The following is a 72,089-nucleotide window of genomic DNA, read 5'->3' as shown; positions in this document are numbered from 1 at the left end:
AAGCAAAAAAATGCAAATAGGTTCCCCTGAATCCAACTTTTGTAAAAGATTTTGACAGAATTCATTAACGTGCAATGTCAAACCCAATCAAATAACGACACGTGGCTTATTTGATTACTCACCGTCAACAAAACATGTTGGACTTGACACGTCATTTACTTAAAGCCATATGTTTTCCACATGAACCCCTCCTTGTTAGCAAAGGTTAAACAAATAAAATTTAAAAAACCATCAATGTTCACCCATGAAAGTTTACATTGAACCAAAACTCGGTCGCTTCTTCTCTCAAATCTTCATCCAAACCTTATCTTCCAAATAACTTCAAGTAGGGAGAGGCGCGTCCTTCATGTTTGCGGAAGGAGGACCGCATTGTTTGTTTCTTTCACAGCCATCATTGTCGTCTACGGAGGTAAGACAAAAAAACAAAAAGAAAACATTCTTAACCCCCTCCCCTCCTCTTATTTTCACCTCTCTCAAAAAACATAAACTTCAAAACATTTTTAAATTTTTTTACTTTTTATATCACATCAACAATTTATTATTATTATTTAAATAAAAAAAAACCCACTACAATATAAAATTTTTCCACTTTTCCATATAAATTATTTATACTTTATATCACATCAATCACTTTTTACTTTCACTCAAAAAAAAAAAAAATTCCTCCCATAAGAGGAGGGGAAGGGGGTTATTAAACGGGGCATTGATGATGGTTGGAAATCGTGGGTTTAACTTCAGTTTTTTGGAGAAAGTTCGAATCTATCTAGGCGCAAAATGGTATCCTTTTGAAATGGTCTTAGGTCTTGTAGGGAATATAATTGCAAAAACATTATTGCGCACCGAAAAATAAAACTTTCCAAACCAAGATCGAACTTTAAAATGAATATGTGAATAACTATGTTATTTTAAGGGAAAACTACAAAAAAACCCCCCCAAACTACCGGCTGTTTTTAAAGTAACCTCTTAAACTATCAACACTAGGACTATGACTCCCCAAAACAAATAAAGAATGGCAAAAAAACTCATTTTGTCAAAATATTCATTTTGTCAAAATATTCCTATAATATCCTTACCATGTGTCATCTATTCAATTAAAAAATAAAAATAAAAATTAAGAATATTAAAAATAAAAATAAAAACTAAAATAACAAATATGAAATGGTGATTCGAGCCACCCCTTTGGGCCAAATTTTGGGCAATGGGAGTGGCCGGCCACCCCCATTTTATCCAAGACGGTGGTTGGCCAAACCATCCCCATGACCCTTGGAGGTGATTCGGCCACCCCCAATAGCAAAATGGGAGTGGTTGAAACCACCCTCAAGAACCTTTGAGGTGGCTCAGCCACCCCCATTTTGCCTGGGGGGTGGCTAAATCACCCCTATAGCCCATGGGGGTGGTTCGGCCACCCTCACAAGACCAGAGAGACAGAGAGGAAGATTGAGGGTTTGGCCCTTAGGAGTAGCTGAACCGACCCACGGGCCAAAAATGGGTGGCCAAGCCACCCCCAAGGCTTTTGGGGTTGGTTTCAGCCACCCCCATTTTGCTCTTTGGGGGTGGCTGAACCACCCTCATGGTCTCAAACCACCCCAAGGGCCATGAGGGTGGTTCAACCACTCTAGACTGGCCATGGAGCTACCCCTCCTTTTTTTTTTGAACTATTTTTTTGAACTATTTTTTTAAAATATTTTAAATTTTTCTTTGATTATTAAATTTTTTTTTCAAGTTTTTTTTTTTAATAGAATATATGACACGTGGCAAGGGTATTATAGGAATATTTCGATAAAATGGGTTTTTTTAGCACTCTTTGGTAATTTGGGGGCCATAGTGCTACACTTGATAGTTTAGAGGATTACTTAAAAACGGATGGTAGTCTGGGTGGGCTTTTTTGTAGTTTTTCCTTATTTTAAAATACACTGCAAAAGCATAAAACACTTAGTGTTTCGGCCATTCCTTGGCTTTTGGACAAAATCTTTATTCTTGTTCCTCTAATGAAAATCACATGTAGCCTTAGGTATCTTAAGACCTTCAAATCTTCTCACCAATTACTAAATATAATCTAGAGTGTGGACTCTCAACTTCCTCCTCACAATACTTTTTCTTGTTTTTGAAAATACTTCAAGAATATTAAATTCTTAGTAAACACTGAAGAACTATAGGGAATTGGTATCATGACAACTACAGAGCTATCGATTTATAAACTTAGCAAATTGAGAGAAAAATAGTCCCCAATCATGTGGGACTAGGAGTATAGTTTTAATCCATGTGGAACTGGGAGTAATAGTAGGAGTAGGAAAAACATAACCCTAGTATTACAAGGATTTAGCCGCAAAGGGAATTAACCCCATTGCGCCACACAGCCATGGGGAGAAAAAATTCTCCCTGTGTGCCTAGGACTAGGGCTTTGACCCTAATCCAATTCCTCTTACCCCAATGTTTGGGCTTGAATTTTATCCCTAGTCTAATGCTCATTTCCCTGTCTGTCTTAAGAATTAAATTCCTCACGCCATAAAAAAATCATGTACTTTGGTTAATTTACATTAGCTTGGTGAGTACTCAAAAGAAACAATAAAACTAGCTTATATAGTCATTTTTAAAGTAAATACTATTTTTTTAAACATTCAAAATAATAACATGATCCCTTATTTGATTTGATTTTATACTTTAATGACCAAATTAGCCCTACCAGAAATTCCCTCTAATAATGGTATTGGCGGTGGTAAGCTAATTGAAAAATAAATGGACTTCTAAATTTAACAGTGTGTGTGAAGAGTGTGCAACAAAATATTACATGCGGAATTTAAAGGAGACAAATATTTTGTTGACGAAGTGGAAACTCAATTAAGAGAAAAACCACTCCGGGGCAGCCAAACCCAGGATATCCACTATTCAGAAGACAAAGCTAGATACAAAGCAGTAACACTCACAAACCCCTGATGCAGTGGTCGTACCTTGCTCTCTGATGTGTAACCCAACACGAACGCTTCCCAACTAGGTTCACCTACCTGAAGGGGTCTTCAATGGAATCCTTTACCTTAGGGCCAACCCCTAAGATAGACTTCATAGCTGATCAAATCACACACTTGGCAAGGCTTTAAAGGAAATATCACATCTCTAAGCTGTAGAGAATTCACCACCGAATTCTGTCTTGAAAGCATGCCTAGAGCCTCTTATTTATAGGCTTAGGAAACCCTATTTTGAGTCAAAAACGGATTATGTGGCACGCGCGTCCGGACGGGAGCCAGGGCCGTCCAGACGGGTCAAGTTTTTCATGTTCGGAAAGTAATTCTGGAATTTTCTGAAGGGCCGTCCGGACGGTCAAATCTTTCCATCCGGACGGATTCCTTCCGGACACTTCTAGGGTCCGTCCGGACTCTCAAATTACAGCATTTTTTCTAAGCTTTCCAATGAAGCCGATTTTGTCCCAATCCGATATTTGAGTAAAAAGTTATGACCAAAATACCTGAGGGTGTCCGGACGGCTTGACCGAGCGTCCGGACGGTCAACTGCAACCGCCTCTCCAAGATAGCACTGAAAGCTTCCATAACAAGGCCGCGTCCGGACGGTGTTGCCCTAGCGTCCAGACGGTTGTACTTCGGCTGCATGAAATTACCATAATAAGGCTTGGAGCGTCCGGACCTTGAAGGCTAGCATCCGGACAGTTGAACTGGTGCACGCAATTTTCATATATGAAGCTTGATCGTTCGGACGGTTGAACTTGGTATGCACGTTCTTGCCTTATAGAGGACATCATCCGGACGGGTTCACACATCGTCCGAACTGTAGCAGCCGTCTTCCCATAACTATGTCTTGAGGCAGAAACCTTATTTCTTGTCAAACACTGAATGGCGTCCGGACGGTATAACCACGTCGTCCGGACGGATGCTCTGGAACACTGGGATTTTCTCGAACTCTGAAGAGCATCCGGACAATTTGCCATTACGTCGGGACGGATGCAATCTTGAACTGTTCGAAGCTTCTAGACACTGATGGGCGTCCGAACGGAAAGATCTCGTCATCTGGACGGATGTTGCTGACTGATGAGCGTCCGGACGGAATACCACGTCATCCGGACGGAATACCACGTTGTTCGGAAGGCTGACAAGGAACCGAAATAAATCCTTGAAAACTTCACAGAATCTTCTCGAAGAACATAGCTGAAAAGTAGACTCTGGATAAAGCAACATCCCTGTGAAAGCAGCAACATTACATAGAAGTGATTTTGTCCAACAGAATGCAGCCAACACAAAAACTAACAAACTCCCCCTTTGGCCATTCTGAGACAAAAATCACTTGACCGGTTAAAAATACAATGCCGGTCCAAATCAAAAATTACTCCCCCTTTTTGTCACAAAGGGACAAAGGGTAAAACAGAGTAATGAGAAAAACCACACAACAATTACTCCCCCTCAATATCTCAGAGTAATAATATCCACAGACAAAAAAACTTTCTAAAATCCAAAGCAATAGGAGAATAGAGAAAAGTCTGCAAGTGGTCCAAAAGAGAGGAACAGAAATCCTCCAAGTATCAAATCCCAAGACCTTTGGAAATTGAACATCCGACTTCAACAATAGTCAGTTTTCCAAAGGATGCATCTGTCAATCACTGTGCTGGGAGCCGCTGGATGTCGTATTCCTGAAAAACCAATCATAAATATCTCCAAAAATACCATTAGATCCTGTTAGTTCCAAACATAATGTGGTATTTAAGACGGCTGTCAAATGGATGCCAAAGAGAAATATAAGCAATGCAGCTATTCATAAGGTATAAAAGATCAGCCCAGCACACAAACAGAAAAGGATTTTCATGTACAATATCTCAAGAAAAATATCCCAACAAATATTCCAATATTCTAAAAGCACAAAGACTTAAAAGAATAACGGAAGACACAATGAAGATCATGGGATGAGAAGAGATGTGCAAAAAATGTCAAAATCTCGGGAGAAACCCACAAGAAAAATACACAAGATGCCATGATAAAATCAATAAAAATGCAAAGATGTGTGTATGGCAGAGAAAGAGAAGCAAGTCTTAAACCTATAGAGATCCTGACCGGATGAGCAATTGCTAGGTCAGCATATGGCAAGACTGCTCTCGTTTTGGACATAAGAATAAGTTCGTCCACACACTTCACACTGAAAATCTAAAACTTGAGGAAAATTTGCAAAAAAATAATTTTTCCAAAGTCAGTTTCAGAACACGCATGTATAATCCACTGATAACACAATCAAGGAGCATCTCAAAACTAAGCAGAGATATAAAAGAGAGTTGAGAGTTCAATCAGCACAAACATTTTCCTAGACATAAAAAATTCAAATAGACAACTCAACTCATGCAATGCGTGTGTGTGTGAAGACTTAACCCACAAGGTATGACTATCACAAAAATGACAAAGAGCAACCAAATTTTCTAGACAAGAGAGAAAATCGGTGACAGATTAGCCAAAAGTCAAACCTTATAACTTACTAGGGCCTAACTACCCTTATCTGATACACTCCCCCTGAGATGCAGCACCGAATTGTTTTACTTGTACCATGAAGGGAAAAGTAAATTTTTACTTGCACGTAGAGGGCAAGGCATATAGCAAATTCAGCACAAAAGCAGTGAATAGACAATTTAAAATTCATATGAATAACTGCTTAATTCTTATGGTACTACAATCTAGAGGGAATGCCAGAGTTTTTAGGTTCTAGGTTCAACTAGCATGTGGTCAATTTGGCCATCTTATCAAAAACATCTTCTCTTATCCAAAAATTCTTAGAAACACAAAGTCAGAGAAGGGAAGATAGTGCACATTTTTCATGGATAGTGCACATTTTTCATCGCATGAGAAAAGAAGCTATCCTACTTTTGCATATACAAGAAAATACTTGGCAAATTATAGTCAGAAACTCTCAAATATATCTAAGCAAAGTAAATCAATACCCAAATAATTGAGATATCATGAGAAAATACATGCGATATCTTATATGCCAAAAAATATCTTGCAAATTCTCCCCAATATATTTTTTTTTTTTTTATTAAAAACAAATGCAATATGGAAAGAAAACATCATATGCATGGCAAGATCAAACCTGATGATGCCAATACAGAAAAAAAACAGTCGCTCGACCTACTTTTTCTGTCTTCCCCAAACAGTACCTGCAATGCTCTCTCAAGAGAATAGGGGGCACAACAAACTGGTTCCTAGATTGCATAGTAAGCACACAAATATAACAAGTAAATGTGCAAGCAATCAAACCTGATGCCCTAGGATTAGGAACTGAATCCTAGGCATGAACACCTTCTCCTACTAGGTGCGTTCGTTCCCCCTCATGGGGTGAATGGTCTCATCACTCTTGACCTATACCTGCTTAACTCGAGGCGGTGGCTTGCAGGTCCTGTCCATGTTGTCCATTCTCCTTAGCATACCTTGCATTAGGCTAAGCAATCCTTCATAGCCATGGCTGCCATTGGGCTTCTGCAGCTTTCTCTTATAGCGCCTTGATTTGTTCTTCTTTGGTTTGCCACTCTGATTGGCAGGAACAAACCTTTGCTGATGCTGCAAAGCCTGATGTGTCGTAGGAAGTAAAGTGCCTGATGTAGCTTTTGTTGGCAGCTCCTTCTGAACCTTCGACTTCTGAGCCTAGAGATGTGGACAATTGGGTCGGATGTGACCGGTGATGCCGCAGTGATGGCAGGTAGGCAAGCTTATTTTGTTTGAATGCTTCTTTGTATTCTCTGCAAAATTATGATTAGCATTCTTACAAATAACATTGCCCTTACCTTTTATATGTCTCCTATGCGGAGGGACATATTTTGATGAGGAAGAATCATCAACTTCACTTTTCCTCATAGCATCCTGCTTAATCCAAGGCCTGTGGGATTTCAACAAATAACAATTTGGCCTAATATGACCAATTTTCCCACAATTATGACAAATAGGAACAAACTTACCTTGTGTTCCTGATTCCTTGGGCTTGGGCATCACATAATTATTCAAGTAAGAATTATCCAAACAAGCAGTGTCTACTATCACAGGCTTAATAATAATAGAATCTAATTCAGAATCAGCAACATGTGAAGTAGAAGCACTCAAGTCATTAACAACTAAATCAGGCTTGTTGGAAATATCTGAATGAATACAAAGCATGCTTTTCAAATTATCAATAGAGAATTTTTTTCAATTTCTTCTCAAGTGAATCAATAATGTCAAATAGCTTGGTATTCTCAGATCTCAAAGAGTCAATCAAAACATGTGATTCAAACAATTGAACAATCAAAGACTATTTTTCTTGCTTCACCTTTTTAAGCTCTTTATAAAAAAATTTAGAATGTTGAGCATTCTTCAATTTATTAAAAACCTTAAAGAGCATAATATCAGAATCCTCACTAGATAACAAAGAGGAATTCATGATAAAATGTGTAAAAAAAATAGAAGTCACAAAAGATGAAGATCACACTCAGGAAATAAATCCTAAACAGAGTGTACCTGCTTTGATACCAATTGAAAAATAAATGGACTTCTAAATTTAACAGTTTGTGTGAACAGTGTGCAACAAAATATTAAATGCGGAATTTAAAGGAGACAAATATTTTGTTGACGAAGTGGAAACTCAATTAAGAGAAAAACCACTCTAGGACAGCCAAACCCAGGATATCCATTATTCAGAAGACAAAGCTAGATACAAAGCAGTAACACTCACAAACCCCTGATGCAGTGGTCGTACCTTGCTCTCTGACGTGTAACCCAACACGAACGCTTCCCAACCAGGTTCACCTACCTGAAGGGGTCTTCAATGGAATCCTTTACCTTAGGGCCAACCCCTAAGATGGACTTCACAGCTGATCAAATCACACACTTGGCAAGGCTTTAGAGGAAATATCACGTCTCTAAGCTATAGAGAATTCACCACCGAATTCTGTCTTGAAAGCATGCCTAGAGCCTCTTATTTATAGGTTTAGGAAACCCTATTTTGAGTCAAAAACGGATACTGTGGCACGCGCGTCCGGACGAGAGCCAGGGCCGTTTGGACGGGTCAAGTTTTCCTTGTCCGAAAAGTAATTCTGGAATTTTCTGAAGGGCCGTCCAGACGGGAAAATCTTTCCGTCCGGACGGAGGCCGTCCGGACCCTTCTAGGGTCCGTCCGAACTCTTAAATTATAGCATTTTTTCTAAGCTTTCCAATGAAGCCGATTTCGTCCCAATCCGATATTTGAGTAAAATGTTATGACCAAAATACCCGAGGGTGTCCGGACGGCTTGACATAGCGTCCGGACGGTCAACTGCAACCGCCTCTCCAAGATAGCGCTGAAAGCTTTTATAACAATGCCGTGTTCGGACGGTGTTGCCCTAGCGTCCGGACGGTTGCACTTCGGCTGCATGAAATTACCATAATAAGGCTTGGAGCGTCCGGACCTTGAAGGCTAGCGTCCAGACAGTTGAACTGGTGCACGCAATTTCCATATATGAAGCTTGATCGTCCGGACCATGAAGGCTGACGTTCGGACGGTTGAACTTGGTATACACGTTCTTGCCTTATAGAGGACATCGTCCGGACGGGATCACACATCGTCCGGACTGTAGCAGCCGTCTTCCCATAACTGTGTCTTGAGGCAGAAACCCTATTTCTTGTCAAACACCGAATGGCGTCCGGACGGTATAACCACGACGTCCGGACGGATGCGCTGGAACACTGGGATTTTCTCGAACTCTGATGAGCGTCTGGACAATTTGCCATTACGTCCGGACGGATGCAATCTTGAACTACTCGAAGCTTCTAGACACTGATGGGCGTCCGGACGGAAAGATCTCGTCGTCTGGACGAATGTTGCTGACTGATGAGCGTCCGGACAGAATACCACGTCGTCCGGACGGCTGACAGGGAATCGAAATAAATCCTTGAAAACTTCACAGAATCTTCTCGAAGAACATAACTGAAGAGTAGACTCTGGATAAAACAGCAACATTACATAGAAGTGATTTTGTCCAACAGAATACAGCCAACACAAAAACTAACACTAATGATTTTAGTTTCCATGCTAATCTTGTGAGAGAAGTCTTTTTCACATAAAGCTAACTGTAATTGCCATTATAGACAAATTCCCTGCAATTCTTTATTCATGTCATTCTATTTAGAAAAATTTAAAAAAAGAAAAAAAAAATTGTAAAATGAATCTGTGCAATTGTACACATTTACGATTAGCTCTCTGTGGTATAAAAATTGACTAAGAACTTCAGGTAGCAAGCAAAAAATGCAAATAGATTGTCCGAGATTTTGACAGAATTCATTAACGTGCAATGTCAGACCCAATCAAATAACAAGACATGGCTTATTTGATTACTCACTGCCAACAAAACATGTTGGACTTGACAAGTCATTTACTTAAAGCCATATGTTTTCCACATCAACCCCTCCTTATCAGCAAAGGTTAAAAAATAAAAATTAGAAAACAAGAAATAATTAACCATCGGTGTTCACCCATGAACATTTACAGTGAACCAAAACTCATTCGCTTTTTCTCTCAAATCTTCACCCAAATCTTATTTTCCAAATAACTTCAAGAAGGGAGAGGTGCGTCGTTCATGTCTGCAAAAGGAGGACGCCATTGTTTGTTTCTATTACAGCCATCGTCGTCTACGGAGGTAAGCCAGAAACAAACAAAAAAAAAAAAAAAAACCCTAATCTGTCAAATGACGGTTGTAAATTGTTGGTTTAACTTCAGTTTTTGTGAGAAAGTTTGAATCTTTCTAGGCACAAAGTGGTATTCTTTTGAAATGGTTTAAGATCTTGTAGGGAATATGGTTGCAAAAACATTATTGCGTAGCAAAAACTAAATCTTTCCAAACCAAGATCGAACTTTAAAACGAATATGTGAAGAACTATGTTATTTTAAAATAAACTGCAAATGCAGAAAATGCTTACTTAGTGTTTCAGCCACTCCTTGGCTTTTGGACAAAATCTTTCTTCTTGCTCCTCCAATGAAAATCACATGAAGACTTAGGGATCTTGAGACCTTCAAATCTTCTCACCAATTACTAAATATAACCGAGAGTGTGGACTCTCAACTTGCTCCTCACAATACTTTTTCTTATTCTTGAGAATACTTCAAGAATATTAAATTCTTAGTAAACACCGAAGAACTGTAGTGAATTAGTATTATGACAGCTACAGAGTTATCTATTTATAGCCTTAGTAAACTGAGAGAAAAATAGTCCCCAACCAGGTGGGACTAGGGGTATAGTTTTAATCCAAGTGGGACCGGGAGTAGGACTATGAGTAGGAAAAATATAATCCTAGTATTACAAGGATTCGGCCACAAGGGGAATTAATCCCATTGTGCCACACAGCCAATGGGGAGAAAAAAAAAATCTCCCCATGTGCCTAGGATTGGGGCTTTGACCCTAATTCAATTCATCTTACCATAATGCTTGGTCTTGAATTTTATCCCTGGCCTAATGCTCCTTTTCATGTCCGTCTTAGGAATTAAATTCCTCACGCCCAAAAACAGTAATGTACTTGATTAATTTACATTAGCTTGGAGAGAACCCAAAAAAAAAAAAAAAAAAAAATTTAGCTTATATAGGCATGTGACATAGTTATCTCTTTAACTATCACTAGGCTCTTATTTAATTACATTTAATTCCACTAAAGATATGTAATTGCACTCTAGTACTTTTTTTTTTTATTATTAAATCAATTAATCCCTTTGACATACTTAATATTGTTATTTGATTCCTCCATGAAATCTTTCGTAGCAAAATTAAAGCCAAAGAAATCTTCCATGAAATCTTTCGATGGAAGATTTTGCATCTTTAAATGTGCCTATGGAACTTACACCATCAAAAGGCATGCAGTTTGAATAAGATGAGATTGCATATAATTTTTATAATGAGTATGGGATAATGGCAGGTTTTAGTATCAGAAAAATAGTATATGAATAACTAAAAAAATAGCGAAATTTTTACTTCAAGGAGATTCGTGTGTGAGGAGGGAATTCAGGGCATAGACAAGCGAGATAATAAAATAAGAAAACCTCAAGCGGAAACAAGATGTGGATGCAATGCACGTTTGGTTATTGTATATAATCGAGATAATGGAAAATACATGGTGATTGGCTTCATTATTGAGCATAATCATAATCTCGATCTCTATATAATTGTACACATGATGCCATCAAAATGAAAAATGTCTATAATTCAAGCTATTGAGATTGATTTGGCATATGAATCAGGTTTAGGACTAAGGGATTCTTATCAGCTTATGAGTAAGTAAGTTGGTGGAGGTGATAACCATTTGTTTTACCAAGAAAGATCATAAGAACTATCAGCGCAATAAGAGACAAAGACCCTTGAAGTTTGGGGAAGCTGCTAGCTTAGAAAGATATTTTCGTCATCAACTTAAATAAAATCCTTTATATTATTATGCTTTTCAATTGGATATTGGAGAGTTGATTACTAACATCTTCTGGACTAATGTAAGAATGATCATTGATTATAGCCACTTTGGTAATGCAATAATGTTTGATACAACGTATAGCACAAGTATATATGCAAGGTCTAGGAGCTTGGTGGTTATGTGTTGTTGATTTTGTTTGATGATGGTGGATATTGTACCAATTTGTTAGGGGTAATTATCTTTTCCCCCCATGAACTACCAAAAAATGCGCGATGCCCCCATGAATTACCAACTCGACCAAAATAGAGCATTCAACTACCAAAGACAACCATTTTCCCCCCTTCCGTCAGTCAAAGGGGTTAAAACAAACGGTCAACGGGTCACGTGACCGTCACACGCCATTTTACCCTCATTTTCTTCATCTTTTCCCCCCATGAACTACCACCATCTTTCTCTTTTCCCCCCATGAACTACCACCATCTTCCAACATGCCCCCATGTAAAACGGCACATGACCCATTGACTGTTTCTTTTAACCCCTCTAACTGACGGAATGGGGGAAAATGGTTGTCTTTGGTAGTTGAATTCCTTATTTTGGTCTAGTTGGTAGTTCATGGGGGCATCGCGCATTTTTTGGTAATTCATGGAGAAAAAAGGTAATTACCCCAATTTGTTATGTTAAGACGGTCTATTCCTTAAGAATTTTTGTGTAGTACTCTGTCTGTATGTGCCTATGTGGTTGGGGTAAATGTTTTGGAAAAGTGCAACTTTCGATTTGTTACTCGGTTTGTTACTATATGATTTGTTGTCTTCCTCACTTGAATTTTTTTGTGTGGGTATTTTGCTCTAACCATACCAACGCATAGAGAAAGAGAATGGTACAGAGCTCTCTCTCATCAATTAAGAGGAAAATCTCTTTTTGGTGGATCGATCTTAATACATCCCAATTTTTATTATGATTATAAGGAGGAAAGAAGGGTAAAAAAGCATCATAACTACTAGATTGAAAATGGCGTAGGAATCATTTTGGTCGTCAACTTTTTTTCCACTCTTTTGGTTCGTTGTTCCTTCATTATGTCAAGATTGTTTTGTATTGTGAACCCAGTTCTAGAATAAGGATGAGTCTTAATTTGCTTCTGGCTTGATATCCAACATACTAAGTTCTAACATATTGTTCTTTTGGGCAGGAAATGGTGCAATAAATTTATTAATTTTTTTTTTCCCTAAAAAATGTTACGCAGTGTCTATGTTATCTATTGGTTGAAAAGAAGACTATGACCAGGAAAAAAATAAAAATATAAAAGCCAAAGAAGATAAAAGAGAGCATATACATAAAACACCATGAATTTTAAATATCCATTGATATACCAAAGTGAGCATCTAATAAGTCCCCAATCCAAAATTGGTATACACATTATCATGAATGTTACATATATCCATTAATAACCAAAGTGAGCAACAACAAAAAAAATGCATAACAAGCTTTCCCAATTCCGCCTTAAAAACTTGGCTCTTAACATAAGTACTACAAAATTTGACTCTTTCACCTTTGATCTCCAATCTAGCATCTATATGAAACACCACACTACATGATAGAGATAAAAGAGAACTGTAAGATATTAGATCAACGCATTTAAAATCCCCTAATTGCAACACCATAATTCTATTTCAGAGTTTTTAATCTATACTAGTCCAAATGCCATGTGTGTACATAAATTAATAAAATAATCTTTAGAGGAATTATAAAGCCTATGAGAAGAGAAACAACATTTAAAATCCCCTAATTGCAACACCATAATTCTATTTCAGAGTTTTTAATCTATACTAGTCCAAATGCCACGTGTGTACATAAATTAATAAAATCATCTTTAGAGGAATTATAAAGCCTATGAGAAGAGAAACAACAGGAACATTATATAGTTGAACCAAGAGGGGAGAGTTGTAGTAGCTGCTACCATTCTTGTCATTAGTGGGTGAGACTTTGAGATCTCTTTTTCAATACATATTTAGACATTAGGATAAAATCCAGTGGCATTAAGTTACCTTTTCATACTATTGCAAGTCTACAATCATTGCTGATCAACTTACTTGAATCACAAGGAAATGCCTTATAAGCCGTGTCAAAAATATTTCTGACTATGATCAAACACTTCCTATATTTGTGACAAACACATAAGTTTTCTTCTAAACAAGAACTAGTGCCTTTGAAGAACCAGATATTCCGAAAGAACACAAAAAAACTAAATCCAAAATGAAGATTCCTGATAAATAACTACCAAATAAATATTAACGTGTATTCAAATCAAACACAACAAAATCCAGGAAAAATAAAATAAAACCATGATAAATCCAAATAAAATCTAGTATATTAGCATTTTACCTTAGATCTGTGGGTCACATTACCACAAGGGAATCATAACTCTTTCCTTGTTTTTCAATCGAAAACAACAACAAAAAGCCATATCTATGGGTCACACTATCAAAGGAAATAAAAAGGAATGAAAGAGAGAAAAGTTATCTCTGTAATCTGTGGTGCGTTGGGTGGTGCTACGCGTATGTTGGGATAGCCGAATTTCGTTCAGTGGTGCCAGTTATAGACGATGGGCGATGCTCTCATCTTTCGGTGGTGGTGTCGATAGGTCAGGTTGGGTGTCAGTGGCAGTAGTGGTTGCTGGTGGCAGAGGCCGAACTTGAGGGCGAGGGAGGAGGGTTTTGGTGGGAGAGGGAAAAATGGGTGAAAATGAAACTTGCGTAAATCGCTTTTTCTTCATATGTTTAAAATTGAAAATTTTACTTTACCATGTTTTTTTTCTTGATGACATGGCTTATTTTTGGCCTAAAGAGATCCAAGTCGTCAATCAGTTACTCTCCAGTTCATTTGAAGTGGAGAGGATCCGAATCTTCTTATTAGTGCTATTTTGAATTTACTAACTTATTGAACCATAAAAATTATTCTTCGTAATATTAACTTAAATTACCTAGTCAATTTTTGAAAACTTATACTTATTGACTTATTTGGAATATTGGATACTTAATCAGTTTCTTACCTTAATAACCTATTAACATTGTAACATATTAACTTATTACCATATTAAAATTTCATTGTTACCACTTATTAATAATTATACTATAGCCTATAAATTATAAATTTTGGAAATAAGTTAATCATGTATAATGTATGATAATGATACAATGTATCATGTATAAGTTAATAATAATTTATTTATAGAATTACTTGATAATAAGTACGCTTAATCATAGGCTCATAGCCTATAAAATATGAATTTGGGTATAAATTATACTTAAGCTATAATAATAATAATAATAATACTTAACGAGAGAAAACTATAATTTAACAATTCTTAAGTATTTAATGATAGAAAATTGAAACAATAGTCAATATAAATATTAAGTAGCATATATTAAGTTAATAACATTAACAATGATAGTTATTATATAATCATATGGTCCTATGTATTTAATGATAATACTTAAATCATATGATCTAATGTGATCATTTGATCTAAATTTTAATGATAATACATATAATTATATGATATAAATTATAATTAATACATTGATGATTCCAATCCTACACTTAATTTGGTATTATATGAATCACGTTGTTATTGTATATGAATGAATAAATAATTGTCTATTATTAGTAGGATACCTCACAGGAGGAGGAAAAACCCTAGAGAGGAGAGGAGAGGAAAAAGTCTTGAGAGCATGGTTTTCGCCGGGAGGGGGTGGTTTTCTTGCCTCCCCCTCCCGGTGGTGATTTTCCTCTGACCCCTTGTGAGTCAAAGAGTTTTTTTGTTCCTCCTGAGTTGGTTCAGTGTGGTTAGTTTTTCTTCTAACCTTTAGGGTTGTAGAGCTTTTGTTCCTCCCAGCTAGATCCGGTGGAGGCTGGTCTTCCCCTAGCCTTTTTGGGCTATGGTGGCTTTTATGTGTCGTTATTTGTTTGTTTTCTCTTATTTTGGCAGGATTTCTCATCTCAAGTTGTCTTCCTTGGGAGATTGGTCGAGCGTTCGTGTCATCGGTGGGATGTTTTTTGGCCCGTTCTTTCACCATTTTTTCAGATTTTGGAAGCCAGATCTGCTCTTCCTCGCCCACTTCTGATTGACACGCGCCCCCCAGCCGCATTCTCCGTCGCCTTCCGCCCCTGCCGCCGCTAGATCCGGCCCTGTCGGTCTCCTGTGACCGGCGCGTGGTGCCCACACGCCAGTGGGCTCTTTGCTGTTTGGTGCGCGTGTGAGCCACGCGCCGCTTTTTTCTGGCCGATCTCGGCGGTTTTCGGTCGTCCGGCGTCGGTTCTCTGTCTGGGTGGCGCCGGTGTCGGCGCGTGTCCCTCAAGCGCCGCCGTCCGGCTTCTTGGCCCTTTTCCTCCACTGCCGGCAGCCTGTTTTTGGGGGGTCTCTGCTTCAGTGTCGTGTGTTTTTTTCTCTTCTCTTGGGTCACAGTTTGCTTGTGTTGGGTTCAATTTTTACGGGAATATTTGGTGGCTAATTGCTAGATCTAGTCTCTTTTCTTTAGAAAGTGAACGTTAATATAAAAGAGGCTCAATTGACTTTCTTGTAAAAGTTGTATTTCTGCTTAGGCAGCTATTTTTTAAGCCAGATCCTTCTGGTTTAGAGAATGGGGGGTTTGTCTCTTATTTTCAAGTTGTAAGCCTTGGGCTATTCATCAATGAAAGATTCCGTTTCTGTTCAAAAAAAAATAATAAAATAATATAATTAAGTGTTGGAATGATCATTATATCGTAAGAATAATGTAAATTTATACTCACGTATGTAATTTATATACCTAATCATTATATCTAAATATGATGAAGAATTGTAAAATACTTAGAATCTTAAATCATACTTAATCATTGTATTAGTATAAATTTGTTTATTTATATAATATTATGTGGCTATAATTTAACTTAATTTATATGAATTATGAATCATATCACATCATATGACTTATAAAATTACCTATGATAAGTATGATCATTATGAGTCATAATCATATCATATCATATATATATATAAAAGCCGAGTTTTTCCTTAGAATGACATAGAATAGTGACACGTGGCATGAACCCATACTTTTTAGTGACTAAACCGGTCATTTAAATACTGAACCGGTATTTTAAATAAAATTGAACCGGTCTATTTAATCTCTCCTCTCTCTTTTTCTCTCTATTAATGATACAAGTAACCCATCTCTCTCTCAATTAATGATATAAGTATGACTCTTTGGTATTTTTATATTTTTTGTTGAAATCTAAATATAACCGGTCTATTTAATCTCTCTCTCTCTCTATTAATGATACAAGTAGCATCTCTCTCTCAATTAATGATATAAGTATGATTCTTTGGTATTTTTATATTTTTGGTTGAAATCTAAATATGTTTCCATTTTGTTTGTGAAATTTGTGATTGAACAATTCTTCATTTGAATGTTTATGAGATTTTTTTTGTTCATTTGCTTTTTCGAATGTTCAGAATTATATAAAATTGAAATATAATAGGTATCACACCAACATCAAAAAAAATTCCAACTAATTTTCTATTTTATATTTTGATAATCAAAATCGTGGTTTTCTTCTTGCTATTTTTCTTCTTCATACTTATTTTCATTCTAAACTACACCTATGTGAATAAATATTTTAACATGTTTTAATTTATATGAATTAAACTAAAAATAAGGGTCTTATGTATTAATTGATTTAAATGTTTTATGGGATATTTTGTTTTTCTTTTATGTGATTTTTACGATTTTCACTTATTTTTTGTAAGTGTTATTCTGCTTTTGAAAGTCAAAAAATGCAAAATTTTATTTGATTATTGTGCACAAAAGGAATATAAATGCTTTTAAAACACTAAAGAGTTAATTAAGCATTAAATTTGAAATGTTCTTTTTTTAATGTTCAAAATTATATGGATTTTATTTTTATTGAAACATATCATATCATATCATATATATATAAAAGCCGAGTTCTAACTTAGAATTGGCCTAGAATTAGGACACGTGGCATGAATCCATACTTTTAAATATTGAACCGGCCATTTGAGTAAAAAACTGGTAATTTAAGTAAAACTAAACCGGTCTGTGTATTTCAAGTAAAATAAATGGTGCATTTAATATGACTAATTAACTATCTTATATTGAATAAAAAATGAATAGAAACGTATTCCTAATCAAATCTCTTCCATTGAATAGAAAATAAATATAAACATTTAATTTTGTTGTCATTAAATTCTCACTAATTTCTACCTCTCTCTTCCTTTAAGTAAAATCTTTTACTCTAACACTGCTTCCCCTCCCACTAAATATCCGTTACAAATTAAACCTCAAAGAGTCAAATGTCAGTTTTTTTTTTCTTTGGGAAATGTCAAAAGTCACTCCAATATCTCTCGCTTTCTCAAATAAATATATGAAGAAGTAATGGTTTGTGGCTATTCAAAACTGCAATGTTGTTTACATTACCGGAGAGTGGTGCTCAAAGCAAAGAGAGCGAAATTTTTGCTATTGTTGGAACCTTTTTGTTTGTAATACTGCTATAGCCTTTCTTTTTTTTTTTAGTTTGTCTTTCAAGTTTGTCGAGGTTGTGTTCAATAGAATTGTAAATAATATGTTTGTATTTATTTTATGTGCTTCTGTTTTTCTGATTTGATTTTCTATCCTTATTTTTGCATTGATAATTTATATTATTTTTTTTATTTTTGTTGAAAAAATAGTTTCTTTTACGCTATATATAAGAATGATGGTCGAATTAAAAAATATCTATCTAACCGTAGTTTCTTCCTATACCTACAAATTTCTTTGGAACTAGAAAAAGTATATAAAAAAATAGTTATTTTCTATTATATTAGTGGTTATCATTTTTTTTTTACTTTATTTTCTATGATTTTGTTCTTTCTTTACATTTTTTTTTGTCCCTATTTCCTAATTTATATTATTTTTTTGTTCAAATTGCTTTTTTTCTTTTTTCTTTTTCCTTTTCTAAATTTTACATTGAATTCAAGGAAACCATGGAGAGAGAGAGTTTACATTAATTATTGTTTTGAGTACGAGGTATGACGATTTTTTAATTTACATTGTTCACTGATTTTTTTTTCCCTATATAATGTACATTGTTAACGTGCTTAATTGATAGACAATTATTGATTTTTAAGATTTCATATGCACCGGAAAAGTATATGGAAAAGAAAACTCTAATTTATTCTATAAGTATTTTTTATTTTTCATTTTTTGTCTATATTTTCTATGGTTCTCTTATTTCATTTCCTCTCTTCTTCTTTTTTTCTTTTTTTTTTTTATGTAATTAATATATTATTTTTCATTCAAATTACTTATTTTATCTTTTGTAAATTTTACACTAAATTCAAGAAAATGATGGTGAGAGAGAGTTTCCTATGGTTGTTTTTTGTACAGGGTATGATGATTTTTTAGCGTATAATGTTTATTGAATAGTTTTTTTATTACTTTGTGTAATACAAAAAAGATAACACTATTATTTGGACAGAAATTTCCTACAAACCGGTTTGTAGAAAATTTCTTATAATCCACATATAAGATTGACATATGTCATTTGAAATGTGAGAAGCATATGTTATTTAAATAGCATGTACTTCGTAAATGCTTTTTTAATAGCATTGATAAAAAAACATGTGTTTCTCACATGTTTAAAGGATACATGTCTTTTTTAAATGTGAGTTGTAGAAAATTTCCTATAAACCAGTTTATAAGACATTTTTGTCCCTATTATATTATATTAGTGTTTTTCAGTTTTCATTTTTTACCTATATTTTCTATGCTTCTCTTCTTCCCTTTTTTTTTTTTTTTTTTTTTTTTTTATTATTATTATTATTATTATTTTATGAAACTGAATTATAAGGAAGAAACCAGCGCATAGCAAACGAGCTAGTTATCATAATTCCTAAGTATCTAATGATAATATACTTAGACCATATGATCCAAAAATTCATATGATGTTAAATCTTAGATCCTGGATCTTGAATCATGTGATTTAACGATTCCTAAGCATCTAATGATAATACTTAGATCACATGATTATATTTATATGATATAATGATTATATGACACAATTTTAGATTATTATATGATCATATGATCCTATTATATTATATGAATAATTATTGTTTCTTAATAACAATAAATAATGTACTATATATATAAATTAATAAATATATAAAAGTCGAGCCCTAAATAGTGAGTCGAGTCTTACTTTCGCTTTGTTCATGAACATCAACCGAATTAAACCGAGTTTATACGAGTATATATCCTTTAATAATCAAACATAGTTTTCATGAACGGCCCAATGATAATCAAATCAAGCACAAGCCTTGTTTAATCGAGTTGAGCCCGAGTATGTTCACTAATAACTCTATTCGTTGATACCCCTATCAGTTAATCAATGTCCCGTTGCATTACATTATGTGTCAGGACGCCACCTTAAATGACAATATTTAAGGTGAAATAGAACAACAGTTGCGATGAATGCATGAAACTTAGGAACCATTTTGCATATATTAAACATAGTTGTATAAACGTACATGCATGCATGGAAATACCATTTTGAATATACAAAACCAGAAAATACTGATTTAATAATTCATAATGTCTCCAATTATTCAAATGCAAATGTACTTCAAATTTCAATGTTTCGAATTAACCTTAAAAATATTGGTTACTCCACCATTCCATCTTTGACCAATTCTTCCAACCCTCTCCTCAGCCTCTCTGCAGCAGCTTTACAATCACTCTCTACCAAGCCTCCAAAGGAGATCCTAACGTTCCCTGGACACCCACATGAACTTCCCGGGATCACAACCACCCCATGCCTATGGGCAAGCCAGCGAACAACTTTGAAGTCCTCAACATATTTGTCAGGAAGTTTCGCCCACAGGTATATAGCACCTTCTCCGCCTCTCACGCCATCTTTTCCGAGGGGAGAGAGTGCTTCTAAAACAATTTCCCTGTTCTTGACAAGATCTTTAACTCTCTCAGTTACCCACTCAGGTCCCAATTCCAAGGAGTAAAGGGCAAGATGTTGTGAAATTATTGAAGCACAGATGGGAATGTTGTCTTGAACTTTCAGGAGTTGAGCTGCAAAGCCCTCTACTTCCGTAGGATATGCAATCTGTGTGCATTCAATAATTAGCTTAGACAAGCATTAGAGACTTTTGACAATAAAAAATATGGCATTTTTCAATCAACAGTTTCAGGCAAAGTAGTAGAATCATAATACATAAAGAAGAATGAAGGTATTTGGGGCTTTTGTTTGAACATGAAGAACATGTTGCCGGAGGAATATTTTGAAAGAATTAACTACTACCTCTATGTTTTAGCATAACAACTGCACAATTGAGTTCTAAGAGTTTCATATTTCTTCCCTATACAACAATGAACATGAGAGATCTAAGTGCTCCTTACATATCCAACCCGCCATCCCATCATCCCATATGCTTTCGAGAAGGAAAATATGTTGACTATGTGATCTCCCTCCAGACACGAGTGTTTTAAACCATCATACATGAAGTACCTGTGAAACAACAGAAATCCATAGAGACAATTTTATTATATGCTCCATGAGCGTGAACATGTGTTCTCTGTGGTATTTGATGGACAACACGGACCGGAAATTGAATGCATTAGATAATGCAAATAAGCTAGGTGAACTTGAACTATAATGTATACATGTAAATATATAGCGTGCACACAAATACATCCCTATATATATTGGGTATGCATGTGTATTACATAATCTTATACATCTTATACAGACTTTAAATTATCAATAACCATTGTTGTCTTACTTGTGGAATATCCTAGCTCGAACCCTTCTTTCACGGATCCAATTCTATCCAAATAATCCATGCATGTATGATGTATCATAAAAATGTTTACATCTACTATAACAACTTTTAGGGGAGGGGGGGGGGGGGGGGAGGAAAAGAACGATTTAAATGAGAAATTATTGTTATAATTGACATATCTAGTTAAGAAACAAAAAAATGACCAGACTTACTCATATGTATTATCTACAACAAGCCAACATCCAGCATCTCTGCAGAGATCTGAAATCCTCTATATAAAAATGAGAGAGCACATAGTTAGAAGATTCAAGAGAAACCAAATGTGAAAAAAGGTTCGTTCTGAAGCTTTGATCAACTCCATTCAATGCAACATTTGTCTCAAAAGGAACACATGCATATGCATGAAAACTAGTGCATATATATAGGCACAAAATAACAGAGAGAGAGAGAGAGAGAGACCTTAAGAAGAGGCTCTGGAATGTAAGTCCCAGTTGGATTGCCAGGATTAACAACAGTAACAAGCTTTGGGGCTGGTTTAGTTTCCGACAATGTCTTTTCTAACCAGTCTGAAAATCAGTATATGTCAGATAAATAATCTAAAAAAGGAAATAATGGTGGGTAAAAACCATATTGTCACGAGCATTATGTTAAATACTCATCATTTCTCCAATATTCTTCTTTTTAAAGTAAGATATTGCATTGTTTTACGCTATAGTTCTCCAGAAGCAATGAAGTGTAACAATTAAACATAATCATGAATGATGCAAAGCTAACCAGAATTAGCCAACATTTCTAAGAAGAAAATTATACTCAAAACAGTAGCATAACTTATTCAAAATGGTGGTTTAGTAAAAGAAGGCGAGAATCAGGAAGAAATGCAAGTATATCCTGAATGACACCATCAGAATAGTTTTCAATAAAGTGAAGCACTTTAATCTGGGGTGTCTTCTCATAGCTTTTTAGTTATTATATATTACAAGTACGCCAATATGGTGACTACAAAAGCACCTTATAAGAGCCACTAGCTACTTCAAGGGTGTCTTTAAGGATTTGGAAATTCTCAGAGCTTCTGAAAAACATGGAATTATTGTAGGGGGTTTAAAATCCCATCATTCTAAAGGTCTGTTTTTTTTTTTTTTTTAAAAATTTTTTTTTAAATTTTTTTTTTTATAGGTAAGAAGATAAATATATTAAAAAGTGTAAGGCGCCCCTAAGCATACCGAAAGTATACAAAGGAAACCAAGCACAAGCAAGCAAAAAAACAAACAAAAGAGAAAACCCACAAAACGCACAAACAGCCGAGAAACCAAGACCCAAAGCCCAAAGCCTAAACCCGCCAAAAACACCCTAGACTACATTACATCAATAGTCATTTTGCCTTTACCCGGGCTAGAACGAACACCCCTAGCTCAAAGTTAATCAAACATTCTCAAGGCTTGTTGTTGTGGTCAGGATTGAGAATTCTGATTAATCTAAACCCAAAAAAATCATGGCTAGTAAAACAATAGCCAAACTCATCCTCCACAGCCAAACCACCAACTTCGCACCAACCAAACCCACAAAGTCAAAGCAAACAAACCCATTAGTAAATCTCATTGGGTCACCAGACATCGGAACAAACTACCAACAGTCTCTAACTTTGTCTGTCACATAATGGCAATGGAAAATAAAGAAATATACACTTGATTCTGCTTTATCAATCACAATTATTAAAGACCTTAAATACCCAAATTGCCCTTTCTGATAAAGGTGGAAGAGAAGATTTTCCTCTAGGAGGGGTCAAATTAATAAAATAATTTTTTTTTTGAATAATTTGTTTTATCTTATTTATTCTTTTCTGTAGGTTGACCGAATGTTGTGCACAAGTTAAAGGGGGGAAAAAATAAAGATTAATTTTTTTTTTTTGACAAACAATTGAACACGAACCGGACAAAGAAAAGGAGAAACAACAAAACGATTGCATCAACAATCAACATAACGTTCTCAGAAAAAAAAATTAACATCATGTTGCCCACAAAATAATAATAATAAATTAAATTCATGACTGGGACTTAACATTTGCTTTCACTTAATTACATGCCTACACCAAAACAATAAAACACCTAAGCAGCACAACAATTTAGCAAGTTTTGTGATATCTGTCAAGTGTGCCTGTGTGGTTAATAGCTAAAAAAGTTACTCTATCTATAACCTGGCCAAAATAACACAATACAATGATATTAGCTAAGAGACGAAGAAGAAGATTAGAACTATAAGAGGAAGAGGATTTATTGAATACCAAGTCTCCTTGAAGCTTTAGTCCTTTGTAATATGTATCTTTTAGGCTTTTTCTTTCTTTCTTTGCATAGAAAAAGAAAGAAAATGAAGAAAGTGGTAGCATGAAGAGAAAAAAACTGAAAAGAAAAGAAATAGTCAAATTGCCGAAGAGGTAATGAAGGAAGCTCTGATGAACGGTAATGGGCAGGCAAAAAAGCGCGAGTGCGTGTCATGTCATGTTTAGAGAAGCTATTCTATATAATTTATTTCTTCAGGGGCTGGGCCATCGTATGGTTTCTTTTTTTTTAGACATTGGTAGCTATCCTAGGAGCTTTTGAGTTTGAGCTTAAAAAATCCATAAACTTTTTTAATTTCAAGAATTATATTGTGAGACCTTTTCTAAATAATTTTTTTGGGGGGGTAGCTTGGACTTGGGCTTAAAAAGTCCATGTATTTTTTTTGGACTATAGTAGATTCTTTTAGGGGGGGCTTGGGCAGGGCCATGGCGGGCTTCGGCTCCCCTGTCCAGATATCACTATAGTAGAGGTCTCATGTAAATGAGCAGGTCATGAAGCTTCTCACCTGCATCTGGATGAAGCGTCTTGGGGTTACCAGGACCCACCAGTATATTAGTGATGCCAGTCATCTGGAAGGACATGTAGGCATTGAAGTAGTATGGGGCAAACATCACTACGGAATCCCCAGCATCACACAATGTAAGAACAAGATTTACAAATGCCTGCATTGCAAGAGTAGAAAATTGCTTCAGATTTCACTATATGAGTCCTATGGAACTGTTGAAAAAATCACATTATCTGTTTCAAGCCAGTAAAGTGAGTGACATGAAACTTGTTACTCATACTATTCCTAATTCCTGAATGTATAAAACTGAAAAATTATGTTAAAGGCAATAAAGAACCATCACTTCTAACATAACTGAAGTTCAATATTTAATCGGAAAATTGCTAAATAGACCAAATCTACCATGATAACATAGCATTCAAGGTGAAAAAACACGCATGCATTACACTTTTTGTTGAGAAAAAATTCTTAACTTGTATCTTTAGAGGGGCAAATACAACTATTCTATCCTACCACCTTTTATAATATGTAGAAATTTTGTCATCAACTAATCAAACACTATTAGACTTAGAAGGAGGACATACTCAATTATGTAAAAGTTACAAGCAAAGATTGTGATATTGACAAATGAGATTGTCAATAATCAAGCAAGTGGAGCACCTAATACACTGAAGAATAAACCACATGTAACTAGCAACCACAAGGTACCAAAAGAAGGCTTGCATTTATGTGCAATTAGGCATCAGGTTGCAGCAAGTGGACTCCCTTACCCTTATCCCACCAGCTGGATAATAAAACAACGTAGAATAACTTGGCTCTCCAACTTAACTTCGACATATTCCAAAACCCAGATAAGTATTATTTTCTAAACATACCTTTTAAGAAAATTGAGAAAACAATATTATAGAAAGGATTCTTGACTACCTGATTTGCACCTGCAGTAACCATCACTGAAGATTTGTACAGTTTATTTTCCTGGCAAAGCTGTGAAACCAAGGTAAAAGAATTAACTTTCAACTTTCAGTGGGATAGTCATATTGGTCAACATCCGATTTCTTTTGCAGATTACAAATTTCAGAAGGGAGAAATGCCATAAGTTATTTATCAAAAAAAAAAAAAAAAAAAATGCCATAAGTTGAATGATTGACAAGGGTGCTTGAGACAACAGTGACTATAGAATATAGATATTTCAATCCTGAGAAGTTGGGCAGCAGAATTTGGGACAAGAAGAGAGAAAGTCAGCTGAAATGTCAAGTCTTGTATAGTCATGAATAACTCTTTAAGATAGATACCTTTTTTACCAATGCCTCTCTGAGTTCAGGGATACCTTCATCAGCACCATAACGACTAATTGAAGGCTCCGATACAAGTTCCTTCACCTTATCCAATGCCTGTTTGGGCGGTTGCCAATAAACTACCCCCTAGAGCACATTTCAACCAAAAGCATAACAAGTTATATATAAAACAAGGGGTAAAAACCACCTAAAATTACAGTTCTATATTAATAATATAAGCTCCATCAAGAAGACAAACTAATATTATGAAAAATAATTTTGTAAAAAAATTTACCCTCTCCAAACAATGAACAAATGTGCATTCATAATCAAAGTACATTTCCCAAATGAAAACCCTATCTTAAAAAATTTCTAGTAATTTGGTAGGAAAAAAATGATCAAATAATTCAGAAATTTGGTGAGTGTTTTCTTCATAAATGAAAAATATAGAAGTCAATGCATCCAAAATAGGCTTAAATATGAAATCTCTGAGAAAGTGGCTCAAGTTCAACCATTCAGACAAATGGCTTTGATCTTGTAGGTATTTTCTCCCAACTCCCAAGTATCAAAAGAGATCAATTTTTTTAGTTTTGGAAACAGACTTCACTCTGGAATTTGCATTGTTAGAGCCTTTTCAGTTTTCTTGTCTCCCTAAAGAAAAGAAGTAGAAGCATGAAAACATGTTCTCTAACGTGCTTTTGGAAACTGTTTTTCCAATTTAAACAATAGTGAAAAATCTAACACTCCAACCAATGAACAAATCTACATGCATACTCAAAACAACAGAATCAAGTGTACCTTCCCAAATAAAAACCTGTCTTAAACTTAATCTAGTAATTTGGCATAAAAATTGATCAAACAATTAGAAATTTGGTTAATGTTTGCTTCATATTTGAAAAATATAGAAGTACATGCATCCAAAATGGCCTTAAATATGAAAAGTACAAGAAAAAGCCTCAAGTTCAACCAGTCAGACAAAGTGGCTTAAAACACTATTCATGATTTCCAGCCTTTTTCTCTCAAGTCCAGAAACAGATCTACTGTGTTTGGGAAATGAACTTCAAATTTGGATGCATATCGTTAGAGCCTATTTGGTTTGTTCTCCTTAAAAAAAAGAGGAGGGGAGAAAGCATGAAAAATTGTTCGCTAATGAATATTTGGAAACTGTTTTTCTAATTTTTTGACTGTTCTTTAAACAACTTGTTTTTATTGAACATCACTTTAATTGTTTTATTGTTTCGGTTCAGGAAAAATGAAACCAATAAAGTTGGATGTTTCCAAATTTTCTTATCATTCTATACGAACTGCTTTCTTAATGCTATTTTCTTGTGATAAAATATGAGGCCTCAAAAAAGGGAAAAAAACTTTCTTGATAATTCCATTTTCTATATACTTTCTTACACGAAATTCCATAAGAAAAACTAAAATATACTTTCAAGTTTCAAGTCCACGAAAGAGTCGATTTTTCTATATCAACTTGGAAAACAGTTTCTAAATATGCATTGCCAAATAGTTTTGTCCAGTCCTCTCCATAGTCTCCACTTTTCATAACAAAGAACACCCCTTTCAAAACCTGCACCAAACACCCCCTAATTTTCAGAGAACAATAAAAACTGGTTAAATTTCTCGGTAACTCCATTCTCATCAAACTCAACACCAAGCCAATACAGAAACAATACCACATTGGAAGACTAAACAAACTGTTTTTCCTCTCATTTCTCAATACGTCAATGATAACAGCAACACCTTTATTCAAAGCAAATTACAACAACATAACATTGGAAGTCGAAAAACAAACCTGGGCCAAAGAGACAGCATTTTTGGCTCCTCGGATCAGTTCCTGTATCTGCAAAAACCAGAACCTCCCACTTCTTCACGACCAAAAACAAAAACTTTTTCCCGCACCCGATACAGTACACAAACCCAAATGCAAATTGAAGCTGAAAACAAATGTATTCAAAGAGATCAAGCAAAACCCAGTTGGGTTCTAGCCTGAATACCTGAACCATAACCGGCATATCAGTCTCCAAAGCCCTCGTTGCAAGCTTTCCAAACGAACCCATCTCACCCTCCTCTCACAAGCGACAACAACGCTCTAAATGAGATCCAATTTAGAGCAAAATGCGCAGCTTTTATAAGACCCACCTTCTTAAAAGTCCGAAAGCCAAATTCTAAACTTCACCCAGAAATCCCAAAATCCCCAAGCCCCCAAATTTTGACGCTTTCTGAGAAAGTAAAATAAAGCAAGAGGTTGAAAAGAGATCAAATTCCCCACGCCTTCAACAAACCCCACAATTATCTATTATGATGTTGCTTCTTGTAGAATAACTCAAAAGGCTTGCTAAAAGACACGAAGCTTTTTTCTTTTCTTTTCTTTATTTTTTTGCGAGTTCTGGTACTGTGTGTGCCTTTGTTTGACTTACGATTGTCTCGTTGCAAAAGCTGACGAAAAGTTGTCACCTTTTTGTGGGATCAGTTAGATAGAAAGGAATCTCAACCGAAAAAAAAAATACAAACGAATAAAATAAAAACCCAAAATCACATATAGACTTGAGGTGGTAGAGGAAACTAGGAAGAACCCAGTTGAGCTTTATCTGCTCAGTCACTCTGTCGATTACAACAAACCTTAATTACCAATATTCCTATTAGAAAATGAGGAAATAAATTATAAGAACTGTGCAGTCATGGCAGGAACCTCCGACATCTACGCTTTAATTTTTATAATTTTTTATTTGTCTTTAATGCATTAGAACTATTTAGAAGGGGTGGCAAACCCGATAGTTGACCACATCTCCTGAGATTTTCGGTAAAATGGATTCAAGAAACACCTTTTTGGAATTTGATTTTAAGGAATTCAGTTCTTGGGTTTGTTTTGGAGAATTTATTTTTTGGAATTATATTTGAATGATTTTTGAAATAAATTTTTTTTTAAAAAAAAAGATAAAATTTGAATAAAATTTAAATTTTAAAAATTAACATAAACATATTTTTAAAAAATAATAAAAAATAATTATTACCCAAAGATGTGCCCTAAGAATTGAGGCAATTATGAGGAATCAAAGAAGGGATTCTTTCTCGTTTCTTTTTTTCATTTTTGTTGTTTTTGAGATTATTGTTGAAATCAGAGCCTCACAAATGTCTCTGGCTTTTGGATTTGTCGGAATAAGATTCTGTTTGGGGGACTTGTTTTTTGAACAACGTTTGCCTTTTCACGCGACAGTGATTCCATGGACAAAATTTACGGTAAGATAGAAGTATTAGAAAAAGGGTTTTCCTATCTAAAAAAAAAAAAAAAAAAAAAAAAAAAAAAAAAAAAAAAAAAATAAAAAAAAAAAAAAAAAACGGTTTTCCTTATGTGAAAGTTTTCTCAGAGCAACTTTTGTAACGTCCGGATGAAAACTTTATGGTAAACCAGGTTATTTATACTCTTTAATGGACTATTAGATTAGCATTTCAAGCAATATTTAGCTATTTTAAATAATTAAAGAACACATTTTTTTTTAATTTATTTTACCTACTATATTTTTAATACAAACTCTTAACAATTTTTTAGGAAAAAATACAAAAAAATAAAAAACTTCATGAACTAACAGTCATTTTTGAAATAGTTTCATAAATGACAAGTGCGCTAAAGTAATACATCAAACTTGTTGATACAGTTTCGGGTATGATGACGTGTCGCCACGTAATCCGCTCCTTCTATAGCCAGTGCCTTGAGATCTGCAAAAATATCAAACGACTTGTCGGGGGTGTCGACTACACCCACTCCGATGACTAAGTCAGTATATACTTTATGACTTTCAAGGAGAACTCTTTTAATAATCTCAAAGCTAAGAGAGAATGTACCTCTTCCCTGTTACAAGCATCTTATTTATAGACTTATAGGAGTCCATGAGTTATATCCGGAATTGGAGCTTTGCATCACAGATCGTGCAGATTTAAACTTATCTTTAAGAGGTTTGAATCGTGGAGGACTATCCCTTTTTTAATTGAATTCCACATTACGAGGGATCAGTTATCCTTTAAACTCGGGGTGCGGATATGTTCCCCAAATCTTGGGATTTGGTGTTTCAACAGAACCTCCACAAATCTTGGACGCAGAATCTTAACAGTTGACAGATATTTACTCGCGGAAGATAAGGGGTCAATCTTACTACGCTTGGATTGATCATAACTCCGAGGTGGAAACATCCGAGATAGGTTAACTCCATACGGACTAGGAGATCTCGGCATACTCCGCGTTTCGCAGGGTCTTGAGCTCCGAGGTGTTTGGTTTATCAGGTCAAGCCGTAGTCCGAAGCGTTTCAAGCATCGAGATGACTTACCCATAACAGGGATTTACAACATCCCAAGGTACCCATAAACGAGTTATGGTCGAGAGATATGACCGAGGGGATCTGGCATGGTTTGGACTGAGCCGAACCTACTGGGTTGGATCGGGCCGATCCGACTCGGGACCACGTGGCTTCGGAGCTAACTATTTTCCTAACAGTTTCCCCCTAATTCCTTTTATTTTAATTTTTAAATTAAAAGGAATTACCTGTACTTTCAAAATTGTCGCTTTCCATGTCATAAATGCCATATTCTGTGTCTGACAGTCGCAATCCTTTCCCATCATAATGGCGCGCTTGTGCACGTTTATGATGACGCCGGCCTTTCAAATCCAAACTTGCATTTTCAAGGTTGCACTTTTAATGCGGATTTGAATTTTGAATTTTTGATAGGCCACCTTTTCGATTCAAGAGATTTGAAATGATGACGCCCTTTATTTCTCAGACACGTGTGTGGGGCAGTTAATTCTTTACTTTTTACCCCCTTAATAAATACTGAAGTTTACTGTTCCTGTTTACTCTTTCCATTGCTGCCGATTCCTTCAAGCTTTTCTTCTCCAAATTCCTTCTGTTTCTTCATTCCTTCTTGATCTTTTTGCTTTCCTTTCCTTTCGATGGCCAAAAAGAAATCTACTTCTGAGGTTCTCTCAACTTCACGAGCAAGGACCAAGAGATTCGACGGCTCTACAGATCTTTCTCCCCTGGAGAGCAGGGTGGAAGCAACCATTCTCGAGAGGCACGAGGATGTCCTACGCCTGAACTACGACATCCCTCCGACAGTAAGGATGTTTTACCAAACCCTCGGGACTCGGACAATCAACGGTGGTGATGTCACCCTTTTTGAGAAGATGTTCATGGCGGGACTTCGTCTCCCATTCCCAGAGATTGCCAGGGACTTTGTCCCGAGTCAGATAATGCCAAATGCATGGAGGTATCTCTTTGCCTCATATATCCTATGGAGGCTGGTCCTGAAGAAGGAGATGAAGATCCTTCAATTTTTCCACATCTATCGGCCGAGGCAGACTCCAGAAGGGATGATAGAGCTGTCTGTTCGACATCCCCCTATCTTCATCAAACTTAAGAGTGGGCTAACCAATAATAAATATTGGGAGTAGCAATTCTTCAGAGTGTCCGGGGAGTGGGAATGCCCCAAAGGCCATAACCTTCCTGAAAACCGGAGAATGCCTTAGACCTGGCAGTCGCTGCGTTTGGATCGGTGCGAGCTCCCTTCCATTAGTACAAGATCGAGACGATGTAACCAAGATTAGTGACTGGTCTGCGGTGAGGGTGAAACTCGAGAAGTTTGAAGAAATCGAATTCGACAAACTTGTGACCGAAGAGACATTGAGGCAATTTCTCGGGTATAAGATTTCGTCAAATAAAAAGATGATGACAAAGAAGGGCGTGGCCAGAAGAAAAGATGATGCTCCTCGACCACCTGCTGTTAAAAGGACATCCGAAGTAGCGGCTTCTACCCCCGAGGGGGCTCTTTCGAAGAAGAAGAAAAACATTCCCCTAGCTGCTTCTGGTGCAAGGAGAACTCCTCCAGAGAGGCACGTACCTGAATCAAATACAGAGGAAGGTTCATTGAGCTTTCGAGGTTTCGTGCCCGAGGCCCCACAGCATCACGGAGAAGGGAGCTCGGCTCCTTTTGGCCTAAGGGACGAATCAGGCCCCGAGGCTTCGCACCATGGCTCGGAGATTCCTCTTGATGAGCCAGAGGGAGCGGCTTTTGGAGCAACAAGTCCTATACCTCCGAGGACGGAGGAGGGGGAAGGACCTACCCCTGAGCCAAGCCCTCAACAAACTCCACATCGCGTAAAGCACACGGCCCAGAGGAAAAATTTTGGACCCCGAGACAGTTTGGCAAGTATAATACTTGAAGCTAAAAAAATGTTTGGTAGACCGAGATACAATCCGTCCGAAGTTGAAGGTTTTCAGCCTGAGTTCTGCTCTTCTGCTGAAACCGAGGAAGGCTATGAAAGAGAAGAAACCCCCGAGGTTTCTCTGACAGTGGAAGAATCTTCATCTTCGCCTGTCACAGTGCCAAGGGATTCGGGTTTGTACCTAGAGGGGCACAACGAAGAGACCGAGACAAACTTGAGAAGTTGTACCACAACGCAAAACCCCGAAAAGGCTCGGCAAATATCCGAAGAGGGCACTGTGGGGGGTTGTCGGTTTATCCCTGAGCCAATCGTCAGAGAGATTTTCGGGGCCGATGAATCTGAAAGGTCCGAGGCTCCTCCAGATGTTGAGGCCGAAACAGCCCCTCAAGAAAGTTCGAGACATGAGGAGGACGTTCCTAATACTGAGGAACCCAGTACTTCAAGGCCGAGGTCGCCTTTCGAGATCCTTGGGTGAGGGCTTCGAGGATGCCCGATGGAGGCCGTTCAAAATTTGATCCCCGAAGATTTTCTGGGTGGAGCTCGGGTGACTTCTCCTAAAAAAATTGCGCAAGGCACTATGTGTTTTAAATTCTCACCCCTCATCATCAAAAAGTTTTTTTTTTTTTTTTTTTTTTTTAGCTCTTGATAAAAATGACCGCGCTTTGGCGGAATTTTGGGAAGAATCATGAGGCTCAACAAGAAGCTTTTCTAACACTGCGGCACAAGCTCGAATCTTGGTGCTCGAGAGACAAATGAGCGAGAACAACGCCCTTCTATAGGCTCGGAGTGAGGAAATTGCTTTAAAGGATTTGGCTGCTTCTCGAATGCAAAGCCAAATCTCTGAACTTGAGCAAGAGGTAGCTGATCAGAAGGCTCTTCTTCAGACCCGAGATAACGACATCACTTCTAAGGATTCAGCCATCTCCGAGGGCAAGTCCACAATACTTCGACTTGAGAGGGAACTTCGTGCGGCCAATGAACAATGCACGCAGTTGGTTTCAAGCTTATCAACCGAGCTTAATGCCCGGGAAGCCCTTGAAGTTAGACTTCGGGCAGCTACAACTGAATGCTCCGAGGCGTGCAAGAATTCAGCGTCTGCGGAGGCAGAGAAGGAAAAGCTCACCGCCAAGGTGGAGAAGCATGAGTCCGAAAAGTTGAAGGCCTTGAAAGCACAAGACCATGCCGAAAACCTTATGATCAGAATTCGGGGGCGTTATGAAGCTAATCAAGAGAGAATCAAAAGACTTCTGAAGCAGTTAAGCTACGTCCCCTATATTCGAGACTTTGGATTTGGTCGGGGCTTTAACTGGGGGTTCGAAAACTTCCGAGCTCTCGTCTTAAAATCTCCCCCCGGCTTCGACCCTCACACAGTTCAATATGTTCGCGCAAGAGTTCCCGAGGACTCGGTGAGGGAGCTCTCTGGGTTTGGTCCGTCTTTCATGCCTAATGTTCCTGATTGGACTGATTCTGCCCCGAGTCCATTTGACAGTGATGAAAACCCCGGGGGTAATCAATAGGTTTTCGAGACTCAAGATCGAGCTCGGAGTTTCAACTTATAAATTTTTTTTTTTTTTTTTTTTTTTTTTTTTTTTTTTTTTTTTTTTTTAACTAGAAGATCTAAAACTAGTAGGACGTGTATCCCCTGGGGGTTTTTGATCTCTTCCCCCGAGAGTTTAAATAAAACTTTATAACTTGACTCGAGACTTATACCCCCAAGGGTTTTGGACTTGTTGATTTTATATCTTGTACCAAGATGCTTTTCCTGAGTCTTGGTTTATATCCTTATCTTTATCCATATCTTTTGCTGAGCTACAATCTTTGACTTAGGTGTTTAGTCAGGTACCCTGGGTATCCCCCCATACTCGGCCGAGTAATTTTGGGAAGGGAGTCGGGCAGATAGTACCCTGGGTATTCCTCCAATACTCGACCGAGTTTTTTGGGGAGGAAGTCGGGTGGATAGTCCCTTAGGTATTCCTCTAATATTCGACCGAGTTTTTTGGGGAGGAAGTCGGGTGGATAGTCCCCTGGGTTGTAGTATGCTACTCTAAAACTTGGAGACCCAACTTCTGCCGAAATGACCGCCTCGGTCCCATAAGTGAGGGAGAATGGGGTCTCTCCGGTTGGAGTTCTGACTATTGTCCGATATGACCAGAGCACTTCGGGGATATACTCTACCCAAGCTCATTTCTTCATCTTCAGCTTCTTCTTCAATGTTCGCATCAGGGTTTTATTCATTGCCTCTACTTGCCCATTTGCCTTGGGATGCAATACACTGGAATAATAGTTCCGAATATGGAGCTCAGAGCACCACTTTCGGAACTGTTGGGAATCGAACTATGTCCCATTGTCGGTTACAAAGGCATGTGGCATTCTGAATTGACATACCACGGATCTCCAGAGGAAGCTAATTACATTTGTAGTAGTTATGACCGCCATTGCCTCCGCCTCCGCCCATTTGTTGAAATAGTCGACGGCCACGAAAAAAAAATTTTACTGCCTTTACCAGGGGGCATTGGCCCGACGATGTCAACCCCCCATTTTGCAAAAGGCCATAGAGACGTAATGCCGGTGAACTTCTCAGGATGCAAATTTTCGAACCTGGAAAATCTTTGGCATTTATCGCAATACTTTACGACTTGGGCAGCGTTCTTGCTCATCGAAGGCCAATAATAACCTGCCCGAGTTGCTTTTTGTGCCAACATCCTAGCTCCTGAATGGTTGCCGCAAATACCTTCATGGATTTCCCTCATCACATACTCCGCTTCATTCTTTAGGAGGCACTTCAACAAAGGTTCAGAATATCCCCTTTTATAGAGGATTCCACCGAGCTGCTTGTATCTTGACCCTCCGAGCTATCACTTTGTTCTCGGGTAGGAGGCCGTTCTTCAGATACTGAATGACATCTGCTGCCCATTCGGGTTTAGTTGGCACTGCTTCTAATTCCATGACATCAGATTTCGGGGCAATGGACAGCTCGGGTAGAATAATGACTTCTTGATCCGAGTTTTCAATCTCTTGTTCACTACTTAAGGCCAATTTCGAGAGCTCATCTGCTACCATATTCGCTTTTCTTGGTATCTTGGTGATAACAACCCTGTCAAAACAAGATTGGAGTTCACGTACCTTTTCCGGATACCTGCCCATTCTGACTTTCTGAGTTTCAAACTGTCCCTGGACTTGGCCAACAACTACTTGAGAATCGCTACGGATTTCTACATTGGTAGCGCCCACTTCTTGGGATATGGATAAGCGGCGATAACGGCCTCATACTCTGCTTCGTTGTTGGTAGTGACGAAGTCCAATTTGACTACAAATTGAAAAACTTGTCCCTCGGGGTTGAGTAAAATGACTCCGACTCCGCTCCTTTCTCTGGCTGAGGAACCATCAACATAAACAATCCAAGTAGATTCCTTGGGAAGTTCTTCACTCTCTGGAATGTTGCACAGTTCTACTATGAAGTCCGCCAAAGCCTGTCCCTTTATTGCTGTCCGAGGGTGAAATTCAATGTCAAACTGTCCGAGCTCAATCGCCCAATTAACTAACCTTCCCGAGAGATCGGGCTTCTGCAAGATCTTTCTCAAAAGGTACTCGGTAAGTACCCGGATCACACGAGCTTGGAAATAAGGCCTTAATCTCTGAGCTGAAACTACGAGTGCAAAAGCCAATTTCTCTATCCGAGGATATCTCTCTTCTGCTCCATGAAGCGCCTTACTCGTGAAGTAGACAGGCCTTTGCACTCCAGCTTCCTCCCTTACCAATGCCGAGCTCACCGCTGAAGGAGACACTGCCAGATACAGGTACAGTATTTCCCCTTCCGAGGGTCGGCTCAGCAGAGGCGGATTCATCAAGTATTCCTTCCACTTGCCGAACGCCTCCTCACACTCTTCACTCCATGTAAAGGCCTTCCTTAAGACTTTGAAGATGGGTAGACACTTGTCTGTGGATCGAGATATGAATCGATTGAGTGCTACAATTCTCCTTGTCAACTGTTGGAGCTATTTGGTAGTCCTCGGAGGTTGCATTTCGAGGATTGCCTTCACTTTCTCGGGATTCGCCTCAATGCCTCGGTATGATACCAAGAATCCCAAGAACTTCCCAGATGATACGCCGAAGGCACACTTTGTGGGATTAAGCTTCATTTGGTGCTTCCGCAACGTGTGGAAGGTCTATTCAAGATCTGCGATGTGCTTGGTTGCTTGAATGCTCTTGACTAGCATATCATCTACATAAACTTCAACATTCCTGCCAATTTGTTTTTGAAACATTTTATTTACTAACCTCTAGTAGGTGGCTCCGGCATTCTTCAAGCCGAAGGGCATCATCTTGTAGCAGTAGAGCCCTCGGTCAGTGATGAACGAAGTCTTCTCTTGATCAGTTTCATCCATATGGATTTGGTTGTATCTCAAGAAGGCATCCATAAAACTCAGGAGTTGATGCCCGGACGTTGAGTCCACAAGAAGATCAATCTGAGGCAAAGGGAAACTATCCTTCGGACAGGCCTTGTTCAGGTCTATAAAATCCACACACATCCTCCACTTGCCGCTTGACTTTTTTACTAGTACTACATTAGATAGCCACTCGGGGTAATCAACTTCTCGGATAAATCCAACCTTCAACAACTTCTGCAACAGCTTGATTTCGCTCTGCAGCGAAAGTTCTTCTTGTTTGCTTTACTGGTCTGTAGTTAGGATCCACATTCAGCCTGTGGAAAATGACCGAGGGATCAATCCCTGGCATATCTTCGTGGCTCCAAGCAAACACATCACTGTTGTGCCTCAGAAACGTCACCAGTTCTTCCTTCATTTGGTGGGGGAGTTGTGATCCTACTCGAATTTTCTTGTCAGTGGCTCCGACCTCAAACTCTTCCAGGTCTTCGATAGGCTCTCCCCACTATGGTTGCTATTTTCCCTCTTCTTTAGTTTTTTCCTCAAGATGATGTATCTCGGGGGAATTTTTCAAAGAGAGGTTGTAGCATCTTCTTGCCTCCCTCTGGTCTCCTTTTACAACCCCGACGCCTTCAGGGGTTGGAAACTTCATACTTAAATGCGGAGTTGAAGTGACGGCCTTCAGCACGTTGAGTGTGGTTCTTCCAAAAATGGCGTTGTACGCCAAGGCCCTTTCCACTATCAGGAACTTTATCATGATGACCCTCTGCCTCGAATAAGTCCCTGCAGTGACCGGAAGCTCAATGGATTCGAGAGGCGAAACCTTCTCACCTGCAAAGCCCAACAAGTGACACACCACTGGGACCACTCTTTCTCGGGGGATACTCATATGATCGAAGGTTGATTTGAATAGAATATCAGCCGAACTTCCCGTGTCTACCAGTATCCGCCGAAGTTGGAAGTTGGCAATGGTTAATGATACTACGAGGGCATCAGTATGCGGGAGTGAAACTCCGGCATAATCTTCGTCCGAGAATCCCACAACCATTGGATCGCGTTTTCGAGCTTTTGGAGGCTTCTACACCGAATACACCTCAAAATCATCCAGCTGCCTAGCATAAGCCTTACGAGCCGAACTCGACTCTCCTCCTCCACCGAACCCACCCGAGATAGTGTGGATTACAAGAATATTGTTGTTCTCTTGGGCTCTACTCCTGCTTCTTTCACGCCTCTCTCCTTCCCGAGGTCGTGGGGTAAGTTCCCTTATTCTTTCTCTTCTTTCTTCTTGTCTCGGGGCATGATCTCTCTTGTGCCGCCTTTCTTCCTCTTCTCTTGGCCGCGAGGCCCGAGCCCGATCCTGCTGCTTCTTTTCACCGACAAGGAAACGGACCAGCTTACCATTCTCTATAAACTTCTCAATCAGTTGTCGCAGTGATACATTGTTCGGTGAGATGGCCAAAGCAATTGTGGAAGGTGCAATACTTGACCGCAAGGCGCGCTGGAGGTACCCCTGGGAAGGGTTTTGGTCTTCGAAAGGTGGGGTCATTTTCTATTGCCATCATAACCTCAGTGATTGTGGCATTCAGAGGGGTCCACTTATAATCTCCGATTTTTGTTTTTACTTTCTTATAATCCGAGGAGGTACCGTCCTGCCCCACCTCGGACTTCTTCTTTTTGTTGGTCTTTCCTGATGAAGAAGGTTCCAGCTGCCTTTCTTGGGGGGTCGCAAAGGCTCGAAGCGTTTCTTCCTGGTTGATGTACCTATCAACCTTGATCATGAAGGCGTGCAGGTTTTTTGGCGGTTTAAGTGCCAATTTTGCCATGAGGGGCCCATCCTTCTTTAGCCCTTGAAAAATGGCACTATAAATGAAGTCGTCAGGGGTGCTCTCGGTGTCTAACTTCTCTTGGTTGAACCTCTAGATATAATCCCCGAGAGACTCATTGGGACTCTGGCGCATAGAGAGCAGATACCCCTGGGGTTTTCGCCTAACCCTGCCTGACATAAACTGTGTCAGGAACTTCTGTCCGAAGGTTTCGAAGCTATCGATAGACCTTGGCAGAAGATTCCTGAGCCAGTCTCAGGCCTTCCCTGACAAGGTGAGCGGGAAAGCTCGACACGCCACTGCGTCGGGGTCTTGTGTAAAGAAGTATGCGACCGAAATGAAATGAGGTGCTCCATCGGATCCTCACTACCCGTAAAGATGGGGATATCAGGAATCTTGAATTTCTCGGGAAGAGTCGTATTAGCCACTTCCTCCGCAAACATAGAATCTGCATTCTGGAGGATATTGGCTAGAGGCTCCTTCCTACCTTGCTTCTCAGCCATGGTCTTTGACAGCACGTCGTACTTTGCCCCTAAGTCCTGGACCATCCTCTGCAACCTTCTCTCTATCTCGGTTGATGTGTGTGGTGGCAGATCCCCCTGCAGCTCATTTCGAGGATTGCCGTGTTCTCCATAACCTTCTGGGTGTTCATCTGGAACCACTCGGTCACCTTCATTTTGGTTGTTATCCCCTCCTTCTACAGGTTGTGATGGTGCGGGCGTTCTGGCAGCTAGCAGCACCGCATTCTGTGCCAGTAGATCCTCCACGTTCTTCTGTGCTTGAGCCAAATGCTGATTTAGATCGGCTATTCGAACCTCAGGGCCGATGGACTCTGCATCTTCTTGGGTGTTGTTCTGACCCGGATTGGTACGGCGTGTATTCACCATGACGGATTTTATTTTTTGTTGAAGGAACAATTTCAGTTCCCACAGACGATGCCAAACTGTTGATACAGTTTCGTGTATGGTGACGTGTCACCTCGTAATCCGCTCCTTCTACAGCCAGTGCCTTGAGATCTGCAAAAATATCAAACGACTTGTCAGGGGTGCCGACTACGCCCACTCCGATGACTAAGTCAGTATATACTTTATGACTTTCAAGGAGAACTCTTTTAATAATCTCAAAGCTAAGAGAGAACGTACCTCTTCCCTGTTACAAGCATCTTATTTATAGACTTATAGGAGTCCATGAGTTATATCCGGAATTGGAGCCTTACATCACAAATCGTGCAGATTTAAACTTATCTTTAATTGGTTTGAATCGTGGAGGACTATCCCTTTTTTAATTGAATTCCACATTACGAGAGATCAGTTATCCTTTAAACTCGGGGTGCATATATGTTCCCCAAATCTTGGGATTTGGTGTTTCAACAGAACCTCCACAAATCTTGGATGCAGAATCTTAACAGTTGATAGATATTTACTCGCGGAAGATAAGGGGTCAATCTTACTACGCTTGGATTGATCATAACTCCGAGGTGGAAACATCCGAGATAGGCTAACTCCATACGGACTAGGAGATCTCGGCATACTCCGCGTTTCGCGGGGTCTTGAGCTCCGAGGTGTTTGGTTTATCAAGTCAAGCCGTAGTTCGAAGTGTTTCAAGCATTGAGCTGACTTACCCATAACAGGGATTTACAACATCCCGAGGTACCCATAAACGAGTTATGGCTGAGAGATATGACCGAGGGGATCTGGCATGGTTTGGACTGAGCCGAACCTACTGGGTCGGATCGGGTCGATCCGACTTGGGACCACGTGGCTTCGGAGCTAACTATTTTCCTAACAAAACTACCAATGTATGTAAAAAATGTCATTTTTTATTATTATATTGCTATTATGCCTTTATTCTCTTAAAAACTAAAATAAAAAATAACTTAAACTATTTTTTTTTTTTTAAAAAAAAAAAACTATTCTTTTGGAATAAATGCAAAATTCAATATATGTAGTTGGCCTAAATTAGTAAGAGTGACACATGGCATCATTTTATTGGTACTGACGTTGATACCTATAGAATTTATCAAGTGATTAGGCCCACTCTAGGGACTGAATTTGTATTTATCATTTTTCTTTCTTTCTTTTTTTAGTTTAATTTTTTATTTTATTTTTTAAGAGAATAAGGGTATTATAAGAATATAATAAAAAAATGGCATTTTTAGCACACCTCGGTAGTTTAATGTTTTACTTTAGCACCCTTGTCACTTTATGAGGCTATTTCAAAAAACGATTGTTAGTTCAATGAGTTTTTTTTTTTTTTTTTTTTTTTTTTTTTTTTTTTTTTTAAATATATATATATATATATATATTTTTTTTTCCAATTTTTTTTATTTTATTTAAATATTATTTTCAACATTTTTTTTATTTATTTATTTTTATTGTTTTCTTAATTCATCCCACAAACAACTATACGTCCCCCACCCAAAACCCAGATACAGATACTGAATCCTCACCATAGAGAAAGGAAGAAAAGAGGTAGAGCGTCTCTTGCACGTTCACGCAAGAATAGAAGGAACAAAGCGTTCCTTGGGTCCCTGTGCTGCGATGTTCACAGAGAGAGAGAGAGAGAGAGAGAGAGAGAGAGACGAATGAGGAGGTTCTATCAGCCAAAGTAAAGCTATTCACTTGGATTTTTTTTGTGAAATTTCACGTATGGTTCGTGCGATTTTTTTTTAGACATACCGAATGGGTGTTGAAATTTCATTTAAGTTTGGATGGGTTGCTCTTTCGGTGCAAGGAAGACCGAATGGGTGATTGATTTTGTTGAAATTTTTGGGTTGGGTTTTGGTTTAGAGTTGTTTTCTGGGGTTTTGTTGGTTGTTTTTGAGTGGCTTATTTTGATGGATGAGATGAGACATGATTATTGGTTTTCTTGCAAAGAGGTCGAATGTGTGTTGTTGGAAGTTTAGTGAAAATTTGTTTGGGTTGATTCTCTATTGTAAATGGTTCCTAGGTTGACAAAAAATGGTTCCTGACACATCCAGAATGTTTAGGAACCTTGAAACAGCTCTACCAAACCGTAGGATAACTCTTACGGTCATTGAAAATTCTAAAGCCTCAAACCAACCAACATCTATGGTTTAGAAATGACCAACACAACCTCAACAACGTTTTTACGGTCTTTGAAACAACCTACCAATATGAACCAATGATCAAATATCCGTAAAAACACACAACACTATACTGACCTAGAATGAAAAATAATGAAATGATAGATAACGTAACAACCTATCATCATACTAACCTTGCGGGGGCTTAGAAACTCCCAAAAACTATCTCAAAGTGACGAAACAACGATTCTCTCTTCACAATTGTGCTTTGATTGCCTCTCGGTACCTTGAAATTCAGTGTATGTCATGTTTTACTATGAGTTTTATTGCTAGATGTATCAATATGTATATGCGACTGAATGAGACAATGCATATGTATACTGTTATAGATAGATTGTATATGATGCTTTGCTAATGTTATTGCTTAGATACACTCATATGTATGTGTTATCCGAAGGTTGTCAAATGTATACTCAACAAACTCTCCAAAATTTAGCGAAATATTGACTAAAATTTTTACTTTAGTTATTTTAACTATTACTTTTAAGAAACTTTCTGCATCAAACTCTCTAAATATTTCTCTACTTTAATTAAATATTATTATTTTTTATTTAGTTTTAAATGTTTGAAACGTTGCAGGTTATGGCTTTGAATGTTACTAGACATCTAACGTTTTGACCTTAGATTAAACAAAAAGAAGAAACAAAAGAAGACAAATAAAAAGCAGTAACTTATTCTTTATCACCCATTAACGTTTTGAACAAAGAAGCATTAACTTCATCTTTTTGTGAACGATAGTAGCAGCATTAACTTCTTTTTGAACAAGAAGCATTAACTTCTCTACCAACAGGAACTAAAAGATGAAAAAACAAAAGAGGTTGCAACTTCTCTACCTACACCCTGCAGACCCATTAGTTGCAAATGTTGCAACCAAAAAATTATTTCTACTAAAACGTTGTGGACCCATTAGGAACTAGAAGACGAACAAAAATTGCTTCTGTATTAAATCATCCCAATGCTGCATTAAATTTTCTGCAGGGTGTAATTTGTCAATTCTTCCAATTTCACACAAATCGGAAATAGGCACGTAAGAAACATTTTTGTCAATTCTTCTGGAAATGGATCATCTCTGCACTAAAACTAACAGCCACCAAATACCACCACAACAACTTGGCCAAAAAATCTGGTCTCAATTTCTCGAAGCCCACCCTTTCTTTGTCTCCTAATGATCCTATTTCCAGAAGAAAAATTCTCCCAATTGAGCCCAGCTACAAAGATTCAATTTTGTTTTTCAATTCATTTATTTAAAGACGTTGGAAAAGAAAAAGAACAAAGATTTCAATAGTATAGACTAAAGCTACAACAGAAACCATGTTCTTTTGTTCAAAATTTAAAGGTTTGATTTGTTTATTCCCGAACACCATCAATTACCTCTGGGTAAGCCAGCCTCATGTTCCTATATTATCATGCAGAAAGGAGTCATGCTAATGTGGAAAACTACAAAGCTAGGTATCCAGGCAATCTTATCCAAGGCATTGGTACAAATTTGAAATTTTTTCCTTGAACAGGTTTCCATCTCACATCAAACAGCATTGAAATGCTTGTTCCCACGTTCACATAATTTTCAAAAACCCATTCCTAGAATCCAAGAACCCCATAGTCATCCATTGTCATCTACTCCATAACAAGGAAATATTGCCAATATATTCACTAAGTTTACTATACATAGAACTCATGACCATGAGCTTGCTCCTAAGACATGTTAGGATCAACTGAGTCACAAGTGAAGGTAAAACTATTGGGAAATATTCCTACTAACGAGTAAATGGGCCCGAAAGCCCCAACATGGCCATCTTAACCGGGCCCATCAACCGAGCCCCTTGCCTGGGCCTAGGGTTTGGGCCATATGAGGACCCTTCGCTTGGACCCCTTAATTGGATCCAAAAATCAGTCAACATGATCAGCCCCTCAGCCCAACCAATCCTAGTAGGAAATAGTCCCGGAAAAGCAATGAGAAGACTGAAATCCTGAAATATCCGGAACATGTCTCAAACACATCCCGACCCATGTCCTTGTCAATCAGGTATCGGAACGTGGATGCACACGATCTGAATACAAGAAGACACGCCCATCTGACACGAGGAAACCCACGTCCTAGAAGACATGAAGGTCCACGTTCTAGACTATACGACTACCCACGTTTCGGAAGTGGAGACCCACGATCAGAGAGCCAACTCCCACCATTTCTAGGAATAACCGATTCTCTGTTTACTATAAATACAGACCTACCATCAGGTATTCCGCTAGCTGAAATTATTGTTATTAAGGAACTCATACAGATTATCCAAAGAACTGACTTAATCATTGGAGTGGGACTAGCTGGCACCCCCAGCAAGCATCCTTATCGAGCTTATTGTTTTGCAGGAAATGATAAAAGTGAGTTCTCATAGGCTTGTGCAACCAAACCGAAAACTGTTTTAACAAAAACCATTACCTCTTAAGAAATAAATCATTGGATAAAAATTGTGTTTCAAGTCTTAAAGTAAATTCAATTTTGTTTTTCAAATCAATATTAGTAATATATCATGGGTACAAAGATTGTAAAAGAGAAAGAACAACTAGGAAACAATAACACATAAGAAATGAGAACCTCAACTTAACAAATCAGAAACAGTCACATTTTTGTCAATTCTTCCAATTTCACACAAATCAGAAATAGGAACATAAGAAACATTTTTGTCAATTCTTCAGGAAATAGGATCATCCTTGCACAAACAAAAGCCACCAAATACCACCAAAACAACTCGGCCAATAAATCTTGTCTCAATTTCTCAGAGCCAATCCTTTCTCTGTCTCTTAAATTGTTAAAAGTATATCTATTAATGAGTGCCGAGTATTGTATATTTGGACCCTTTAATTTGCACTTGTTAGGCCTATAGTTTTATTATTTTCTGATGTATTTCGTTAGTTTTAGTGTTTTACCATTTTGCAGGTCATTAACTGAAAAATTGAGGTTTTGAGGCAAAGCTGCACAAAAGGGCTAAAAATTCGGATTACAAGGCAATGGGCTCGAGCACAGCCCTGTTAGGCTCGAGTGCACACTCCCACAGCACGCCATCAGCCCGCATCGATACGCCGTAAAGAACCTTTCAGCTGAGTGAGCTCGAGCACAGCCCTGTCGAGCTCGAGCGCACTCGCAACCAACAGCCATCAGCGTACCATGATGCACGCAGGGAAGTCATTCAAGCCCAAGTGGGCTCGAGCTCAGTCCTTCTGGGCTCAAGCGCAATCTGTAGAACTGGCAAAAACGCAGACTTGTACCAAAACTTCAATCAGACCATTTCTTATGACAAAAGCATTTCTTCCTTTGATTTCTGCAATAGAGCACGTTGGTTTCGTAATTTTGGTTGTCTCTTGCAACAGAGGAACCCTAGAGAGGGGTAGGGGAATGTTTCTACATGGATCTCAAACCCTAATGGTCCTCTACAAAGCCATAGCTTCCTCTCCTTTGTAAACCAACGAGTTGGGCAGTAGTTTAGGCCATTTTCTCTTCAGTTTTAGCTTAGTTTCAGAAGCTTTTTCTATTTTGTAACTCTTTACTTTTAAGTTTCATTTATTTTATGTTATTTTTTCAAGCTTTTGTGGTGTTTTTAATCATGGTAGGCTAGAACCTTCAACTAAGGTTGAGGATGAAGCCTCACCATTAATAACACTCACACTCTTGTTATGTTATTTGTACATTCCAATTTTTAGTGAAATGTTATTTAAGTTTTGTTCTCTTTATTGCTTATGCCTTAGAGTGAATGTGAATTTATAGAAGTTGTAGGGCATTTGATGTGTTTCAACCAATGGGTACATCGAGTTGTCGATTTGAAATATGGTATTCATTGTGATTTATTCCTTGAATGGGTACAATGGATGATTTGATTTCAAATGTGTATTCTTTGTGATTTAAGTAAGATTCATTAAATGGATCTAACACATATGCTTAAGTACTTGAATGACAATACAAAACTTAAGTGTTCTTTAGGTGTTTTAAATAGAAAATAAGAGTGTGTGTTATTGGATTTGGTTTGGTAGATTCTTGAGCCTTAGTCCTTTTTATATTTAGTTCTTCATCATCGTTAACTTAGTTGTTATTTTGCATGTTTAAACCTCAACATTTGGAACTAGGTTAAAATGAGATTAGTTAAACAAAACCCTGATTTTTGACAATTTTTTAGTGGAATCGATCTCGCATTTGCAAAACCCTTTATTGCAAATGATTTGTGCACATGCGAGTACTTTTAAAACTCACAACATTTATGTTCTCAGGCATGTAAATTTAAATACAAGAAACCATCCGCAAAGAGCTATTTCCTCTTTTGATTAAGGGTGGAGCAGTAGGAGGGGAATCCAAAAAAACAAGTATAGAAAATAAATACCCAAATGAAAATAAAAATCAAATCTTTGTAAAAAAATTGAAATTTTCCATAAAAAACCTTCATGTAGTGTAGCTCAAGTGCAAATTAGTGATAAAAACCATCACCCATTTGTGTATTTTGTATTCTATGGCTGAGAGAGAGAGAGAGAGAGAGAGAGAGAGAGAGAGAGAGAGAGAGAGAGAGAGAGAGAGAGAGAGAGAGAGAGAGAGAGAGAGAGAGAGAGAGAGAGAGAGAGAGAGAGAGAGAGAGAGAGAGAATGGTACTGAAGCTAGAGGGTGGGCGTGCTAGAGTTGGAGGGTGGGTGTGCTGGAGCTGGAGCATGGGCGTGTTGGAGCGTCATCCAAGGGTGTGTTGTGAGAGGGAAAGTGAACGGGAGAGAAGAAGTTTTGTGAATGCAGAGATGAACGGTAGGAAAAGTGAAGTAAAAGTGGGAGACGAAAAGTGGAGCGGAAAAGTGAAAAAGAAAGGCGCGAATTGAAATGTGAAAATGATAAAAAAAAAATTCAATAGTTAATGAAATTTTTGAGCTAAATTTGGGTCGGAATTCTGATTAGAGACAAAATAGAAAAATTATAGAGAGTTTGCTCAAGTAAACTTTTTTGAGATGTCCACCGACTTCTAGTGAAAAATTTGAAATGGAGAGTTTGATACTATTGTGAAATCCGCGACGGCGAGAGAGAGATGATCTCCACGTCAACAATATGATGAGAGTTTTCTAACTAATTGTGCTCGACACACATAACATCTTGATTCCCATTACTTAAATGCAACTAAAATGGAGTAATCTTTTAATATTCTCCCATTCGAACGCCACATAAAAAGTTTTATAGCAGAAAATGTTATTAATGATCAAACAAAATATGAAATCATGTGTCAATAACAAAAGATTTGTCTTGAAAAAAAAAAAAATTAGATGAGAGATTAGCGTTTCTTAGAAAACTGTATGCAAATAATTTGAAAAATGTAATGATCAAGAAAAAAGTGCTAGTTACGTCTATATTATTATTTCAAAAGAACTAGTTAATTTGAAGATTTTTTTATAATTTATTATAGAGTTCAGTTTCATCTAATAACTAAGTAATATAGAACTTAACACCCATAAATCTCTTATAAACTACACTCCCTATATGTACTATTTATATTTCCAATATAAAATCGGGGTGTTAAAAAAAAAATGTGCTAAGATCTTGAGTAAGTTTCATGGTGAGTGATCCATGCACTCCTAGTGCACAACAAGGGCACTACTCTGAGGCACATAGGGGTAGGGCCCACACATTAGATCCCACTTCAATGTGCCTTGGGGTAGTGCACTTGTTGTATATTGGGAGTATTTTGATCATTTCTCGAGTTTCATAAAGATTGTTGAGGTAAAAGTTTTTTAATAGTGGTAAGAAGTGATTGATGTGATATAAAGTGAAAAAATTTGTATGAAAAAGTTTTATTCAATAATGAGGTTTTTTTTTAAAAAAATAATAATAATAATAATAAATAATTGATATAATATAAAGAGTTAAAAAAAATATATATATTTTGAATTTTTTTTTTCTTAAAAAAAAAAAAAATACGGAGATGAGAGGGAAATGTGATTACCGAACAGACCCCTCTCTCTCTCTCTCCAAGTGAACCGCTAAGGTTTCTGGACCATGTGTCATGTGTGTTTGTGGTGGTCTTTTAGCACTTCCACTGAAAGATTTTTCTACTTCCTCAGTTCTACTTAACCTCGTGAAGCTTTGAAGACAAAAAAAAACACACGCACATACAGTCTATACAGATGAACATGGCGGTTCTGAATGGCTTATATCAGCCATGGTCACTGACATCTTCGCTCCCTCTCTATTATTATAATAATCAAAATCATTATTGTGTTAGTAATTGTAAATTACATTCTTTATCTCATTCTTATCGCTTCTCTGTTCTCTCTTCTCTCAATGCTCCGATCAAACCAAACCACACAGCTTCGAGGCTCTCTCAAATGCCAACCCACTTCTCAAAATCAGGTACTTTCTCCTCGCAAAAGTATATTTTGGCAGTTTTTTTATGATTATATTTTTGTGTGCTTATTAACTCTTGTTGGTGGCGGAGAAAATTATGGGGAAAACAGGAGGAGAGACACTGAAAAAATCTGAATCCTATGTCTTCTGTTTTGATAGAAAAAGTGAAAAACTTATTTGATTCAGCAAAATATGTACTGGGTTCGTAAACGGTTTTGAAATTCAGAATTAACCATCTGATTGATTGCTGATAGAATGGTGAAAAAGAATTGGAAAAAGGAACATAATTTTCTTATGTAATCTATTATTTTTTGGGTTTATAGGGGTTACTAATTGAAAGAAGTTGAAATTTATTCCCCCCCCACCCAAAGTTTTAACATTATCTTAATGGAACGTAATTGTGATTGCAATCTCATGAGGATTTTTGTCAATTAAAAAGATGTTTCATGTTTAGCATATGAACTTAAATCTCTCTTTTGTAATTTGGGATTTTATTCTGGTTCTAAAACTATATATATCGTTTTTCATTAGTTAACTAAAGGACTTGCATGTTATTCAAATGCAATGTAGTTTAAAACGCCAAAAATAGAAGTTGATTTGAAAGACCTAATGATTTAATATGTGAACTACTTTGCTGTGGGTGCACGATTCTTTCTTCACAACTAAAATATATATGGGTTTTATTTATTTATTTATTTATTTTTAATTTTCTCTGTTGCCACCTAAAACTTAAGCTCAAGAATAATTTGAATCTACGGAAAAGGATGCCTGTAACAAGGCTAGAGATCTTTTCCTCCCTCCTAATTTTGAGTTTCATCTCTTTTTGGATCCTTGATAAATTCAAAATTAGCAAAAACAAGTACTCTTCCCACTTGCTTTGTTGTTGTATCACATTATGTTAACAAGTCTTGGCTCCGAGGGCCGAACTACAAATTTAGATGTGGGGGGACGAAATTTAAAAAAAAAATATTGGGGGGGGGGGGGGTGTTAAAAATTTGATTTTAAAATAATTATAGGGGTATTTTAATATTTTTTTTTGGAATATTTTGAGGCTTGAGGGGACTGAAGCCCTCGAAGCCTATTATTAGTTTTGCCCCTACCTGCCTCCCATCTGTGGGCCATGTTGTCATGACGTGTTGGATTGGTTTCTAATATTTGGTAGACAATTATTTGGATTTTTCATGACAACAATTACTTATCTTGAAATCACAGGAAACAGAAAGCACAAAACATGAACATTAGAGATCATGTTAGATACTGATAAATCTTGTGTTTTATCAATTTATGATAGTCAAATTATAATGCTGAAATTCGGTTTTAGCTTTGGCAGAATAATTTACAACTCAGAATGGATTTAGACAATGAGGCATGTTATCAAATTAGATTTCTTTTTGTCGATGTTATCAGAAGAGTTAGTTCCTTGAACACTGTTTCTCCATATCTTGTGGGTTCTTTCCACAGGCAGTGGGTGTTCATGGATGCATGACAATTCCAGGTGTCACAACACTGCTTCCAGCAATGATTGCACGAAGGTCCCATTGTATTCAGTGTTTCCGACAAAACGTGCAGAAGTTTCCTCTGTGCAGGACCTTTTCGAATTCATATGCTCAGGTCCTTTGATAAACAAGTTAGGTCTGACCCCTGAAAAAGTCACTGAGTCCATTGACAAGTGGATAGCATGTGGATCGAACCTATGTCGATTGTTTCAGCTCAATGAATTGGACCTTACAGTTCCTCAGAAAGCAAGGTTTTATCACTACTATATACCAGTGTTTTTATGGTGTGAAGATCAGATTTATCAGCACAGATCCACGTTCAAAGATGGAGAAGATATACCTCCTTTAGTGGTATATATTTTGTCAACAATTGTTTCTTTTCTTTTTACTACAGTTTAGCGGCTTTAGTGGGTCTATCGATTGCATTTTTGTAAAAGAGCCCAAAGGTAATAATGTGTAGCAGTATGGCATGGCCACTTCTATATCATTGTTACTCGCTTCATGAGGGGCCATGTTGTCTGCGATGCAGATTGGTTTTAGTGCACCGCAAGGTTGTGGGAAGACTACACTTGTCTTTGCTCTTGACTATCTTTTCCGAGTTGCTGGCAGGTAGGTTGTGGTGGTTTCGAATTTAGTATTTGAAGCAGTTGACTTTTCAAGTTCTACAAAAGAGAGAAAAATAAGCTCGCTAACCCACATTTCCACATCTCAGGAAGACCGCCACAATATCCATTGATGACTTCTATTTGACAGCTGAGGGTCAGGTGAGACATCTAAAGGAGTTTTCTGCACTTGCTTCTTCTTCTTATTTGTTTTCCTCTTCTGATACAATACCATATTGATGGTAGGCTAAACTCAGGGAAGAAAATCCTGCAAATGCACTATTAGAGGTAGCAATCAACATACTTTGGTATTAGCTAACAACGTTAACAGAGTACATAGCTTTTTGTGACTCATCAAGAAACTGAAAATTCTTTTTGTTGATTATTAATTTTTTTTTTTTGCTTTCCCTTCCTTTTTGTTCGTTTGCAGTTTCGTGGAAATGCTGGCAGCCACGATCTACCATTCTCTGTCGAAACACTAATGGCTATTAATGGTTTGACTAAAGAAGGTGAGTCTCCTTGACTTACCTTCCTTTCTGATTGATGCTTGTGCACTTGCTAATTTATTTTTATCTAAAGTATCCAGGTCTGAAGATGAAGCTACCTCGATATGATAAAGTAGGCATACAATACTATCAACATCGTTTTTTTCTCAATCAACTTTTAAGGTTTAAAGTTACTGATTTTGACATGTTTCCACGTCCAGTCGGCATATAATGGGAGGGGTGACAGAGCTGATCCTTCAACATGGCCAGAGGTTGAAGGGCCACTTATGGTAAGAGGGTACAGTCTTCAGCTGGTTAGGTTCTGATTAGATAGAATTTAGGCTGGTACACAACCAAGATGACATAGCCCATCCCTTATGTCAAATTAGAAGTTCACACGAATTCAAAATCGCTCTAAAATTATTTTGAAGTTCTTAAAAAGATAATGATAGGACTTGGATGTGACATTGAATCTGGGTAGACATAAATCTGATTAGACAAGGTAGTTTCGGTTGGCGTTTTCGCTCTAATTTTGTAGGAAATTCTGGAATTATATGTGTTACCTGCCATTTATGTGTTTTCGGTGGTCATTTAGGCTGTTCTGTTCGAAGGTTGGATGCTTGGTTTTAAACCCCTTTCCATGGAAGTTGTCAAAGTGGTTGATCCGCAGGTTAGATGCGTGCTCTCATTATGTTATTCTAATAGGAGTTATAATCGCTCATATAGAGTAATGCTAGAAACTACATTTTTTATCTTATAGTTATCCCTCAACACTGAGGTGGCTCACCCAACCAACCCTTAGTTCAATCTTTGTTAAAAAAAAAAATTCAAGGGTTGGTTAGAATTGCCACATTAACATTGTGGAATAAAAATGTGGTATACGACATTATTCCGCTCATATATACGTTTGATTTTACAGCTAGAGACAGTTAATAAAAATCTTGAAGCATATTATGATGCATGGGACAAGTTCATAAAGGCGTGGATAGTCATCAAGATTAAAGACCCGAGTTGTGTCTACCAGTGGCGTTTGCAGGTTGGAAATCATATTGGCATCCTCCCTTTCCCAATAAGTTATTTTTGTTTTTAAATACTTGTCTATTGTAATAAAACTATGTATGTAAGCATTGTTCTGGGGAATTTGCAGGCAGAGATTGCCATGAGAGAGGCAGGAAAACCTGGGATGTCAGATGAGGAGGTATGCCAATCGATGTACACATGTATTCTTAAAATTTTAAATTTGACAACTATGCCTGCAGTAGGTTCTAATATCTGAAATGGAGTTTCTTTGGGGGGGTATTTTGTGTTAAATCACCACTTATCCCACCCATTATGTGGAATATTTAATTAAAATAGGAGTGCATGACAGATATAAGGTTCGAACTCAGGACATGCTTTGATACTATATTAAATCACCACTTATTCTAAAAGCTTAAGCTGATAAGAAATTGTTCATTTAATCATTTAATTTATATCCTAATGCTCTCCTTCACGTATGGGCTAATTCTCCCTTAACAAGCGAGACTCAACACATAGAATATTTAATTGAAATAAAAAGTGAATTGATGGAGATAAGGTTTGAAATTAGGTCATTTAGTTCTTATATCATGTTAAACTACTACTTATCTCAAAAGTTTAAGTTGATAAGAAATAGTAAATTTAATCATTTAATCAATATTATAACATTTTGTAGGTGGAAGATTTTGTGTCACGGTACCTGCCAGCATACAAGGCTTACCTTCCTACCCTTTACTCTGAGGGACCAAACGGTTCAAATCCAAAGCATCTTCTTGTCATCGAAATTGATGAAGGCAGGAATCCCATCCTAGCTAGTTAGAAGATTTTAGTGAAGCCCAATTTTTATTTTTTGAATGTATATTTTGCTTGTGTATTTGGTATTACCTGATACCTTTTGTGGATAAAAGTAATGTAAATCTAATTTGTGGCCCATTTTTTTCAAATAAAATTGAACTTTTTTCATTGGCACACCTCTTTCTCTTTCTGGTTTTTACATGGTACAGCAACAGGCCCTTGCAATACAAGACACCCTCACAACAGAGAGTTTAATAGAATTGCATTCGATTGCCATACAAGAAAAAGATGCTAAGTAGCAATAACTTTAATTTTTCATAGTATTATTTGCTCTACTGATTCCCACATCTTCTTAGGAGCAACAACAGCAGATACTCTCCAAGCAGCACTCGCAACACTCAGCGCAGCAAAAGCAGCAACACAACGTGAACAAACTTTTAACACAACATACAACACCAACGTTATATAAGAAGAAATATTGGAACCCCCAGACACACAAACACACACAAAGGGTAAAGAAATGGAACCAACAAGAAGAAGCAAAGAAGGAAGTGGAGATTAAAGATGTACAAACCAAGCATAGAGGCATCCTTTCTCCTCACGGCGTTTTTGGACATGATCATAGTATGACATCTCTTGTCGTCCTGGAGCACCTTCCATTTTTCCTTCTTCTCCTTATGATCTGTATGAGCGTCGGGTAAGATGACAACTACATGAACATAGCATTTTTACACTAAATTTATAGGCAGGGGACCCAAGGGTTAGCTTTATTCTCTCTCTCTCTCTCTCTCCCTCATCTATTTATTACAGTAGTTAGTAGGAAGGTTTGGCTCCCTTGGTCATAAAAGAAGTGGTACTGGAGCCAAACCCTTGTATTGTAGCAAAAGCCCGTCTTCGGTTGGACCCCTCTCTCCATGTTCCTGTGGACAAATCCAGCTATGATAAAGATGCATATAAACCAAGCACATGCGGTTCTTAATGATCCATTGAAGCGGAAATATGCTACTATCGTAATCGACAGTTTGAACACATTTAAGACCTCTTAGAATTCTGGCATAACACGCAATCTGCTAAAACAAATAAAGATTAAAAGACCTTCCAATCTTCACCCTTTAACCAGAATTTTCATGGAAAATTTGCACCTTCCCTTTGTCTACCTATGCGACTGTTAGAATATATGAAAAATATATTATATTATCCATATATTTCATATTTGGTTGATATTGTAATATTTTTTATTTATGGGCTAATTGTAATAAAATCATCGGGATTTGATTACCATATTTGTATTTACTCTAAACCCTATAAATATGGACATTTGTATTATAGACAAACAAGTTCATGAGCACAATGTAGTCTTTTGGGCTTTATCCTATGGACGTTAGTCATAGACCAAACCACGTAAATTATGTCTCTTTTCTCTCTCTTGCTTCCCCTATTATTTTGCTATTATTCTATTTTAGATTTATACATAAATCTCAACATGGTATCAAAGTTACTTTCTTGTGGCCTTCAATAAATGTCCTTGACATTTCCAAGCATCCTTCACGTGCTCTACGATTGTCATTTAATTCCCAGTCGTCCACACGTCGCCTAATGCCTTTAAAATTGCTGTCAGTCTCTTCCATACCTTCATCGCAGCCACATCTGGAAAAATAATCCCGGAATCAGGTATGCAAGGTACAAATCTTTTGATCTGGGGAAGATCTCTCGTCGCCGACAGCCGCACGTGCCACCCAAGCACACTGCCCATGCTGTCACGCGCCTCTATTCTCGGCCAATTACCTCCATGACAGCACAATCAACTGATCAGGAGTCGCACAGTTCAAAGCCACCAAGATAACCTACATCGGAAGAATAATGTGCCGCCACGTGCCTAGCACAGCTTCCAGCTTTCTGGCCCACGTGCCCACGCACCACCGTGTTCAGCCAATTGCTTCTGTGGCCCTACCAATCGATAGGTCTAGCGTCGAGGATTCCAGATCAGCCTCGATCTCCGCCATCTGACTTTTCATGCGTCTCCACATGCAAATAGTTCCTCTGATTGGGTTCAACCCGTTATCGATCCGGATCAAGCCGAATCACCACTCGAACTGGCCCAATCATCATTCGGCCCAAAAGTCCAAGCAACCCCGCGCCACATGTGTTTCTCACATGCTTCCCGGATCAATTCCAAGATCCGATCCAAGCCCGGACCAGCTGGATTACAAGCCAGTTTCAGACCTGCTCTCCGGGTTCAACCTGATTATTCGGGTTGAATCGTTTTGTTCACGGGGTTTTGTTCAGTTCACTGCAGTTTTCAGAAGATTTTCAGCCTTTTCTTCCCAGTTTAGTCATGTTCAGTCCGATTCCTGTCTCTTCAACAAGTTGTGTCCCTTTCTAGAAGCTTCTCCACCGGTTCAGTGGGTTTCAAGGCCAGTTCTTCTCATTTCAATCCCGTTCTATGCTCTTTCAAACCGGTTCAGTTGGTTTCAAGGCCGGTTCAGCTCCTTCCAAACCGGTTTTGTGCTCTTCTCAGCCGGTTCAGGCCTCTTCAATTCGGTTCTATCCGGTTCAGGCCTCTTTCAATCATGTTCAGCACTTTTTTCAATCCGGTTCTTCACCATCCAATCCCTTATCAACCCGGTTCACCAAAAATTCAGTAGTTTCAAGCCCAGTTTCATCCTATTTAGGCCTCTTTTAGTCTAGTTCCATCCAGTCCAAGCCCCTTTTAGTTCGGTTCAACCGACAAGGCCAGCCCGACGCATTATCGAACTGATCCAGCAAGCATCGACCTGGTCCGTCGGGTTAAACTCGGTTCCTTGGCCTAGCTGCCCAAGCCGACCATAATAGGCCAAACATGGCTCAATCCTTCAACCCAGTTGAGCTGAATAGGCCAGCTAGCCCAAATTATTATCCCTTTCTTTTTCCCAAACACAATGTTACACCTTGAGTTTGAGGGGGATGTTAGAATATTTATATTTACAGTATTATTGCATTTTCTATTAGGGTTTATTCCATACCTTATGTAGTTTAGGGTTTCTTGCTCACTACTCATTATCTCTCTATAAATAGAGACTTATGTAATATTGTTAGGTACAATGCTACTTCAATACAATGTAATAATCTATTATATATTTTCGCTCTTTTTCTCTTTCATATATTTCTCCAATATATTTAACATGGTATCAGAGTTATAAGTTTCTTGCAACGGTATGCTTTTCTCTCCCGTTGTTTTTCACGTGTTTGGTCATCAATTGCCATACGTGAGGGGGCGTGTTAAAGTGTTCCACATCGTTAAGATTTCCTTCACATGGGCACTTTATAAGCCATGATCCTCATCTCAAGATGTCTTTTGAGAGTATCAATGGGCCTATAGACTTTTCACATGGTATCAGAGCCACTTTTCTGTGGACTCTAGTATTTTCTTTTACTTTTTTTTACACGATGTTGCTGCTGCGCGATTGTCAGAAAGAGTTGTGATTTGCACTCATTCATAGTGGTATGCTTTCTGTCACTTTGGGTTTCCTGTTGCGGCAATTTAAGAACCCATTTGTGTTCTTGGTGGTGCCTGCCTGATGTTAGAATTCATTGCCAGCATGTGACTTTGGGTTGGAGGTTCTAGCATAATTGTTACTACGTACACCGGTGGAGGTGTGAGGTAATTGTGGAAATCTTACTCCTACATGAAAATATGCATTACGGTTAAGGTGGAAGCCATTTTTTTTTCCCTGGGCAAGATGGAAACAGCCACCACTATTTGGATTGTGCTTGATTTTTTGCATCTTTGGGTTTTGCTTCCTTGTTAGGACTTTATGCGTTTGTATTTGATTTTACTTTGTTGTAATCTGATGAAGAAAAATAAAAAAAGAAAAAGGAAAGAAAGAAAATGAAAACGAAAAAGAAAAACCCCCTCTTTTAGATTTTTGGCCCTATTTTATTGTGATCTGTGGCTTAATTTACTGGCGAATCTTGGCACAATGTGATTTGGCTATTCACAGGATTAACGGCTAGTTTCTGTACTCCGACTATCATGTAAGTTGCGGTTTAGCTCCTTATGGGATTCTTTTAACGGAGAGTCTTCGTTCTCCGGCCGTCTCTTTCAGGCTTTCTCGTCGTTCATTAGCAAATCTTAGCATAACGTGGTTTGACCCTTCGCAGGATTTACAACTAGTTTCCGTTCTCTGACCATCATTATCAGTTGTGGCTTGCTCATTACTTTCAGCCTTTCTCACCAGCATCGTTTTGATCCAACCATCGACTTCAGCTGCATTTAAATCCGTTTTCTATTTTAGCTTTCAGAATCTTCCACCTTGAGTTTGAGGGGGAATGTTAGAATATATGAAAAATATATTATATTTTCCGTATATTCCATATTTGGTTGATATTGTAATATTCTCTATTTACGGGTTAATTGTAATCAAATCATGGGGATTTGATTACCATATTTGTATTTACTCTAAAACCTATAAATATGGACATTTGTATTGTAGACAAACAAGTTAATGAACATAATGTAGCCCTTTGGGCTTTATACTATGGATGTAGGTCATAGACCGAACTGCGTAAATTCTATCTCTTTTCTCTCTCTTGCTTCTTCTATTATTCTATTTTAGATTTATACACAAATCTCAACAGCGACAAAGAATGCATGCAACAACATGACGTTTTACTTGCAACAAATCTTAGCCTAAAATCGTAGACAACTACAAGGGGCGAAACCAAGATTTTTTGGGTGGGTGCTGAACTTACATGAATAAATAAGTACATAGATGCATATAATCTCTCTATGAGTGCGCGTGCGCACGTTTATGTAAAATAAAAATAGAAGTCTTAAATATAATTTCATACTAATTCATAAGTCATAAGTGTATATAAAAGTTATATGTCATAAGTCATAAAGCGATCTGCACAAGAGTATAAGAGTAAAAATCTATTATATGGGGGGTGAGAAACCATATATTTGACGGGGTCAAAGTATCAAAAATAATATTTTTTGTATGCACTTTTAAAAAAAATTTGGGGTTGTCGAAGACCCTCCAAGGTTGGTCCTAGGCCTACCATTGACAACTACAATGTAATACCCCCAACTTGTAAGGGATAAGTTTGTTGACTTAGAAGCCTATGAGGTAAAAGGATCATAAATAAAACACACGAAGCATTAACTAGAATATTAAATGCATGAGTTCGAAAGGTCTTTATTAATCTTAATTGTGGAAATGTAAAGGTCTAACATAACTTAATAAAAGTGTTTAGAGATTTCAAAAAATCAAATAAAAAAAGAGTAATGCTACATATCATCCATTTGTCCTCCTTTTGTCTCCCTAAAATTGATGTGGCTCTTAAAATCACAATTGGATCAAAATCCAATAATGATCTATCAGAAATTCAATTGTGATTTTAAGAGCCACATCAATTTTGTGAGGATGAAAGGAGGACAAGGGGATGATATGTAGCATTACTTATAAAATAAAGGGTTAAATACCCTAATGGTACATGAGTTTTAGGCTTTTTTAAATTTACAACCTGAGTTTTCATTTGTTTCATAGGTGGTACCTGAGTTAGGGGTAAAAACCCGTTTGGTACCTCCGTTATATTTTCTGTCCAAATTTTAACGGCCCACCACATGTCAACCACTGAGGTTAACACGTGACACTATATAAAAAAAAATATTTAAAAATTAATTTAAATTAATAAATTAAGAAAAAAATTGAAAAAAAAAAAAGAAAAAAAGAAGAAGAAGAAGAAGAGGAGGGGTGGCTTGGCCACCATGGGTGTGGCCGGCCACCCCCATTTTGAAAAAAAAAAAAAGAAAAAAAAAAGTTTGATGGGTTTTGGCCCTTAGGAGTGGCCAAGCCACGGGGGTGGTTCAACCACCCCCAAGGGCCCAAACCCATAAAAACAAATTGAGGGTTTGCTCATAGGGGTGGTCAAACCACCCCCATGGGCCAAAGCCCATCAAACCTCCTTTTTTTTTGCCATGGGGTGGCTGAACCACCCCCCATGGGTGGTTCAACCACCCCAGACTGGCCAAAGGAGCCACCCCTCTTCTTCTTCTTCTTCTTTTTCAATTTTATTATTTTATTATTTTTAATTAATTTTTTTTTTTTATTATTTTTATATAGTGCCACGTGTCCTTAGCGGTTGATACGTGACAGACTGTTAAAATTTGGACGGAAAATGTAAGGCCATCTCCAACAGTTAAAGTTAAAGTAGCTACTCAAAAACTACAAATATTTATTTTAGCTACTCCAATAGTTAAAAACACTCCAACAATACTCTTTATTCTACTCTTCATTTCATTAAAATATTGTTTTTTAATCATTTTCTTTTATTAAATGATGGAGAGGGAGAGGGAGAGGGAGAGAGAGAAAATATTAATAAAAAATTCATAAACAGATGAACAGTGAATAGCCAGTGTTGGCTATTCACTGTTCAATGTTGAAGAGAAAAAGTTATAGTGGCTAATCTGTTGGAAGGGAAAAAATGTTCAAAATAGTCAAATTTGATACTTTTGGTTAAAGTAACAAGTCTGTTGGAGATGGCCTAACAGAGGTACCAAACGGATTTTTACCTCTAATTCAGGTACCACCTATGAAATAAATGAAAACTTAGGTACTAACTTTTAAAAAGCATAAAACTCAGGTACCAATAAGGTATTTAACCATAAAATAAAATAGTTTTAGAAATTATTTCTGTCTCTCTTGTGCCCTTAGGAACTTATGCATTTCATCCTGACCTAAAAATATAAAAACAAAACGAGTGAGCGAAAAAGCTTAATTAATAAGTAATATTACCCAACAACTTTAAAACCGGTTGGTTAAAAACGTTTTCTTTAAAATATTTTTCTTGAGAAAAAGCATTTAATTGACATTAAATGGAAACTTTTAAAATTCCTTATTTGTAAGAATTGAATTTTGTTAAAAGTTTTCTTTCTTCTTCTCTTCCGATAACCTAGACATACTATTATGCCCCGCATGCTAAGGTTATGCGATCCAACCTTTAGAATCATGACATCATCCCTCGCCACAGATGTGCCCTTTGGCCAACTGTTTAACTTCTATGTGCTCTCATCATCTTAGCAAATATGGTGATGGACTACACCTTCATGTAAATGTACTTCCGTGGGTTGCACTTTATCCTAGCTTTGATATTGTGTTGTACCTTTTCTTTTTCCCAAGCCAAATATATACATATAAAATAACCACATCTTCATGTGCCCTTAACTTCTATTTATTCTTTTCTAAACTCTTTTCTCATAATCTGAATGGCAACATGAGAAGGGGGTTTTTTCTCTTCTCGAAAATAAACTTTTCATTCACTTTGAACCACATATATTTGAGTGGCATTATAACATTTCAACATTAATAAAAATGTTATGAAATAAAATCATAACACATGGTACGAAAAGATAACTGAAGGGACCGGAATTTGAACCCCAATGCACAAAACACTGGATATGTAGTAACTATATCAAATAAAATTCTGCAACAATAATCTCAAACCATCAAAAGCAATAAAACAATCACACATCAACAACACAAGATTTTGTTGACAATGTGGAAACCTTTTGAACACATTAAAGGTAAAACCACTTCAAGGAAGCCAAACCAAGAAAATTACTGTAATGTAAAAGAACTAACTACAAGAAAAGTAAACTTACAAACCCTTGTAACATACTTAGAACAATTGTAGGACGACCCGCTTTCCCGCGTGTCTCTACTCCATCTCCACACTAGCAAATCTTCTACGAGTACATCTCCTTACCGACCCATCGGTAGACTTCTTTACGGCTGAAGGATGCGTGTGGTGTGGTTCGAACAAGAACAAACTCCAAGAGATAAAGCAACAAAGGCTTAACAAGTGTCTCTCTTGGCTCACAAAGGTGAAGCAAGGAAACCTCTCAAAAGGTATTGAAGCTCTAATTTCATTCTAGACTCTCCAAAGAAACACAAAGGGACATCCTATTCTATTTATAGGATGAGAGAAAGCAAAAGTTACAATGTTGTCAAGTATGACCCAGTCCAATTAGATTTGCCATAACTTTCATCCCGACATTCGATGATGGCAAAATTGGTGGTGTGGAAATTTGATTTAAAAAATTTCAACTTTTTGTCTCAAAATATTTTTCCAATTCGTACTTTCACTAGGTCAAAATGGATTAACAAGAAAGTGCAAACGCGCTGAAAATCTCCGAGGCGTCATGACGTCCCTTTTGGACGTCAGCACTTCTACTAGGGTTTCATTGCTAACTTTCTAACACATCCAGAGGTGTCAGTACTTCTAGGTGATTTCCAAGTGACATATGCTCGCAGGTCTAGAAGGGTTAGCACGTCCTTAAACCTCCATGACGCCAGTACTTATATCTGATGTCTAACTGACATTGTCAAACTGGTGTTCTCGGACCTTGAAACGTTAGCACTGATATTTGACGTCTAACATTGGTTGTTCTTTAAAGTTTTCATAACAAGGGACGTCGACACTTCCATTTGACGGCCAAGTGACGTCTTACACCAGAATACACAAAGACTTGACCTTTCACACAAAAATACTTTGATGATGAAGAAGTTTTACAACCAAAGTTTTGATCATCGAATGAAGCCGAATTCTAAGACCTAAGAATAACCAATTTATAACATGAATAATCATAGCATTTGTAAAAAATGACATAGAATCATATCATTAAACATGTGCATAAAAGGGGTAAGGGATATCACTTACCCCTTAGCTGTTAGTAGGTCAACTAAATTCTAAACACATGAATCACAAGTTTCGACACATCAGCACCGCGCTCCCTAGCCCCCCCCCCCCCCCCCCCCCCCCCCCCCCCCCCCCTTTTTCTAATTCCAAGCATACTCTATTCCTATCAAGATGTTGGCCCGAGCTAAGACCTTTCTTTGTTTTTTCCCCTCATAAAAATTTTCTTTGTAAAAATAGGCTCAGGGTTTAATTGATTACACTTCTTTTTTTTTTTTTCTATTTTTTTTTTTTCAGAAAATAATAAATATTATTTTTGTCAAGTTGATTTTATTTTGGACTTTCTAGATTTTCTAAATTTTTTTAAGATTTCTTAAAATGATTCTTTGACCTTCTAAATTGGGGAATCACCAATATTGGCCCATTTGGACTTTCTCCTAATTAGTTTCTAAATTTTAAAGCCAAAAACATTTAGAGCATATTTGAGACTATGTTAGAAAATAGAGTTTTTAAAGCCAAAAAATACTTTTTTAGAAAAAGCTTCATTTTTAAGCTTTTTTCAAAAGTGCGCTTTGCTAATTTTTAGAGTAAAAAGTCAAAATACTTTTGAAATTTGTTTACCAACCATACCAGCTTTTAAGGTAATAATTAAAGGACTTCATGATTGAATTTTTGTCACTAGAGTTTCTGTCCAAACTGAGAAATCAACCCTTAAAATAGTTTTTGAAAACTCTTTTCTTTAAAAATATTTGTTTCAATGCATAAAATCAGTTTATGGCTTAAAAAAATAATCGTATGCACTATATGTTTCGGCCATCACTATGGCCGAATTACACATTTGATTCTAACTAGTTTTATGATTTATGCATAGTCTGAGTCGGCCTTTGAGCCGTGTAGCCTCCTTTAGCTATCCTCGTGACTATCCCTGATCCGCTTGGCGTCGAACCTTAGACGAATGCCCTCTTTCTCTGCACTAACATAGGCACTATAGTCTCTCTTAGACTTTCCTCAAACAAAGAAGCGCGGTTCACCAACTGCGAGAAGTTCTTGATGTCCAAACATGCCATCCGACTCCTGATTCACAGGTTTAAGCCTCGCTCAAACTTTTCCGCCTTCTTCTCCTCATCAAGTATGAGGTATACATAAAATTGCAACAATTGAGTGAATCTGGTGGCATAATCTGTCACAGTTATTCCACCCTGCACTAGATCCATAAAATATCTGGCCATTGCCTCCTGCACCACTTTGGAAATGAAATGGCTATTGAACTCTTCGTTTAATAATGCCCAAGAAATAGATTGGCCCATGCCCAACTCCATCGAGAGTAACACCTTTATAAATTGCCACCACCTCTTTGCTTCTCTTGAAAGCTTCTAAGCGGCGTACGTATCCTTCTACTCTTCAGTGCAGCTTGTGTGGTGTGGAGTCTACCAATAATAAAAATCACTCACAATAGAATGAATCCTTGTAAGATATGGTCTATGTGAGGATGTCAAACCTCAACGATTGTTGGTTTTGTATCATTAAGTTTATCAAGATTAATTGTAATATAATCTAAAAAAAGATTTGATTGATTTGTAACAATTATTACTAAAGACAAACGTAAATGAGAGTGTAAAATAATCAGGAGAAATATAGGGGATTAATCTCACCTCTAACCTTATCATAATGGTAAATTGCATTTAACATGAGAATTTCACTTACATGAATATTATGACTCCTTTGTGTGTGTGTTAAGTAGGGGTGTACAACCGGTTGCGGTTATTTAGTCATAACCGCAACTACAACCAGGGTACCCGGTTATTCCCATTTCAATAACCGCAGCCGCAACTTGTTTTTACCAACCATCGGTTATCTGGTTTTCATATAGTTGTGAGGAAAATGTTAGGAATAAGAATGTTGTGGATCTTACCCATGGAATTTGTTGTTTTAGTGTTTTCTTTTTGAGATTGAGTCTCGTTGTAGGTCAACAAGCACAAATCAATTCCCTATGGATGGTATTAATTAAGAAGACACGACTATATATATGCAAAAAACAATTAAAGAATCCAATTATACTACAACAGTATGTTTAAATTTATAAAGGAATTAAGCATTGAAATTCCTTTAACTTTGTTTCTTTGGCTTTCAAAAGGCAATGATGCGTGCGTATTTGTCCTCCATTCAACTAACACTATACAAGTCCCCCAAGCAAGTGATGTACTTGGAGGGGGAGAAGGTTCCATCCCAGGACAATAAGTTCCCCAGCTACTCTCTTGTGCATTTGATGTCGTTGTTGCATAAATGTTTAAATCTATGGTCATTATGCTTTCAAAGACGCTCCCACTCTCAATATATATATATATATATATATATATATATATATATATATATATATATATATATATATATATATATATATATATATATATAAAATAAAAATCGGTTACCCAGTTATTAACTAGTTTTTTAAAGCGTTATAACCGGTAATTGCAATCGGGTACCCGGTTATCCGGTTGCAGTTATTTCCAGTTAATGACCATCCCGCTTGTACACTCCTAGTGTCAAGCACCCAACAATGTCATCAAGGAAATTCTTTTATTAAGAAATAAGCATAGTTCATCTTTCTGCAATGTATGAATGCTATACATAAACTAGGGTGTAGAACAATTCATTTTTCCTAAGCATAAGCTATTTTGTAAAGCAATTTATTCTTCTTAGGCATAGCCTATCAAACTCTCTTGATTTCATGTCCATTAAAACCATTGTAAAACCATCATTTACATAATCATAGAAAATATTAATGTTGAGTTCAATCAAAATAAATAATTTGCTAAAACAAAATAAAAGATTTATCAAAATCGAATATAAACATTAGAAACAATCTCAAGATTAAACAACCAATACTCATGTTCATAACATTTCCAAGAGAAAACACAATTACACCATTATGACATGGAAGGGCTACCTCAATACCCTACGGACGGTTTAGTCGCTCATGGAAATGTTGTAAATCATCTTTGTCGTAGAGAAATCCATCCTAAATCGTTGCTGGAAATTTTTCACTTTTCCTCCAAAACCCTAGCCTTAATCCTATTGATTTCTATTCTTTAATGTAATCTAATATATTCTTCTTAATCTGGACAAATCTAGGCTATTTATAGAGAGGTGAAGTGAAATCCTTTATGAATTTGTACATATAAGAACATCTAATCCAACTAGAAATCATAAAACGATTGCGCTTGATCCCAAGCATTACTACTCTCGAGCTCAGGTTGCACTTGAGCCTAGTTGTTGTGCATTCGAGCCCAATGTGATGGTGTTCTGCACAAGTCTTCTTGCTGCGCTCGAGCCTCAAGTGTGCCTGATGAGCTCAAGCGTAGCTGAACTGCGCTCGAGCTCACTTGTCTTGGTGAATGCTGGATTTTTCTTTTTAAGTCTAGAAGATTACTCGTGTTTTCCCTTGATTCCTGAGAGTGTTGTTAACATAAAAACAATGCAAAACATCATATCACAATGAAATAAAAAAAAAAAAAAAAAAAACTAATATATGCGAGCTAAGGTGCTTGAATATACAACATTCAATGCTCATCAGCAGCCAGTAGCTTCTAACAGCTCCTTGATGTCCTTCAGCTAGTTTTTTGCACCGAGATGTCCTCCAGTACCGTCGCAAGTCTAGAAATGATGATTGCAAAAGTGAAACCCGGGGCCCATATTGGGAAGATTAGTAGCCCACATAGAGATTGGGTGGGTTATAAGAGATACTCATAGGTACTAAGTCTCACATTGCTTACTTACTGGATGAAAGTGGACTTTATAAATGTGACGACTCATTTTTTTTTTTTTTTAATACAAAACGGATCATCACAGTGGCATGACAATTAGTCATAAGCCAACATCAACACAACATATCTCATAACATGTGCATAACATATTAGAGAATAAAACTGTAGCAGCGGAACTTCTAACATAAACTAAAATAAAATAATTACAACATTGGGAGCCATTTAACCATCTATGTAATTAAAGCTTAACAATCCATTAATTATATAATAAAAGAATGGCTATACAAAATGGTGTCACATGCAACACATTGCCATATACAAAAAGCTATGCAAAAGATGGACTATCCATAAGTCCAGCTCATGTGACTGACTCGATAAGCCTCAATCGTAATATCCTAAATATACTGCCATAAGGTTTTCATCGACATCTGTGGTACCTGCAGCCACAACATCTACATCTATACGATCGTGGTGTTTGCCACGTCCACATAGGTGGAATTATGAGTTCACGGTCTCAGTAGTATAAAACTCACTAAGTTTTCACAATGAGCTGGAGTTTCATTCCTCAAACCTTATGTTTACAATAAAAGCTATCCTTAGTAAAATACTTCTTTTTTCTTTTTCTTTTTTTCAAAAAAAAATAAATTTGTAGTTGATAAGGTAAATACTAGCATTCTATAAGAATGTGAATTTATACTACGTAGCTGTGAATATATATACATGTCCAATCTTTTGCTTGGCTGAACACATATACAAACCCATTTACATTATACATATACAAACCCGACCATCTACATTATACATATAGATGTATCATACAGCTCAGCTATACTCGTATACGTGCATTCCACAACTTCGGAGAAATACAAGTATACGAACGCATCTAAGCATAGAAACAAATGACTTCTTAACTTGGATATACTTAAGTATCGCAAAAATAATTTGTAACAAACCAATTCAAAATCCTTAAGAAAACATGACTGGGGCTTCAATCGAGCCCTAACTAAAATATTTAGTTACACATAATTCTAATGAAAAATATCATCATCACAAACCAATAGATAAAAGAAAGAAAAGACAACTCCTCTATGATGATAATCCTCAAAGAACAAGAGCTCCCATGTGTGAAGACGACACTTTAGAAGAAAATCTATTAGAAAAAAAAAAACATGTATTTGCTTTAGGTCTCTTAAACATGTATTTATAAAGCCCTCAACAAAACCCTAGCAATTTAACGTGCATGTGCCTCTTTTTATTTTTTGATTTTTCCATAGACTTATTTTGGCACTCAACTTCCTTTAGCAGCCGTGCAAATCCCAAAAAAATCAAAATTTAATTCCTCCTTCAAGTCTGCCACGTTGACATCGATCACGTACAACTTGACATTTGTCTACTAAAACTGCCATAACTTTCTTTATAAAATTATTTTTATGAGCAGTAAACTTCTCCAGAAAATAGACATTTGGATCTTTCTAAGCATATATAGCTCATCTCTTGGTTATTTCGGAATCAATACAGTTTAATTCACAAAGATGACTGATCTGTACGGACAATTCTGAGAATTTAGTGAGGTTCATTTTCACCCTTTGCTAATAACAACATGACTTAGCAAAATGCTCAATTTATCTTTAACTGTCCAAAAATGATGGGTTTTGTTGCACTTCTCTTGGAAAACCTGAAAGCATGTAAAACACTAAAAATATCAAATTGTAACAAAGTTAAAGGATTAATGTATGCAAATTAAGGGTTATGAATGTGTAAATTCAGCGCTTATCACTAATGCTATTGCCGAAATCCTATGGATTCAGTACTTATTCCGTGATGCTGGGATTTTTATCCTTGCAACTCCTATCATTTTCTGTGATAATATTAGGGCAACTTAATTACCTTTCATGCGATAACGAAACATATTCAAATAAGACTATATACCATTTCATTCGTGATTGAGTTGCACGCATCAAGAGCTTTGGTTGTTCAATTTTTATCTAGTGAAGATCAAATAGCTGATGTGCTGACCAAGGCTTTACTATAAAATCGATTTTGTTTCTTATGGAATCTTAATGTCTGATGTCCTACCTAGAGATTGCAAGGGTGTATTGGAAGTTTGAACGTGTAGATAGATGTTGTATTACTCAATATCAGCTTGTATAATTCTATAAATGATAGGCATCACCGTACCAGACGTTTGATTTGGGATAGTTAATACAAACAAAATCAGTTCTTATACTGAGCACCCTTTACTATATTTTGGCATCCACATAGTCCTTCCCCTCAGAAGCTCATACCCATCTTCAAGTCGAAGCGAGTGATCAAGCTCAACCCCTTCATTCTTTGTAGAGTGACTCATACCATCTCTAGATCTGTTGACTGCAGATAAGGATTGCAGCATGCTATCTCTCCCACACTCCTTTCGATACTCCAAAGTCATGGAGGAAAGCGTGTGACTCTGCATGACTGAGCGAGGAGCACCCTAACAGGCAACAATATCGTTTTCCATTGTCAAGAAAGGAAACTTTGAAAGCATTTGAACAAGTGCTTAAGAAAAAAAGAAAAAAAAAAAAAAAGAAAGAAAGGAAACTATATGAACAAGTAAAAGAAAAAAAAAAAAAAAAAACAATATGCACGATAGAATTAAGCATTGAACACTCTCTTCGGTTAATATAAAACAAATAAAAGAAAGGAAACATAATAACTTTCAAGTCCAGCAAATCTCCCTCACTTTCTTAATTGGGCCTTTTTCTTTTCTTCACCAAACAACGGGTCCAATGGGATTAAGCATCTTGAAATGTTTCTCTGAATAAGCATCTTGAAGTTTCACTTTCATGAAATGTTTCTCTGAATATTTTTATTTGTTTAATATGCCCTACCGATCTATCAAAGGGTTTGTGGGTCAATTAAAAAAAAAACTCCATATATTTTTTTAAGGGTGCATGTCTTGTCTTTCTATGGGTAGAAGGGGGACATTGCAACCCCTTTGATAGATTGGTAGCGCATATTAAACCAATTGAAAGATTGTGGGACATTGAAAATTGAGTGGTAGATTGAGAAGAATAAGCGTAGTTTCCCCAAAAATAAATCTAGAATGACTAGCTTCAATAAACTCACAGTGATGTAATGAAGCATTTAAGTTTAATTTTTCCTCTTTGGGAGTTGGACTTTGAATCTTTTGAAGTAGCCATATATAATGATTAAAGGAAAGCGACAAATCATAATACTCTAAAAAGGACTAGTAAAGTTAAATTTAGAGCTCCATAGAATTACTTATAAAACTCAGTATCACTTACTAAGAAACCAATGTAGACCTTAACACTTATGAGGACCTTTACAATCCACTCATTCAATGTACGTGGGCAATTTTGCTAGACCCTAATGTACGTGCATGGGACTAACTTTCTGACTTGTTTCAATCTCTACCAGTCAAATTTTTGACATTCTCGTCAAAGTCCGTGTCATGCAATATCTCAATGCTACATGGTGTTAATATATAGGTTAGTCTAATACCAATTGTAATGACCCATAAAAAGCACTAGTCACATGCATCTGCGTTATTACTCTAAAAGGTCAGGACTAATTTACAATTGAAACTCCTTAAAATTACTTATAAATTAAGTTCAGTCTTATTTAGTAAAAAAATAATTTGAGACTTAGCACACATAAACATTTTTATAATCTATCCGCATGAACTTTTATGGGGTGTCACACGCACCGTATTTGTGTTGTTATAGCTACCAAAGGATCTAAAGTTAAGGTGAAAAGTTCACTAAATTAAATTATTGATTGATAGAAGTTAAAGCAAAGACTTTTACGCTTACAAAGTGACTGGTACGTGGCTATTTTTCGTCTCTGAAAAAATTCCAAACTGTGCAATTAGAGCAAAAATGAAGAATAGATACACTAATAAGTGATATCTTCTCGAGTTTAGAGACATGCTGCTAATTTTTAGGCTTTAATATCAAATATCTACTGAAGCTTAGCATATGAATGTGCAATCATGTGACCCGAATTATTAATTTGAGTTGAGCTCGATAATGTCGTAATCAAGCTGGTGCGGAGGCTTCTTTTTTTCTTTTTCTTTTTTCAATCCTCATCAACAAAAATCTAAGATTAAAATTGTAATTTAACATGACAATAAGGTTATTACAAGAATTTTGTACCAACAATAAGACACATAGATTTGTGCAGCACATAATTATTAAGAATATATGGCAAAGAAAAGCAAGAAGAAGATAGAATAGGCATGCAAAAGGATATACCTCAAGAATCCAGTTGATGTATTTTACATGGTTCACATGCTGATTCACATCCAAATCATTCCATAAAGGCTACGCGCAACGGTAAGGAGTAAAGAGCTTAATTTAAAATAGGAAAGAAGAGATTGCCACAAAAAAATACGCAAAAACATTGAAGTTGTAAGCTTCAGATTCGAAGTTCAAGACACTTACTGCTATACCTGCTCGGACATAATCTGCTTTATCAAGGTCCAATTGCAGAAGTTTTCTCTTATCCTTGTTAATGATAGAGTCACAATTCAAAATATGAGGCTCTATCTCTGCCCATACTTCATTTACGAAAGATAATTTCCTTGTTTTCTTATTCATCATCAAAAGCAGACTGTGTATAAAAGAAATCCAATAAAGCATGAGAACAGTAATAAATGGCAGAAAATTATGCGAAAGAAGGCGCTTCAAAACTAATATATATAGTAGCTAGGTGGCATGATTAAAAGAATATTAACCAATAAGTGTCAACCTGGTTGTTCGCATCAGAGTTTCGCCTGTCTTGTAATCACGGATAAGAGAGTTACGCTTGTGACCATGTTTTCCTGATGCTGAAATCCAAGTTTCGACTTGAACTACATCATCCCTTCAGAGAAAAGCAAACAATTACATAAGTGATATGAATGGTTTCGGGACGCTTCAATTAAAATTTTGATTAGTCCTTTTAGAGTAATAACGTAAATGCATTTAGCATTTTTTTTCTTGGTCACAATTAATAGTATCAAAGACAACATGTGGCGTTGGAGCGGTATATTGTGAGATCGGTCCTGGCAAAGCTGTCAAAGATTTGAGTGGAACAGATTGTAACAGCCTAAAAAGTTAAATCCCACAATATTGGATGGATTATAAACGTGTTACACATGTACTGATTTCGCCATTAGTTGTTTACTAGGTAAGATTTGATTATATAAGTGACTCTACAAAACTCTAATTGTAATTTTGACTAGTGTTTTTGAGGAATAGCGTAAATCTAATTGGGTTTTCTTTTAATTGTGACTACTAGAACATAAATTAAGTAATTAAACTCATCCTTCCTATCAACTTAATATTTTTGGATAAGTTGTGATTTAACATGGTATCAGAGCAAAAATCTTGAGTTTGAACCTTATCTCAATCATTCATCTTTCATTTTGAATTAAATATTTCATATATTGAACCTTATATATTAAGGAGGAATTTGAGCCATACGTAGAAGGGAATGTTAGAATTACTAGGAAAAAAAAAAGGCCAAATAAAGTGGCGTTGTCTCAACACAATTAACATCGTTTCAACATGAAACAACGTCACTTGATTAAAATTTATCCTGTAAACGACACTAAGATGTTAGTGTTGTTTGAACAGTAAATGACACTATGTTGTTAGTGTTGTTTTAACAATAAACGACACTAAGCTGTTAGTATCATTTGAACGGTCTAAATAGCGTTGTTTGAATAGTAAATGACGCCATCCCGAATTCTCAACTCTATGTTTAACTTCGTTTAGCAAACGACATAATCAAACAGCGGTAAACGAATAGTGTCACTTTTTGGGCTATAAACGACAGTACTATTCAAGCGACACTTAAAGTATTGATTTTTTGTAATGAATATAAATTAAATAATTGAATTGATCCATTCTTATCGGCTTAACCTTTTGAAATACGCTGTAATTTAACGGTGACTAAGTAAAGTACGTGGTTTACCATGTAGGTAGGCGTTCCACCACAATCTGCGTCCGATATACTACCCATACCAGGTTCCTTCTAGTCATCTCTGCTGTTAAACCAAAACCTTCTGCAGCTAGCCCTACACTCTTAAAGTGATTGAGTGATGATTCCTACAAGGACAAAAGCCAGGAAGGTTAATGATTTCATTAGATATAAAACTTACAATACCTTACCAAAGAGACAGGCGTTAGTGTTAGAATATAAATATAAATTAGATTAAATTCATCGCTTCTTATTATCATAAGCTTTTAGAATAAGTAATAGTTTAACGAACCTGCAAATGATGCACTAGGGCCAATATGGAAACGTTGCCATTAGGGTCTAGCTCATATGATCTAATTAAGAAGTTTTGCTGAAAAACAAGCCCGCCCTGCAACAACTTCCCGCTAAATATGTCAATAGTTTTGTCAAGCTGCCTTGGTTTCCATTGAAGAAGTTTTGGCTTTTCCTCATCAGCTGCAAAAATGGTATGATATTATCTTAAAGAAAGAGTACCGATCAACAGGGAAATTTTTTTTTTCAATAATTTTACTAGCTTGGAGACCGTCGTACCACAGTTCTCCGGAGGCCCTTCAATCTGAACCTGAAATTTCAAAGCACGGGCAGGAGCAGAGTCTGGCATGTTTCCACTACTATTTAAGCTGTTGCTTCTTTTGGCCGAACACATTGTGGAATTATTCTTTGGAGGGAAGGTTGGTGGAAACACCAGCCTGAAGTGGGTCGAGGCAACCAAAGACGTTAGCATGGCGAAGGCGAAGGCGAAGGCAAAAATACTGGGATCAATGCACTTTACGCTGCTAGTACTGCCAAGAGGAGTAAATATATAGACTTCATAATGCCCCCTGTGCCCCTTGGTGGGAGTTTTGTCCGTATTAGCACCGTATCTTTTGAGATTCAGATTACGTGAGGGGATGCACACGTATTCGGGAGAGGACAGATTATTTTAGCTGGAATTTTACTGGTGGAATAGGGCACATGCCACATGGCATGCCTATACATCCGAGAGGTGCAACACCCTCCTACAAAAGAAAAGAAAAAAAGGTCAACACCCCTTCGTCGGCAATTATAGTCACTTTTACAAGTTTATTTTATTGCAACATCAACCCAAGAGGCCAAGACACATCCGTTACACAAGATTTGCCAGCTAGACAAGACAAAAGTTTTTTTTTTTTAATAGATACTTGAAAAGAAATTACAAACTAAAGCCAATGCAAAACTTAGGCTTAAAAAAAAACGAAATTACAAGTTAATAAGCTAACCACAAAGAGTCAACTGGGATATAGTCGATAATCTTATGGATAGTAGAGGAGATTCACCAATCTTGAGCTATATTGGGCTGTTGGAGTGCTAAGACGACAATTTGAGAGTCTCCTTCAAGGATAAATCTTTTGATATTGAGAGAAGAAGCCAATGATGTAGCTAGATTTGCAGTTAAGGATTCTCCCATATTAGGCAGACACAATGGACTGATCTGTGAAGTCATTCTGATAATATGTTCATGATGGTTACGACATACAGCTGCTTGTGCTGAATAGGTGTCTCTAATAGTTGTATCAAAGTTGATTTTGAACCAAGAAGGAGGGATCCATTTTTCTTCAACCAAAGGAGTTGAAAGATGTTTCTAGGCTGTGATATGTTCAAGAGATGTTTTGCTGATATTTCTTAACATTTGAAGAGCATCAAAAGATAGGCCGTCATGATAAGCCCTATTTGGATAGGACCAAAGAAGATCACAAGTCACAGAAGCAAAGATTTGGAAGTGATGATTATCTTCCTTTGGGATTTTTATAGTTGACCCAGGGGAAATAAAGACTTTAATCCAATCCATCATATTAGGAAATACCAAAGTTGTTGAATCAAGAGGCCAGAAAGAATTCTACCACACCACTCTTGCAAAGTTGCATTTGAAGAATAAATGTTGGAGGGAGTCTTCCCCTACTTTGCATAGGGGGCATTGAACTACATTATCTAAATAGGGAAAAATCGAAGTTAATCACTCCCTTGTTGGCATAGTATTCCAGGCAATTTTCCAAACAAAAAGTCTTAGTCTGTCATTGAGATTCAGCTTCA

The 72,089-nt window shown here is 37.1% G+C and overlaps 3 protein-coding genes and 1 long non-coding RNA gene across 4 annotated transcripts; 1 reads left to right on the top strand and 3 right to left on the bottom strand.

Moving 5' to 3' along the window:
• Positions 1-19,946: 19,946 nt before the first annotated feature.
• Positions 19,947-27,903, bottom strand: LOC133863612 (aromatic aminotransferase ISS1). Its single transcript, XM_062299643.1, has 9 exons — positions 27,317-27,903; positions 27,115-27,162; positions 25,335-25,463; positions 24,967-25,026; positions 24,043-24,199; positions 21,664-21,770; positions 21,417-21,475; positions 20,822-20,930; positions 19,947-20,528 (listed from the first exon to the last, which is right to left on the bottom strand). The coding sequence occupies exons 1-9, from the start codon at positions 27,377-27,379 to the stop codon at positions 20,076-20,078; spliced, it is 1,185 nt and encodes a 394-aa protein (XP_062155627.1). The 5' UTR covers positions 27,380-27,903; the 3' UTR covers positions 19,947-20,075.
• An 18,978-nt stretch (positions 27,904-46,881) lies between these two features.
• LOC133864812 (D-glycerate 3-kinase, chloroplastic) lies at positions 46,882-51,771 on the top strand. Its single transcript, XM_062301232.1, has 12 exons — positions 46,882-47,208; positions 48,664-49,049; positions 49,228-49,307; positions 49,411-49,462; positions 49,547-49,588; positions 49,731-49,809; positions 49,887-49,918; positions 50,007-50,075; positions 50,381-50,455; positions 50,705-50,821; positions 50,933-50,983; positions 51,479-51,771. The coding sequence occupies exons 1-12, from the start codon at positions 46,983-46,985 to the stop codon at positions 51,620-51,622; spliced, it is 1,353 nt and encodes a 450-aa protein (XP_062157216.1). The 5' UTR covers positions 46,882-46,982; the 3' UTR covers positions 51,623-51,771.
• On the bottom strand, positions 51,716-52,526 carry LOC133864813 (uncharacterized). Its single transcript, XR_009899570.1, has 2 exons — positions 52,172-52,526; positions 51,716-52,031 (listed from the first exon to the last, which is right to left on the bottom strand). It is a non-coding gene; the product is annotated as an uncharacterized LOC133864813 (long non-coding RNA).
• A 12,972-nt stretch (positions 52,527-65,498) lies between these two features.
• Positions 65,499-70,849, bottom strand: LOC133862525 (palmitoyl-acyl carrier protein thioesterase, chloroplastic-like). Its single transcript, XM_062298357.1, has 8 exons — positions 70,572-70,849; positions 70,294-70,475; positions 69,996-70,129; positions 68,787-68,900; positions 68,480-68,648; positions 68,291-68,359; positions 66,323-66,507; positions 65,499-65,712 (listed from the first exon to the last, which is right to left on the bottom strand). Exons 1-8 carry the CDS (start codon positions 70,762-70,764, stop codon positions 65,655-65,657), a joined length of 1,104 nt encoding a protein of 367 aa, XP_062154341.1. The 5' UTR covers positions 70,765-70,849; the 3' UTR covers positions 65,499-65,654.
• Between the last annotated feature and the right edge of the window lie 1,240 nt (positions 70,850-72,089).

Source organism: Alnus glutinosa, chromosome 3 (assembly GCF_958979055.1).
Source record: "Alnus glutinosa chromosome 3, dhAlnGlut1.1, whole genome shotgun sequence".
In the NCBI taxonomy this organism is placed as follows: domain Eukaryota; kingdom Viridiplantae; phylum Streptophyta; class Magnoliopsida; order Fagales; family Betulaceae; genus Alnus; species Alnus glutinosa.
Note: the sequence above shows the minus strand (reverse complement) of the source record. Positions and strands in the feature narration are given on the sequence as shown.

Bases quoted from the DNA above. Each gene is read 5' to 3' on its own strand.
- LOC133863612 (XM_062299643.1), bottom strand. From the start codon at position 27,379: ATGGGTTCGTTTGGAAAGCTTGCAACGAGGGCTTTGGAGACTGATATG. The intron at 25,027-25,334 runs GTATCTATCTTA...TTGGTTTCACAG, and splicing joins GAGAGGCATTGGTAAAAAAG to CTTTGCCAGGAAAATAAACT. The intron at 20,931-21,416 runs GTAAGTCTGGTC...GTTGTTTCACAG, and splicing joins GTTGTAGATAATACATATGA to GTACTTCATGTATGATGGTT.
- LOC133864812 (XM_062301232.1), top strand. From the start codon at position 46,983: ATGAACATGGCGGTTCTGAATGGCTTATATCAGCCATGGTCACTGACA. The intron at 49,810-49,886 runs GTGAGTCTCCTT...TAAAGTATCCAG, and splicing joins TAATGGTTTGACTAAAGAAG to GTCTGAAGATGAAGCTACCT. The intron at 50,456-50,704 runs GTTAGATGCGTG...TTGATTTTACAG, and splicing joins TCAAAGTGGTTGATCCGCAG to CTAGAGACAGTTAATAAAAA.
- LOC133862525 (XM_062298357.1), bottom strand. From the start codon at position 70,764: ATGCTAACGTCTTTGGTTGCCTCGACCCACTTCAGGCTGGTGTTTCCA. The intron at 68,360-68,479 runs GTAAGTGTCTTG...CGTTGCGCGTAG, and splicing joins ATGTCCGAGCAGGTATAGCA to CCTTTATGGAATGATTTGGA. The intron at 66,508-68,290 runs GTATATCCTTTT...GTTGCCTGTTAG, and splicing joins ACATCAACTGGATTCTTGAG to GGTGCTCCTCGCTCAGTCAT.